General features: G+C 43.7%; 1 protein-coding gene across 2 annotated transcripts; it reads right to left on the bottom strand.

Annotated features, from left to right (window-relative positions):
- Positions 1 to 24,247: 24,247 nt before the first annotated feature.
- WDFY1 (WD repeat and FYVE domain containing 1) lies at positions 24,248 to 67,481 on the bottom strand. Of its 2 annotated transcripts, XM_059167899.1 has the most exons (12): positions 67,107 to 67,341; positions 52,256 to 52,323; positions 46,979 to 47,052; positions 43,728 to 43,782; positions 41,801 to 41,951; positions 39,990 to 40,102; positions 38,072 to 38,198; positions 36,695 to 36,800; positions 30,998 to 31,099; positions 29,304 to 29,434; positions 28,350 to 28,458; positions 24,248 to 27,605 (listed from the first exon to the last, which is right to left on the bottom strand). In XM_059167899.1, the coding sequence occupies exons 1-12, from the start codon at positions 67,241 to 67,243 to the stop codon at positions 27,546 to 27,548; spliced, it is 1,233 nt and encodes a 410-aa protein (XP_059023882.1). In that variant the 5' UTR covers positions 67,244 to 67,341; the 3' UTR covers positions 24,248 to 27,545. The 2 variants fall into 2 exon arrangements, with proteins under 2 accessions (XP_059023882.1, XP_059023883.1); XM_059167900.1 differs by lacking the exon at positions 43,728 to 43,782 and having other exon boundaries at positions 67,107 to 67,481.
- Between the last annotated feature and the right edge of the window lie 4,495 nt (positions 67,482 to 71,976).

Below are 71,976 nucleotides of genomic sequence, written 5' to 3'. Positions count from 1 at the left end.
CAGGCACAGACAGCTCAGGGGCAGAGCATGTCTGGTGTCATGGCACCAAGGCTCAGGCTGATTCCCCTCGAAGCCTCATGTGAGACAGACCCACTCAGTTCACCACAGTGGGTGGTGGGCAGTGTTTATGAAGAATGCCTGCGTGTCCCAGAGGAGTGACTTGCATTTTTGAGTCTTCACTCCCCTCTCCCATCTTTATTCCCTTCTGAACTCCACAGCAAGTCTACCAAGGATAAAGCTGACCCCTGGGGGGAACCCAGAGGCCCTGAAGCTCAAGATGTTCCACTGTAAAAAGGGACTCCCTGGTCCCATCCCGAGGTGGACTTTAGATTCAGAATCTGCTGTCCTAGGCAGAGACCAGTGTACATAGTATGCTACGTGTTTCAGATGAGGTCGCGAGCTGGAGTAGCGATTCTGTGTGTGTGCATTTACTCCCCACACGATGCCTGTAATAGAACAACTCAAGGTAGGAGCTTCGCTTCTCAAGATGGTTCCAGAACCGCCAGGTAACAGAAGAGAGGGTGAAAGCCACCACCAACCATGGAGGTTGGGGAGGTGGAAAAATTAGGGACCTGATGATAAAGTAAAACTATGATGTCAATAAACCAAAATACTACCTTTCTAGAAATTAGGAGAGGTCAAGCCACAAGTTTTAAAAATAAAAGAAGTAGGGGCACTTGGGTGGCTCAGTGGGTTTAGCCTCTGCTTTCGGCTCAGGTCATGATCTCAGGGCCCTGGGATCAAGCCCTGCATTGGGCTCTCTGCTCAGCAGGGAGCCTGCTTCTCCCTCTCTCTCTGCCTGCCTCTCTGCCTACTTGTGACCTCTGTCTGTCAAATAAATAATAAATAAATAATCTTTATTTTAAAAAATAGTAATAATAAAAATAGAAGAAGTAAAAGAGAGGCCCACTTCCAAGCCATCTTATGTAATGGCTCCACAGCAACACACACATCCTTGATTGAAACCTGGCCCTCCCATTCCCCAGCCCCCTCCTCTTAACATCCTAAGTAATCAGCTTCTCCTGTCATCCCCTCTGCAGCGCACAGGAACTCATCTTGTCATGGGGAAAACTTTTGACTTAAGGTTGTACACGCTTTAGAAAATCTCTTTTCTTGTCCAAACAGGGCATTTTTTATTCCAAGTAGAAGAACCTTAACTACTCTATTTCTTAAGGGTATTTTCAGGAAACTTTTTAGTTAAAAATACTACAGGTTAGGAGCATCTGGGTGGCTCAGTGGGATAAGGTCTCTTGCCTTCGGCTCAGGTCATGATCTCAGGGTGTTGGGATCGAGCCCCGCATTGGGCTCTCGGCTCAGCAGGGAGCCTGCTTCCTCCTCTCTCTCTGCCTGCCTCTCTGACTATGTGTGACCCCTCTCTCTCTCTCTCTTTCTCTGTCAAATAAAAAATAAAAAATATCTTTTAAAAAAATACTACAGGTTAATTGTAGATTAGGAAAATCAAGAAAAGTGTTGTTTCAAAATCCCATTCTTAATTCTACCATCAAGAAATAACCACCGTTACATTTGGTGTAGTTCTTTTCAGATTTGCAATCTATAGAGACATAGGAGGGGAGAGATATAGGGTTGTTTTTTTGTTTTTTTTTTTTTTCAATATTTTTATTTATTTAAGAGAGAGAGAAAGAACTTGAGCAGGGACCCGGGGAGAGGGAGAAGCAGACTCCCTGCTGAGCAGGGAGCCAGACCCTAGGCTCCATCCCCAGACTGTGGGATCATGATACAAGCTAAAGGCTGACACTTGACTGACAAAGCCACGCAGGCACATCAAATTACATAGCTTTTTGTTTTGTTTTGTTTTGTTTTAAAGATTTTATTTATTTATTTGACAGACAGAGATCACAAGCAGGCAGAGAGGCAGGCAGAGAGAGAGGAAGGGAAGCAGGCTCCCCGCTGAGCAGAGAGCCCAATGTGGGGCTCAGTCCCAGGACCCTGGGATCATGACCTGAGCCGAAGGCAGAGGCTTAACCCACTGAGCCACCCAGGCGCCCCAAGATATATAGTTTTTAAAACAAAAATTGGAATCCTATCATATGTTCTGTTTTATAGTTTGCTGTGGGTCTTTTGGTTTTTGTTTTTAGTAACACAGTTATTGAACAAATGTTAATTGAGCATTTGCTTTGTGCCAAGAGAACTATGCTGGCTACCAAGCATAGAACAGTGAAGAGGAGCCATGGTCCCTGTCAAAGTAAGTGCAGAGTGTCATGGGAAAGACAAATACTAAATAAATAATAGCATAGATAAACATAGTTTATCACAAATGCTGTGAAAGATAAGGGTAAGGATATTGTTTACCTTTTCAGGGCCCATTGCCCCTGCTTCTTGTGTTCCCAGGTTAGCTTTGGGACCACATGTGAACTCTTAGTCTTAGGGGTGGCACCGAACCTAGTCCTAGCCAGTCAGAGCATTGCATTGTCTCAGTGACAATACCTGGCTTTAAAATAGGCAAGTGCCTGGAGTCAAATAACCCAAGCCAATAGGACTGAATCTGGGACACTGTTTGGAATCCTCTTAGAGAGGTCTATTCCCTCTTCCTACTGGATTTGAAGGTGAATGAAGTCGCTGGAGCAGCTGCAGCCATCTTAACACCGTGAAGGTTGAGCTTCTCTATGGAGCCAAGCCCAAGGAAATGGGGTCTAGAGGTGGAGAGGCAATCAGATAAATCTGATGATTTCTTCCTGAATCAAGCCTGAAACTAACCTCAGGTTTTGCGGCTAACTGAACTAGTTTGGATTGTCACAGTTTGGGGTAATTAAGATGATTGGGGATGTAAAGGTTTTCCTGAGGCTAGGAGGTGCAAGGTGAGATCTGAGGATGGAATCGGAGTTAAGCAGGCTTGGACCAGGAGGGAGGTGAGGAGCACAACTGAAGCAGGAGTAGCATGCACCTGGCCAAGGGGCCTAGAGCAGCAGAAGCTGGACAATGTTGGAACAGGAAAGCCTGGGTGTGGGAAGGGACAGATCACGTAGAGTCTTGGAGGTCATTTCAAGGGTTTGAAATATGAGATCAAGAAATGAGAAACCATTGAAAGCTTATAAGCAGAGAATTGTCCAGGTTATATTTTAAATGTGTTTAGAATAAATACCTTTGTGTGCAGCATGGAACACAGCACTGGAGGCAGGTGGGAGAGAACATAGGGAGATTTGCTTATGAACCTTCGCAATATTTCAAGTGAGAGATGATATTGTGACTTCGACCAGGATGGTTATAATGGATTTTTTAATGATTGATTGATTGATTGATTGATCTGATACACATTGAGAGAGAGGTAGTGAGAGAGAAAGAGAGAGAAAGCACAAGCAGGGGTTGCTGCAGGCAGAGGGAGAGAGAGAAGCAGGCTCTCCACTGAGCAAGGAGCCTGACATGGGGTTTGATTCCAAGACCGTGGAATCATGACCGGAGCCAAAGGCAGATGCTTAACAAACTGAGCCATCGAGGCACCACATAATGGATTTTTTTTTTACTTCATATTATTTTGTGAGAACTTCTCAACATCAATTTCTAATTTTTTTAAAAAAAATGATACTTAGAGGACACAGAAATAGCCCATTCTTGGGCTAGTCATTTTATTTCCTTATAACTGATATATAATGAAATTCTTAGAGTCTTAAAGTCCCTACAACAAAATAGTGAGATTGCTACTGGTTTTTATTGGATTAATATCACAATGGAAATCTTGTACATATAGTTTTGGTCTAAGCTTCTGATAATATCAGGATCAATCCATAAGATTCAAATGGCTGGTTAAAAGAGTAAACTGTTTTCTAGCCTGTCTCTATATAGGCCCGTCCATCTAGAAAGGTTGTACTAATTTACACTGATATACATTCCCAGCAGTAATAAACAACCTGTGTAACTTTTGAATTAAGAATATGCATTTCAGGAGAAAGGGGAACCCTCCTACACTGTTGATGGAAATGCAAGCTGGTGCAACCACTCTGGAAAACAGTATGGAGGTTCCTCAAAATGTTGAAAATAGAACTTCCCTATGACCCAGCAATTGCACTACTGGGTATTTACCCTAAAGATACAAACCTAGTGATCCGAAGGGGCACGTGCACCCGAATGTTTATAGCAGCAATGTCCACAATAGCCAAACTATGGAAAGAACCTAGATGTCCATCAACGGATGAATGGATCAAGAAGATGTGGTATATATACACAATGGAATACTATGCAGCCATCAAAAGAAACGAAATCTTGCCATTTGTGACAACATGGATGGAACTAGAGCGTATCATGCTTAGCAAAATAAGTCAAGCGGAGAAAGACAACTATCATATGATCTCCCTGATATGAGGAAGTGGAGATGCAACATGGGGACTTAAGTGGGTAGGAGAAGAATCAATGAAACAAGATGGGATTGGGAGGGAGACAAACCATAAGTAACTCTTAATCTCACAAAACAAACTGAGGGTTGCTGGGGGGAGGGGGGTTGGGAGAAGGGGGTGGGGTTATGGACATTGGGGAGGGTATGTGCTTTGGTGAGTGCTGTGAAGTGTGTAAACCTGGCGATTCACAGACCTGTACCCCTGGGGATAAAAATATATGTTTATACAAAATAAGAAATTAAAAAAAAAAAAGAATATGCATTTCACTACTGGGTATTTACCCCAAAGATACAGAGTGAAAAGAAGGGCTATATGTACCCCAATGTTTATAGCAGCAATGGCCACGGTCGCCAAACTGTGGAAAGAACCAAGATGCCCTTCAACAGACGAATGGATAAGGAAGATGTGGTCCATATACACTATGGAGTATTATGCCTCCATCAGAAAGGATGAATACCCAACTTTTGTAGCAACAGGGACGGGACTGGAAGAGATTATGCTGAGTGAAATCAGTCAAGCAGAGAGAGTCAATTATCATATGGTTTCACTTATTTGTGGAGCATAACAAACAGCATGGAGGACCAGGGGAGATGGAGAGGAGAAGGGAGTTGAGGGAAATTGGAAGGGGAGGTGAACCATGAGAGACTATGGACTCTGAAAAACAATCTGAGGGTTTTGAAGGGGCGGGGGGGTAGGAGGTCGGGGTAGCAGGTGGTGGGTATTATAGAGGGCACAGATTGCATGGAGCACTGGGTGTGGTACAAAAACAATGAATATTGTTATGCTGAAAAAAATAAATTAATTTAAAAAAAAAAAGAATATGCATTTCAATATAAACAGAGTTCCTGTTGACTTTAGTCGGAGAAAACTCACCACTTGGCTGGCCGGTCTCACTTTACATTTGTGCCCACAGATTTAAATAGGCCTTTCGGCCCACAGGCAGGCTCCCCAGTCACCTTGGGGCTCTCTCCTGGAGGAAGTATTTTCCACCTTCCCTTATCCTTCAACATCTCCTCCCCTTGCCTCCCTCTCAGCTTCTACTGTGCTGAGAAAATGGAAGCAATCAGAACAGAACTTCCTCATCCTTAAAACACCAAATGACTTCCTACTTCCAACACCTCTGCCACATGCTCGTCCCTCCTGTGACCACTGTGCCAGCCAGCCTGTCTAGTCCCCTTGGGCACAAGTTCTCCTGCCCCACAGAGCAAAGGTCTTGTTCTGCACTGACCAGCCTCTTCTGTGTCCCTCCCCTCCTCCCCTTCCACAGGAGCACTCCCCTGCTACATGTACACGTGTAGTAATTCCAGAAAAACCCAAAACTTCCTTCGGCATCCCATTCCCTTCCAGCCTCCACCTGTGACTTGGCTCCCCTTGTTGGTCATGCCTTGAACAGTTTGCTGTTACTCTGTCTTCATATCTACTCGTCCCACGTTCTTCTGAACCTCCTTCCATTTGTTTTTGGTCCTGCCAAGCCAAATTGATCCAGATCACCAATGAGCTCATCGTGCTCAACCCAGTGGAGGAGTTCTGATCAGCATTCCGCTCCATCCATGCGCTGGATCAAACTGCTCTCGACCTCCTCCCAGAAACTGTGTCCACCACTTTCTCGGCTCTTCTAACTCATTGGCCATGTCCTTTTTTGCCTTCACTAAATTGCCCCCACCTGCCAGTCCTCTGAGCATTGGCCTACTTGCCTTCACACTCACTCCCCAGTTTAGCTGAGATGTGGCATGAGTTCAGACAGTGGGGATTTTAAAGCTGCTGATGGACCAAGTTTTGAAGGGCACTAGTGCCACTCAGCTAATTTATGCCTTTTGTTTATCTTTTTTAAAGATTTTATTTATTTATTTGACAGACAGAGATCATAAGTAGGCAGAGAGGCAGGCAGAGAGAGAGAGAGAGAGAGAGAGGGAAGCAGGCTCCCTGCTGAGCAGAGAGCCCGATATGGGGCTCTATCCCAGGACCCTGAGATCATGACCCAAGCCAAAGGCAGAGGCTTTAACCCCCGGAACCACCCAGGTGTCCCAATGCCTTACTTTTAGACAATGAAAAGTTACTGGGTTTTTTTTCCAGGTAGGTGAGAACATTGGGGCTGGGGAGTGTGGTGGGAAGGGTTAGTGTGTGGCTGGAACACAGCTGGGCTTGAAGGAAATTGACTTGAAAAAGTGTTTGGCTGCAGGGCATGGGGCAGGCCGCGCGCAGGAACTGTTCTAATAGCTCCATGCTCAATCAGGTGGGACCTTCAATATGCCTTTGAAGATTTGAGAGAGACAAGTAATTCTGGCCAAGAAATTTAGAGTGTATGTGTAACGTAATTCACACGCATGCATGGGTGCCACATGCACACACACATAAAAAGACATGCCCACACACTCCTGCACACTCACTCAGTTCCTTCGGGTTCTGGATTTTACCGCTTCTTGGAATCAATCTCCAGGGAAGGCAGTCCACAGCTGTCAAATTGTTTCCATTTCTACATGAACGTATTTCCAGCATGGCTTCCATGCAATGCAGATTTATGGAAAGAGGAGTGCAAACTGCAGAGCCAGAGCTGTACTGTGGGATAGAGACAGATCCTTAAAAAGGTGAGGGGTTGGGGAGCCAGCAAGTCAGATGCTGAAGATTTACTGTCACCCCCACATGTTCTTCTGGACAGATACCTTGAGTAGGTCCCTGCCTCTTCAGGTAAGTCCCAGAATGCCAAGCCCTTTTGGTCCATCCTTAAGCTAATTATGTCCATGGTCTCTAGAGACCACAAATTGGTTTTAAAAGCATCACTACATGGGGCGCCTGGGTAGCTCAGTCATTAAGCAGCTGCCTTCCGCCCAGGTCCTGAACCCAGGGTGCTGGGATCGAGCCTTGCATCGGGCTCCCTGCTCTGTGGGAAGCCTGCTTCTCTCTCTCCTACTCCCCTACTTGAGTTCCCTCTCTCTCGCTGTGTGTCTCTCTGTCGAATAAATAAATAAAATCTTTAAAAAAAAAAAAAAAAAAAAGAAAGAAAAGCATCACTACATGCATAGTACCAAGAGTGGTCGGCCTGGCATCTCTTTGGGAGATACCAAAGGATGCGTGCATACATGTCAAACCCTGAAGAAAGTGGAATAATCCCAGAATGAGACAAATATCCCTGCAGTGACCTGCTTGTCTGCCTTAGAGTTTCAACCATCTACCCAGATGACATATACACCAATTAACATGATTCAAATGTTATTTTATCACATGGTAGATGCCAAATTTTCTTTAGAAAAGACAAAGGTGTAAAGTATGCCGTTTTCTGTGTGATTGTGCAAAATGCTTCCTGGTGGCTATTGAATTCTGAACCATAATCTCTGTAAATAAATAAGATTCACTGATACCAAACAAATGGGTCAGGAAATGAACAAGGTCTTTCTTTCCATTCATAATGGTAATCTGGTTAAAGGCTAAACTAAAGATAAAGAGGATGGGGAAGAGCAGCTCCCTGGGTGTCTCTTTTGATGAGTCCTGTCAAATACAAGCTACTTCAACAAAACAGGCTTGATGGTTAGCATTGCTACACCAAGAAAAAAGTGGAATGTGGAGGCATCCTGATGTTGGCTGGCAGTTACAATCACCACTAAAAACACAGAATAGGGAGCACCTGGGTGGATCAGTGGATTAAGCGTCTGACTCAAACTCAGCTCAGGTCTTGATCTCAGGGTCATGAGTTCAAATCCTGTGTTGGGATCCACACTGGGCATGGAGACTACTTTAAATTAATTAATGAATTAATTAACATAAAACAAAATAAAAATAAAAACATAGATTTTGTCGGTGTCAGAGATAAGACTGAGTACCTCTGAAGCAACCAAAACATTTCATATGTAAGAACTAGCCTTTGATTTGATCAGTCCTATCCAGTCCAGTCGCTTTCCCCACTCTGGGTTCTGGTTTAAAAGGGTTGGCATCATTCCTGACAGCTGCATTCCACTTTTGTCTGATTTTTGCTACATTTCCTCACTACACATATCCACCCACCTTTGGAATTCTGCAGATTCAAACAATAGCCACACCCCAGGCTCCTCAGCAGATCCAGGGATGATAGCAATGAATTCCCTAAGACACAGACATGATATTGAAGGCCCAGTTTAATAGGTGGGAAGGAGACATTCTTCCTGTGCAAGGGGCCTTCAGTTTGGCCTGAAACTTGATGCCACCTTGATATCTTACATTGCCAGCCCCTTATGGGATATGGTGAAGTCCCTGGTTGATATTTAAATTGCAACATCAACCAGTAAACTGTTGGCGCTGTTTCTCGGGATGAACAGCTGTCTTTGATTCTGTAGCTTTTAGCGGTGAGCTCCCCATATAATCTTGACTGTGCATCAGCTGAGCATAAGAACAGAATCTCTCAGGGCGCCTGGGTGGCTCAGTGGGTTAAAGCCTCTGCTTTTGGCTCAGGTCATGATTCCGGGGTCCTGGGATCGAGCCCTGCATCAGGCTCTCTGCTCAGCGGGGAACCTGCTTCCCTTCCTCTCTCTTTGCCTGCCTCTCTGCCTACTTGTGATCTCTGTCCGTCAAATAAATAAATAAAATCTTAAAAAAAAAAAAAAAAAAAAGAACAGAGTCCCTATTAAATGTTATTAAATGTAGATGGTGGGCAAGGAACTGGGCTTCTAGGCCAGTGATTCAAAATCTGGGACAGGAAGTGGGGAGGGTGATGAAGAACAGAATCCCCTAGCCCTCAAGTGAGTTGGGACAAGAAAAGGTGGAGACTAGACCTACCTGAGTGGTGGGATTGCCTCCTAAGAGGAGGTGATTCTGCAGTCAGAAGCTCTGAGGGCTTCTCCTATCCATCAGCCATGTGACTTTGGGCAAGATGCTTAACCTCATTGTGCCTCGGTGTCCTCATATGTAAAGTGAAGATGACCATTCTTATGCTCCTAAAGATGCTGCCAGGATTTAAAGTCAGTACTCAATAATTCTAGCCAGTCTTACTACCAGTAGTAAGTTTTCATTTGTGTTAACTTTATTAAAAAGGAGCCTTGTATACTCATGGACCAAAATACTTTTTCCAAAGCATATTAAAATGTGACTTCTTGTGCCTGTTTCAAAGCAATGGAGAGAGTGAGTGGGATGGCAGGGTAGCTTCATAGCCCCAGCAATCCTGTTCCCAGCAGTGCAAGCCACATGCCAGGTGAGGTGCACGAGACTCACGAAATAAGCAGAATAGTGATCTGCACGCACACCCGGGGTGTGGGTGACCGCACGGCCTCGACGTTCTTTACGGTGAGTACCTTGAATGCATATGGCTGTTGGCTAAATCTGCAAAGGCAGAGATTGTCACCTGAGAAAACATCAGCAAGCCGTCTCCTACATTCAGAATTTTGGGTGGGAGAGTACTTTCTCTTCTTCTGTTGAGAGAGACGCAGAACATTGACTTCCATGTCTGTCCTTACAATATGGCACCATCATAAATATCCACTTACTTATTGACTTTTCTCTAGTATGGGTCAGTATTCTAAAAACAGCATTCATAGGTAATCGATACTAGCTGTTAATCTTATCTCTTAAGACAAGCATTCTGCCCTTCTGATCTAGTATTCTGAGTTGAGTGACGCAAACAAGCACCAGGAATCCATTCCGCAGTGGGGGTTTTCCGAGCAAGTTCATCCCCCGCTTTATTTTCTTCAAGCACATTCTTTTCCTCTCTTAACTCTTGTTTCCTCTCTGGTCACACGTTTTGGGAAGAGATACTCCAGATGCATGGTGTAAGTCCTCACCCCTGTTGTATCGATGAGGAAACTGAGGCTCAGAACGGTTAAGCTTACGAAGGTCTCCTCACTTGTAAGGGGCAGAGCTGGGATTCAGATGGGCGACCTTGACTCCAGAGTCCACTGTCTTTCCACTATGGTTATCCTTCAGCCCCCGCATGCTTTAGTTAGACTTTGACCTTTCCTTCATCTCGTCCTCATCCTTCCCAACTCTCTTTCCGCTGCATTTATTCTAGCCAACCCTCTCGGGATTTGTGAGTAAGATTCTAAAGACGGCTCTCTCTCCCGCGCACAGCAGTGCTCACGCTTCTCGACATGGGATGGGGTCCCCGTGATTAGAAAGGAAGACTCACACACCTACAAGAAAAGTCCTGCTGAGACCGTGGAAGCCATCAGAACCTCTAGACCCTCCTCACGAGAGCCGGTGGACCTCAAACTTTGGTGTGCACAGAATCGCTCAGAACATGCTAACGACAGGCACGCCCAGCCCTGCCCAGAGAAATGCTGATTCAGAAGATCTCTTCAAGGGCTTCCAATGAGGGAGTTGCAAGTTCAGATCTACTACACGGCTCTGATTTAATAAGTGACCTCACTATTTCTTAAGTCTGCAACCTTGGACTGATTGTGCCTCAGTTTCCTTGACTGTAAATGGAGATGGTATCAGCATGCAACTCATGGGGCTCTTGTGAGAATTAAACACAATGATAATACCCACAGGTATTTACATGGCCCCTGTAGTAGTAAGTGCTTGATAAGGGTGAGCTGTTTTTGCTGATACCAAAGTTCAAGAACCTCTGCCATAGGCAAAAACAAACATCTCACTCAGACTATGTCTCCCCCAGGACAAGTAGAAGAATAGTAAATGCAGATGATGTTAGTACACAACTCATAGGGTTTTTTTTTTCTTTTTTTAAGATTTTATTTATTTATTTGACAGAGCGAGGGAGGAGGAGAGAGCATGCAAGCAAGAGTAGAGGCTGAGGGAGAGGGAGAAACAGGCTCCCTGCTCATGTGCCACTCTGTCCCAGGACGCTGGGATCATGGCCTGAGCCGAAGGCAGACGCTCAACAAACTGAGCCACCCAGGTGTCCCCACAACTCATAGTTTTGTGATGAGAATTTAAAAAGCATAAACCAGCACACCAACAAAAGCAGTAATAAAGCGTACCTGGAAACTGTAATGGGTTCCACAGTAGGTAGTACCAGGGACCAGGGATGAAGAAGAGTGGGGGATACACTTAGAAGGGGATAAAGGAAGGAACATTAAATCTGAAGGTTGAGGGGGATTGGGAGGATTGGACTAGATTCATCCAAGGAAGAGGATGGGAGAGGACAGGTGAGCAGGTGAGCGGCTGGCGGAGTAGAATGAAGGCCGGTGAGGCAGGAGCGTAGCAGGGACCAGACCCCTCAAGGAGATCTTGGTTCTAGATGGGGCAGACCTTGCCGGCTCTGGTAAGGACATGGTACTTTATTAGAAAAAGAACCTCCTTTTTTTTAGCTTTCTGAGCAAAATGGCACTCATTAGTTCCCACTGTTAAAGAATTCATGAACAGAACACTGGTTCCCCTCTCGGAATCCTATGTTCCGCGGTGTTGTGCTTCCCCGGTCATGTCGGCGTGGCATCCACTTACCCCAGCGCCCCTGTGCCACACAAGAAGTCATTTGTCGTGGAATGGGGTGATGGAGAGCATTCCACATTTTTCACTGTTCCCACTGAGTAGTACTCAACATGTGCCTAGACAGTCCTCTCGCATCAAACCTACACTTCCAGCAAAAGGAAAGTCTGAATATGATCTCAGAGCTGGCTTTCTGGTAAAATGAAGCTCCCAGAGCAGTAAGTAACCCTTTCTATCCCTGCCAGGGTTAGAGACTAGATTCTAACCGTCTTAAGGGAGGTGTGATACGGCTTTCAAGGAAGACCAGAAAACTGAGCTAATTGAAGGCCAAGACATGGCAGTGGGGACCCCCTGTGTTCATTCTGAGTAATAGCTACCTGCGTCAACACTTTTTCTCCCACCCAAAGAAAATTAAAGGTGTTAAGTGGAAAAATGTCCTTTCTGTACCAGGGTCGTTCTTAGGAATTTATTTATTCTCTGCCACCTTTCCAAATACAAGTTCACCAACAAGAAGTCAGGTTACATTCAGTGGAAACAGCAAGAAGTGTCTTTTAATGTCACTGAGCCTGAGCGTTATCATCTGCAAAAATACGAAGTTTGTGGGTGCCTAGGTGGCTCAGTAGATTAGGTGTATGCCTTTGGCTTAGGTCATGATCCCAGGGTCCTGGGATCAAGTCCTGCATTGGGCTCCCTGCTCAGGGGGAGGCCTGCTTCTCCCTCCCCTGCTCCCCCTGCTTGTGCGCTCCCTCTCTCTCTCTCTTTGTCAAATAAATAAGTAAAATCTTTAAATAAATAAAAAATATATATATGTATATATAACAAAAGGTACGATCCAAAGTTTATACATATATGTATATGTATATATATACATGTGTACGTGTATATATATACATATGTATGTACATATATGCATGTATACATATACATATATACATGTATATATGGATATACATATACATATATACATGTATATATACACACACATATATATAGGTACATATATACCTGTATATATACATACACATGTATATGTATACATATACATATATGTATAAACTTTGGACCGTACCTTTTGTGTACAAAAGTTTATACATATATATTATATATATACATGTATATATAATATATACATATACATATATGTATAAACTTTGGACATATATGTCCAAACTTTGGGCATATATGTATACATATGGACATACGTATAAACTTTGGGCCGTACCTTTTGTGTTACAAAATCCTGGCAGCCTGTGATGAGACCTGGCGACCCAGGTTCTAGCCTTGCTTTCACCTTACCTTTGGCGTGGGTGGTCAAATTCCAGGGTCCCAGAAGAGGTGCAGGATAGGATTCAGTGCTCTCTACTCTCTTCAGCTACTCGAAATGTGTAGCTTTCAAAACGTCCACCCAACTTCACAAGCTTGAAAGAGTCACCACTGCAACTTGTCTAAGCCTGTGGCCTCCCCAAAGCTTGGCTCTCAGACTACAGTAGCTCCCCCACAGGCAGTCTCTGCCCCCAGAAGAAAGGACGTGAATGATAAAAACCGGTCAGGAACCAGAGAAGAACCAGAAACCATGGCAGTCAGGCTTTTCTTTTTCTTTTCTTTTTCTTTTTTTTTTTTTTTAAAGATTTTATTTTATTTATTTGACAGACAGAAATCACAAGTAGGCAGAGAGACAGGCAGAGAGAGAGGAGGAAGCAGGCTGCCCGCCGAGCAGAAAGCCCGATGTGGGGCTTGATCCCAAGACCCTGGGATCATGACTTGAGCTGAAGGCAGAGGCTTTAACCTGCTAAGCCACCCAGGCGCACCCCAGGCAGGCTTTTCAACAGCACCTTATCCCAAGCAGGGCTTGGAACTGGGTCTGGAAGCTGCTGAACACCCTCTTTGCCTTACAAGGATACCCAGACTCCACCTGCTGGGATGAGGGGCCTCTAAGTGCCTTGCAGCCCTCTGAGACTTCATTAGTTTTTGAAATTCCGATCTTCTGGCCCCTCTTGACATATGAAAATAGCTAAAATTTACCGGACATTGGATATGTGCCAGACAGAGTTCAAGATGCTTTGTACAGGGCTTCTGGGGGGGCTCAGTAGGTTAAGTGTTCGACTCTCGGTTTCTGCTCAGTTCATGATCTCAGGGTCCTGAGACTGAGCCCCCCTACTGGGCTCCCCACTCTGCAGGGAATCTGCTTCTCCTCTCTCTCCTTCTTCCCCTCCCCCTGCTCATGCACAGTCTCTCTCTCTCTCTCTCTCTCTCAAATAAATAAATAAATAAATAAATAAATGTTTTTTTAAAACCACTGTGTACATATTAACTCATTTAATATTCACTACCACACTGTCTAGAGGTAATTACTCTGCCCACCTTGCTGGTAAGGAAATCTGAATCCGGAGATTAAATACCTGGTCTGGGACCACACAGCTCTTAGGTGGGATTTCAGTCCAGGTGGCCATTACCAAAGCCCATGCTCTTGGTCCTCCTCCAACACCCGTCAAACCCCATAGCAGCCGCTACACGGTAGGTGCTCCATGAATACACACCAAATGAACCAATGTCCAGCGAAGGTCTGAATGCATCAAAATAGAACTCATTTCAAATTCCCAGTGAGAAATGTTCCTAGGCAATAGATTCTCCTAGCACCTCGCCTTCCTTTCTAGACCTTCGGGGATTCTCAGCCAGCAGCTCTAAGTTCTTTTTTTAACTGGTAACAAGCACCCAAGGAGCTGGGCCAGAGAACACTTGCATGGCACTGCCCAGTATCAGCCTTTCTTAAAAGCTGTGAACCAGAAACCCCAGATGGGATCAACCCACACATTTCAATGCCACCCCAAAGTGAGCTTTGCCTCAAGGGGCACATCCCACACAGTATTCTCTTGTCCATCAACTTCCCCAAAGCAGGTTCAATCCCTGCTTCATGTCTAACATTTCTAATTGACGGGAGGGAGAAGAAAGGTAGTACTCTTTATTATCTACTATGGATATTAGTAGTAGATATAGATACTACTATATTATATAATAAATTTTTAAAAAGATTAAATGCCTTAATCTTTTTTTTTGAGATCAAGCCAGCAGGGTGGGGAGGGGCAGAGGGAGAGGAGGAGAGAGAATCTCAAGCAGGCTTCACACCCAGCTCAGAGCCTGAAGCAGGAATCTAACTCATGACCCTGAGATCATGACCTGAGCTGAAATCAAGAGTCAAAAACACTTAACTAAGTGAGCCACCCAGGCGCCCCTAAACGCCTTAATTTTTATACACCCGACATAATTGTGCTCATTTGACAGGTAATGAAAGCAATGAATGCCCAGAATGTTTGCATAACTTGTAAGTGTTAACTTGGCCCATGAGTAGCAGCCCTGGAATTCAAACTTAGATAAGTCTGGAGCCAAAGTCCACGCTCTTTCTACCTGATGCTGTCCTGAAGGTGGTTATTAGCACTTCCTGTTGGCCTCCTCCCAGGTTCTATGATCACTGTCTAGGGAGGGAGTGAGGGGGTGTGTTTTAGAAGCAGAAAATCTGGAAGCTGAGGACCATTTCTATAGAGAATTCTTAAAAAGATTAAATCAAGTAAGCCAGGTGAAGAATTTAGCACGTGGCTAGAACGGGTAAGCAATCGTCCTGATCAACCCGGGCCAGAACCAAGAATGTTCCAGAAGATATTCAAATGAAGACATAAATGAACAAATAAATGACTATTTATTCTTTTTGAAGTGGTTCGTCAATCCCCTACCTTTTACTTTGACTTTGTCGAAATAACCAACTGGCTCTAAGAAACAACCTAATTTTCCTAAATTTCATCAGAGATAGCTAGAAAAATAATGAGACATATATTTTCATTGAATTAACTCTAATAAAGTTCCTGAGGCCAAAAGCTGGGCAAAGGCTGCCAGACTTATTCGAGGCACACACACTTCCTTCTACGTTCCTTTCGATATTTGATCTTCAGACACTAAGTGCAAATGCCGACATCCAGTCTCTAATGGTATATGATGTCCTGAGATGTACATGGCCCTCTGGATCCTGCTGTGAGTTGGTTTGGAGACTTAGGCCAAAATAAAACCAGCACCATGCACGTAATTAGAAGCTTCCAGTGCATTCATTAGGAGGCAGATAAATAGTTTAAATAGGAGATCAAGGAGCCATTAAAATGATTACAGGAGCACAGAAACAACTTTGCAACTAGGGGACTAGGTCCCCTAATGTTCCCTAAATGTGCAACTGCATTTTCAACATAACTAGGTACTTAATTGTGTACTACTCTCAGTTAATACATTTTAACACATAAAACATTGGATTTTTTTTTAAAAAGCTACTTTTACTCACTGTTTTTGGAAATTAGAAAAGAATGTATGACATTTCCTTCTTACCCACTACCCAACAAGTTGCTAAAGTTTTCATTGGTTCAAATTCACAAGTGTAATTTGCTTAAGTTGTAAACAGTTGTTTAAATCCCTGTAAGAAATTTATAAAGAGCCATGTGAAAAAGTATACTTCACAAATTGGACTTGGCTCCATAATTAGGACTTTGAACGTTTTTTTTTTTTTTTTTTAAGATTTTATTTATTTGACAGAGAGAGATCACAAGTAGGCAGAGAGGCAGGCAGAGAGAGAAGGGGAAGCAGGCTCCCTGCTGAGCAGAGAACCTGATGTGGGGCTCCATCCCAGGACCCTGAGATCCTGACCTGAGCTGAAGGCAGAGTTTTAACCCTCTAAGCCACCCAGGTGCCCCAGGACTTTGAACTTTTTAATCAAAATTAAATATGAAGATTTGAGATAACATGCCGTAAATAGATACACTTCTTCATTTCCCTTTAAGCACTTTCACCAATGGTGGCTGAAGTGTGGCCCAAAAAAGTCTTCAAATAATTCATGATAACCGAGCCACCGACGTCCAGGTTTTATGAATGTAGTTTTTCAGGGAGAGAGAAACACAAAATTGTTAGAGCACTCAGCACTCAAACAATAAAAGAATTCAGTCAAGAAGCAGGATATAATTTCCAAAGGCAAAAAAAAAAAAACAAAAAAAACCCCACAAAACAAAACCCAATATCCTTCATCTGTACAATTTCCAATTAAAGGATATAATAGCAGGCAGACCTCCATTTACCACAGCAACAAAAATTAAAAAAAAAAAAAATTACCTGGGAATAAATTTAACACAAAATGTTAGAAACCTTATTTGAGAAAAACGAACATTTTCCTGAGAACCCAAGAGCAGACTTCAACAAAAGGGCACACATTCTCTATTTTGCATAGGATTACTCAACAGTATAAAAGAATCAGTTCCAATAAAATGAGAAGTCATTGTTTATGGAGCAGGACAAGTAGGAATCAAGTTGTTATGAAAAAATAAATGTGCAAGAACAACAGTCAGGAAACATTTAAAATGAAGAGCTGCAGCGTGGGACCAGGCCTATGGGACACGGCCAGGTACTGTAAGGTCTTTACAACTGTGGCAGCTTAGCAGGCCCAGAGGCGACCAGACCAGCAGAAGGGCGCACAAACTCTAGAAATAGACCCAAGTTCATTGGCACCTTCATGACAAAGCTGGTATCTCAAATATGGACAATGCAAGGAGGGGGGTTTTAAAAAATGATGCTGGGGGGCGCCTGGGTGGCTCAGCGGGTTAAGCCGCTGCCTTCTGCTCAGGTCATGATCTCAGGGTCCTGGGATTGAGTCCCGCATCGGGCTCTCTGCTCAGCAGGGAGCCTGCTTCCTCCTCTCTCTCTCTGCCTGCCTCTCTGCCTACTTGTGATCTCTCTCTGACAAATAAATAAATAAAATCTTAAAAAAAAAAAAAATAAATAAAAATAAAAAAAAAAAATAAAAAATGATGCTGGGATATTGATTTACTATTTGGAAAAAGATAAAATTAGATCTCTACCTCATACCACATAGATAGATGGTGTGAAACTCCACATGAATCAGGGATCTAAATCGTGTGGTTTTTGAATGTGGGTGAAGTCCAGAGCCAACGGCCAAGAAAGACGTTTTTGATGCAAACAGTTGGTTTTATGAAAGCACAGGGACAGGACCTGTGGGCAAAAAGAGCTGTTGACCAGGGTTGTGAGGAGCTACTAATTACATATTTGGGAATGAGGGCGGGGTAAGGAAAAAGGGAGACGTCTAAAAGGGCTTTGATATGCTGAAGACTCCCAGGATCCTGGAGGCCTATTGTCAAGCTAAGGTTGTTTAACATTCAGACATTTGGGAGTTTCCTGGAGGAAAGTTATACTTTGCCTGGCTCAAGTATTTGTTAATGGGCTGCTTGCTATAAGGAAATTTAATTTTATCTACATTTCCTTCTACATTTGTTTCCCACATCACTATGGATGGGTGGGTGATGTTCAGACTCCGGGCAATTGTGGCTATGGGTTTCTGGAAGTTAGGCTACGGATAAGAAAGCTTTTAACTTGTGAATCACTAAGATGTTTGTAAACTCCTGTCCCACAGGACCATGACCTCTATTATTTAACCATTTGTTTTCTTTCCTTAACTTTTAGGGCAGCTGGGAGTGCCTGAGGAAGGTCACACATATCCCACCTGGGTGTGTGTGTGTGTGTGTGTGTGTGTGTGTGTGTGTATTGAGGAGACTGTTGCTCCATGTCAGCTTGTGCTTTGCCCTTAGCTTGCCTTCTACTCCCTCATCACAAATGTTAAAAAAAAAAAAAAAAAGGAAGTGAAGAAAATCATGTAAGTACTAGAAGAAAACATAAGTTCCTCTTCACCTGTGTCTAGGGAAGGGATTTCTAAAAACAGCTAGACTCAATCAGAGATTGATAAATTTGACTCCATAATGTTTTTTTAATGTTATTACAGGAAAACAAACACCCTATGTCAAAGTCAGAAGGCAAATGAAAAAAGGGACAAAATATTTGCAACATTGGCCATAGATAAAGGGCTAGTTCTCTAACATACAAAGAACACCTTGGAATTAAGGAGGAAGAGGTCAAAATACCTGCTAGAAATATGAGCAAAAGGCACAGAGACACAGGTACAGGTGCACGCACAGGCGTGTACACCTGCACGCGAACGTTTTAAATGACCCTTAAACATACGAAAAGACGTTCAACTTCACTCATAATGTGAGAAGTGCAAATTAAAATTACAGAGATACCATTTCTCACCTTTTCTGGTTAACAAGAATTAAGCAGTACGACAACAAAAATTAAACGGTGTAACCAAAATTAAACAGTATGAAAATAGCATTTCTGATTTTTAAAAGAACTTAAAATTCAGACAACTGCGTGAGCCCCTGCAAGTGTCGTCATGTTCCGTAGGCGCCGTGCTTTCTAAAACTACTGGATTAGCAAGCCCTGTTCATGGTAAGAGTTTACATTTTCATGGAGCTTTTTATATATAGTGTGATGGGAGAGGGGACTATTTCACGTTATTCACCTCGGTAAATAAATGAAGAAGATAGTTTCCGATTATGAAAATACCAAGACAGTCTGGGTAATGTGACTCGGGATGGGGTTAGGGTGCAGCCTATGAGTCTCTGAGGGCAGAAAATTTAAGGAGTCAGGCCACGCAAGTATCAATTTAATTAAATCATGATCAATTTTAATTTAAATTATAATTGGAAACAGGGAGCCAAGATTAAAAAGCCTTGAGGCAGAGTCGGAAGCAGCGGAGGTTTTGCATGCATCCCACAAACCAAAGAGCTTACACTACCAGCTGATGATGATAATGAGAAAGGAACCATGGATCGAAAATGGTGTTTGGAATGGCTCTTTCACAATGGGACAATAAAACACCTGCAGCCCCCTCTTCTCAGATGAAGGACCTAGGCATCTAACAAAATAGCCCGGAGAAGTCCCCACCCCCCACATCTTGCCTAGTGCTGGACATTCCAAGAGGCACAGGCATTTACACAACAGTTAACAATGATGCTCACTTTTTCCCATTTCACCAATTTCCTCCTTCTAAGGATTATCTGCATGTGACAGAAGTCTAGCGAGATGTCAAAATATAGTCATATCAAGCATTCCTAATTAACAGATCATTTGGCATCAGGTGAATCCACAGTATTTCAGAAATAAAATGATTCCCAAGTCAGCATAACAAAGATACAGAGAAACCATAGGTACCTCACATACCTATGTTTGGAAGCCATAAATACTTATCAATAATTAAAAATTGTGTATCAATAATTAGAAGACTATAGGTGGGACCAAAAGCAATCTGCCTTCAACAGACTTTGGCATCAATATGTTCAAGCCGTTTCAGATCATAAAAAAACAGAGGGCGAATCAGATCGAATAAACAGGGTAAAGGAAGTCTAATGGATTTGTAGGTAAAATACACTGAAGTACCTACAGACGCAGGAGAGGGGAGGTTTAGAAGGCAGTGATGCCCTTTGATCAAGAATTAATTTTGTCTTATACAACTGGGCAGTTAAGGAACAACATATTGTGAAAACAAACAAGCAAATAGTAACGAGTAACAAGAGAGAGGAACAAGTCTTGGGGATGAGATGGGGTTGCGTCCCATACCCTGCTTCTTCACTAGGCTGGGCAAGTTCAAACTTTTCTAAACCTCATCGACCTTTCGTCTCCACTGTGAAACCCAGTCCTGCCTCATTTGTGGAAGTGGTGTGAAATAAAGAAAAAAAATCATGTGGAGTAGCGGAGTATTGGCTTGGCCCTTGGTCGGTTCTGAATACGCTGTTATTTTTCTAGCGCAAATTTAGACCAGAGTTCCACAGCATCGACAGGAGTAATTCTGAGCTAGATATACAACACTTCCTCCCTTCCAGGTGCTTGGGGCCAACCTTGGAGTCCCTGTTCCCTTGACGATTTCCCTCATACCTCCTCCCCTCCAAGGCAGGAGGAAGTCATGCTGGCTCCCATATGTCCAGAACATGACCACTTCTTACCCACTTCATCACTGCCCCTGGGGGAGCTGCTGTCATTTGTCCTGGGTTACCCCACAGCCTCTCCAGCAGCCTCCATGCTTCTATTCTCGCCTCCACAGGGTACGCACAGCAGAGCAGCCAGAGTGAGCTTCCCAGGGTGCAAGTCAGATAATACAGCCTTCTGATGGCTGCCACCTCACTCTTAGTTAAAGCCAATGTCTTTGCAAAGGCCCGCCAAACCTCCATGACCCTGCCCCCACTGAGCTCTCTCACACCTGTGCTAAAACTCTCACTTTCCCTCACTCTGCATAGTTGCTCTGGGCTCATTGCTTTTCCTCGGACACACCCTAGCTCACTCCAGTCTTGCAGCATTTTGTGTAGCTGTTTTCTCTAACTGGGACCTCTTTCCTTGATTTTCACTCTATCTTCTTCAACTTTTTCAAATTCTTTGAGCTTGTATCACCCCACTCTAGCTGGCAAACTGGCCCCTACCCACGTGCCTTCTCCATCTGCAGAAACCTGCTTTTTCTTGTCTCCATGGCACTCTTCATACTGTAGTAGAATTTTATTTATTTATTTATAAGATTTTATTTATTGGGCTGCCTGGGTGGCTCAGTGGGTTAAAGCCTCTGCTTTCGGCTCAGGTCGTTCCAGGATCCTGGGATGGAGCCCTGCATCAGACTCTCTGCTCACCGGGGAACCTGCTTCCTTTCCTCTCCTTCTGCCTGTCTCTCTGCCTACTTGTGATCTTGATCTCTCTCTCTCTCTCTCTCGCTGTCAAATAAATAAATAAATAAATCTTAAAAAAAAAATTATCAAATAAATATTATCAAATAAAATCCTTTTTTAAAAAGATTTTATTTGACAGAGAATGACACAGCAAGACAGGGAACACAAGCAGGGGGAGTGGGAGAGGGAGAAGCAGGCTTCCCACTGAGCAGGGAGCCCGATGCAGGGCTCGATCCCAGGATCCCTGGGATCATGACCTGAGCTGAAGACAGATGCTTAACGACTGAGCCACCCAGGCACCCCAATAAGGAAAATCTTAAAAACAAAAAAGGCTAATGGAATCATCCAGATAACACTGTACTGGACCATGGTAATAGCAGCTCAGTGGTGCAAAGGGGTCATGCTGTGATACATTTTGAAGGTAGAGCCCATAGGCTCATACCGAGGTTTGTATCCGCAAGCCCGCCCATGTTTTCAGCACACATGTGCAACTTGAGATCCATTTCATACAGTAACAGCTGCTAGGACTCCTGCAGCAAGATATTAGATGTCATGGCTGTCAGAGTTCTACTGGAACTCTTGGGTGTGCGAAAATACACCACACTGCCTTGCTAATGCTGTAATGAAATGTCTATCACTGTGGCTTTCTCCAGAAAATCAAAACTCAGGATCTAAAACTCTTCAAATATTAATGAGCCAGATCGGGTAAAACAAAAAGGAGCATGGGCCTTGACGTCAGAAAGAACAATCTTGAACCTTCAGTCTCCCACGTGGGTTTGACCTGCAAGGTTGTCTCAGTCCCTGCTTCTACACTACAGATGACAGCACTGAAGGTAGACCCAGAATGTGTTTCTCTGCTTTCATGAGAAATTGCATGTACCAATATGTAATGGGCTTTGTGAGAGATAGTTTGCATGTACAGTGCAAAGACTTAGAGAGAGATCTAACGTATAGCCAAGGAGATTCGGAAACTAAGGAGTGAAGAGAAGGAAGGCTGGAACTCTTAATACTTGAACTGCTCATCTGAGCATGTGTTTTACAAATCAGTGGTAAGTTGGGTGAAGTCTACAAAGGGAATTCCAGAAACAACTTGCTCATGTGTTTCCACTGTTCAGAAACCTTGGCAATGAGCACATCAGACTGTCACGATGGCATCAGTCATCCAGCCAACTTCTCTGTGATCTTGGCTGCTAAGCAACCTTCCAATGGTGATTTGGGTTCTATGTGGACTGTCCTAAAGGTATGTGGCCTGGGGGCACCTGGTGGTGCAGCAGGTTAAGCGTCCAACTCTTGGTTTCTGCTCAGGTCAGAAACCTTTGGGTCATAATCTTGGGCCCCACATCAGGCTCTTCCCTCAGTGCAGAGCCTACTTGATATTCTATTTCCCTCTGCCCTCTTGCTTGTGCCCTCTAAGAACTAAAAAAATCTTAAAAAAAAAAAAAAACAGAAGAAAAAATGATCTGCTTGGCAGATAGAATTCTTACAGTAAATTAATAAACTGGAATTCCACATGTTAAGACATTAAGAGGTGCCTTTTTATTCCCTAGTCAAAGGAAGAAAATTCAAGTGTTGGCAATAGGGTGAAGATTCTAGCAGTAAGAATAAAAAACTTAAAATATGCATATTCTTTGACCTAGTAATTCCCACGTTGAAGTATTTATCCTATGAAAATAATCGGAAAAGTGGGCAAAGATGAACATACAAGCATGCTGAATTTAGCATTTCTGAAAGTATTTTAATTAAAATTACATATATTCTAAAAATATATGGTCTAGTTTTAACATGTTATTTGTAAAATAACTGACAGTTGAGCCATGTAATAGAACAATGAGATACCGCGGTCCAACTAGGTGATGCGCGCGCGCACACACACACACACACACACAGAGGAACACGTACACACACACACCAACCTCAGTGGATCAGAGCAACAAAGATTTATTGATCTCCCACGCAAAGTCCACTGCAGGTCCAGGGCAGTCAGGCTTCAGATCTTCTCTATCAACATGCACTTCTGTGTTCCCTGTGGGAAACCCATGGAGGTTAAGCCTGTCCCCAGCCATTAAACGCTTCTGCCCGCACTTCACTGACTAAAGCAAGTCACGTAGCCTCGCTGACCCTCAAAGCCCGCAGCACAGGTCCTGCTGTACACCGCTCGCATCCACAACTGTGAATGCTCCTGTGGAGCTCTATTTGTTGATGTGGGCAAAGCATCCATAGTACCTTGGCAGGGGTAAAAGTATGGCACCTTAACACTCTATCCAGAGGGGTCTTGTTACATATGCCTGCATGCATTTAACGAAAACACTGAAAGACAAACAGCCCAGGTTTAACAGTGTTTTCTCTGGGGGGTTCAGACAGAGGGCTTAAAGCACATCTTTTTAACACTTTTTGGTATTATCTTTTAATTTTCACTTTTTAAACTACATATTGTTTTATTACATATTATTTACTAAATAAAGCTATATGTCTTTGAAGACACATAGTGAACTGCCATGCTGGTTTCTAAGAAATCAACTTCCTATCACTGAAGCAGAGGAATCAGCTCTCCTGGGTCAGAAGCACCCCGTGTTTATTCACAAGATGGAGCTGCTTGCTGATGTGGAGAACTAAGGCACGGATGCCGGTGTGTCCCCATGCACCTCGGGGAGCCTAGACATCCAGAGCAATTGGACTCTGGGCCTTCACAAACTTGGAGAGAGATGATAATACCTAACCCCGAGCCCTTACAGGAAACACCCATGACAAGCTAGCACGTGTATTATGGAGAAGGCAAGTGCTTTCAAGTCAGACTGACAGGATCTTCTTAGCTTCTCCTCTGTAAAACAGGGACAGGAACACCCCTGAAGTGTCTCCAGGATGGAACAGCAAAATGCTGGCAGAGCAGCAACATATTGTGCTAAATACAGGCTGGCTAGTATTACTACCCTGGGTCCGTATCAAACATAACAAAAGCTAAATCAAGCAAGAGAGTAACAAGCAAGGAACATTTTATTATGTATATTCTCAAAAAAAAAAAAACAAAAACCAAACCCACAAAAACAGAACCCACAAACAGGAGCAAAGAACAAAGTTTTCTAACTCTCTGGGATTCACTGGGGCACCATATCTTATAGAAACACAGCTAGTACAAGACAAAATGTACTAATTGACACTGCCCTCTGCTTCCCCAGTCAAAAAGGCTATAGAGTAAAACACTTTAAATTGTATTCTAATATAAACTCATTGCACAAGGAGTTACTGTATAGTAAACTGCAGAAAATAGAGTAGGCATTCAATAATCTGCTCACAATTAACAATTAAGCAATAGACACTTGAATAAATAGAGCATGTATTACTTATTTGTTAAACCTCAGGTTTATAATGAGCAGATGGTTTATCATTAATAACTGGTTAACTGGTTCCTTACACTTTAGAAGACACCAGATCCAGTAACGGAAGTAGGAAGTAACTGAATGAAACCCAATTCAGAAAGTTATTTCCTTGGATCTGGGCCACCATGGAATTTATAACATATTTAGGCCAGTTTCAACAGTTTAAAAATGTAGGTACTAGTAAATTGAATTCTTTAGGGGAGAACCAAGTGACATGTTCTAGAGAGCTATTTTTTGTTCATATCCTCCAGGCAGCAGGACAGAAAGTAGGACATTGTAAACAGAGATTTACAGTATAATGAATAATCTGTTTCCAGCTAATGCCATGGGGGTGTTTCTGTCATTTGCAGTTAAAAAAAAAAAAAAAAAAAAGGAGGGCAATTTGAGAATACGTCTCAAATGAAGAACTGACATTTCCTTATCACAGACATACTAGATCTAAAACACAAGGATCTTCTCTAACATTCTGTGCTTCTTAATCCCTAGTTATAGGAATTAGCGTGAGTATTCAGGAATGGAAAAACCATGAACTGTTACTTGAAGAGCTATTTTAAATGACCCGTTTAAGAGTAACGCAGTCAAAATAAGGCAATAACTAGAAACCTAGTTGGATCTTCCTTCTGTGTCTGGTCAGCAGAACTGTGAAAATAATTTTTGCTAACCTCTATAAAAAATATTACCCATTTGCTCCCTAGTGTGCAGTAGAGACAAGACAAGCCTGCTATGTGTGTCCCTAAAATGAAAAGTGCTAATAGGCTCTGGTGGAGAGAAAAGTTAACTGAAACGTTCTTTCCTTTTGCCGATACCCCTCTCTAATTGTCCCTTACATAATGCCTTTCCTCTTTGATTTACATTAGCTTAATCCCTTAGGAGGTGCTCTCACAACCTTATATATTCTCCATAGAACACTGTGTTTTTTATTCAGTTTTTAAAATAAAAGAAGGTTGAAAGCTACAGCATGATATTGTGCTCAGTCTACCACAGACATTATAAAATCACATTTTACAGAAGTTAAAGGCAAACAAAAACCACAGTTCGGTACTTGTCAAAATGGCAAGAAACAGATCATATCCTATTTTCCTTTCAGGACTTCATGAAATCCCCAGGATAGCACCTTTGTATGAGCTGGACCATTAACTGAACAAGAGCTAACATTCGAAACTGCCCTGTAAGAGCCCATCCCTCTAGTTTCCTTCTGTCTTAGTATCATACATTTTGCAAAGAGCTCACAAAAAGTTTTAAAAAAGCAAACACCTTTTCAGGTGATAGAACACAAAAATCATATGGAGCAACAAAACCCTTCAGTCTTATTTGTGAAAGCAAGTCAATTTTTAATGCAGACTATTCTAAATAATGAGGTACCTGATCTCCTTTCCCTATTATGTGTGTCACTTGGCCAGTAAGACATCTTAACTACCTGTCTTCAATATTACAGTCCCTCTCAGCTGTTAAAAAAAAAAGATTTAATCCCTTCCTCATATCACAGCAAACCACCATGCTGTCTTGATAGGATCCCAACACAGTGACGCAGTATTGAGTTTTTAATCAATATCCACTAGAAGACTAACAAAAATACTGTTGCTGTCTATTTAAAATTTGTCTTTAAGAAAAGTAGGCCTCTCTCCACTCATCTGCATAGCCCTAAAGTAATAGGTACTGTACTATTGTTAAAAACAATCAAAGAAATAAATATTGGAATATTAAAAGACAGGCTCTCCCTTTCCCTCTCTCTTCCCCATCCTGATACTAAGTGGCCAAAAACTTTTAAAATGCCATTTGATACAAGAGAATTCTCTAGTTGCTATGAAAGCAATTTACAAGTTAGGAATTACTGTGCAGGACCTGGTTAACAATTCCTGCTCTGGGTTAGTAATTTCCTTCTATGAGATGCTGATAATATTCCTTACAACGAAAAGTCAACATAGTTTAAAAAGCTTTGGAGTTCTTTTCTGAGGTGTATTATTATTAAACTGCCACAGTATCGCAGGGGCCCATCTTGGGACTAGAAATAGAATGTGTCTTTTTAGGAGGACTGGGCTGTTCCATGGAGCAGATGATCATCTCCCTTCATCGTCATGCTGCTGGCAGGGCTGTTTTTCCATTTTCCGAGAGTCGTTACTGACAGCATATCAGGCGGCTTGTGTGACTCCCACATTAACAGCACCATTAAAAACGTTTTGTCTTCAGGGCACATTTGGGGGAAAGGGAAGGATGTGGGCTGCCTAGGTTAATACAGAAATTGCACAGCTCACTTGGTAACAACGGGGAAGGTTGGCACACCGGCTGGCTGGGAAGAGGAAACGGAGCGCTCCCGACACCGAGTGCAGGTAAGGGTGCTACCTTGCGAGAACAGAGATCTTTAAGAAGAATCACTACGTGCAGAGAATATTCACATACTGCCAGTGAGGAAGGAGAGATCTCTGGGTTCTTGGGGTCCTCCTGCACCCCTCAAGAGGGAGACAGCAAGTCCTCCTCTCCTAATCCCTGCTCTAACAACAGAGCCACAGGAGCCCGTGGAGGGCCGGCAAGTCTTATGGGAAGGGTGTTTGCACTTGGAACTGCTTAAACGCTTTTGTTCAATGGTTTTTCCTCTAAAACTCTCATTTGCCGAATGACTCCTTCAGCACACGTGAGCTCACGGCTCATGAGGAAGTCTCACTGAAGTCATTCCTTTCCTCAGGGAACCACAACAGATGAACTTTTTTCCCATATTTGTCCCTACAGGTAGTTCCGCAAAGGCCCCCAAACACACCTTACATTTTTTTCTCTTTAAAAATGTTGCTTTGTTTTTTAGTGGCTACTATCCATTCACGTGACCGTGACCACGGAGCCACGGGGAAGGGCTGTGTTGGTGAAGGGTGCCGCGGGGAAGGTGCAGACCTTGACCAGCTCCTGGATCAACGTGGAGCAAAGCCAGTTGCCAGACTGCAGCCCACCACAGGTGTCATGTCCCATATCTGCAAGAGAAAGAACATGCTAGAGAAGGCTGCGCTCATCACAGGGCCCAGAAACAGAGCTCACACCAAACAGTTATTAACCTGGAAAAGGGGAAACTCAATCTGTCATTCTTTTACTACAAAACCTTCTCAAGATCTATAGATGAAACCCCTCAGTGCACTAAAATTTGAAAAAAGCTTGTGTTGAGATCCGAAAATGACATAATAATGATGTTTTATTATAAATCTAATTTCACTTTTTAATAAAAAGCCCATTGGGAAAATTCCCTATTTTTTTTTTTTTTAAAAGATTATGAAATAAAGTGTGTCATGGTTTCACAGCTCTGGAGTGGTAATCAGTATGAAACACTGGCTTTTAGTTTCTGTGTTAGTGACCTGAGGGATCTAGTGAAAGAACATCTGGTTATTTCCTACAACTAGGAAACCTGTCTGGGCCAAGGGGAACACCAGCTGGGGAAGGATGACCAAGCAGAGGGGCTGGCTAAGCCCTGACTGACTGGGGAGGCCAGAAATCCCCCCGGAAGGAGGGGCCACTGCACGCGGGACACTCGCAACCATGCAGTTTGTTCCTCAGGGTTGCACGGCTGCTACCGGCTGCACGGCTACAGGCTGCACGGCTGCTCATGAAAAGGGAAGGCAAGCCCACTGACGAGAGAGTGAAACCAGCCCAGCAGCTATCTGTCCACAGCACAGCCACTGAGCACTCCACACACAGACACTCCTTGGGACACTTGAGCAGGCTACCTTTACGACGCGGTCGGTCCCACAGGTTACCATCAGTCCCCGAGCAATGTCCATGGACATGTGGGAAATGTTATGTTTTCCTTCATGAAAGGTTGCTAGAGAAGTCCGACTAACAAAGAGAAGAGAGAAAAGAGACCGCTGAAAGCTCACCTGTTTCCAGAGCTAAGGGAAGAGGTTTTTGTTGCAACGTAACAATGATAGTGTTAAAATTTATTCCTAAAAATGTGGCTACAGTTCGGAAAACTGTTTATAATTAGAGGACAAAAGGCAGGATAAGCTGACGATTATTTTACATAAGGTCTGACAAAACTCTCCAGATAACTGATTTTATTTTTTTAGTGGAAAGGCTAGTATACTCCTAGACATAGAACGAGGGCCTTAACTGTGCAGAGGAACTGCACGACGGGAGATCCTACCCCGTGGACAAGACCGTCATAGGGAGGCGGCAGGCCCCTGAAGACTCTGGGTCCTCCAGGAGCAGCTTGGGGCACCGGCTCTCACTCTGCTCCTGCACCCAAACCCCGGCCTCGTCACGAGCACACAGGGACTGACCCCAGTGATGCTGACTAGCCTTTCCACTTGGGCCTTGGCTAAGGTCTGCCAATGTAGCACTTTCTAAGATGATTCAAAGAGAAGGCAAAGGAAACGAAATTCCCAGACCCATGCAAGCCAGGGTTGGGACACTGGAGGGACAGCAACCTCTGCCACCACACTGGTGTGTGCTGGCCTTGACCCGGAGGGGCCTCAGGGATGTCCTGCCGCTCAGCAGCCCCACTCGTCTGAGCAACACTATGCCTCAGAGTGCTGGGGAGAAACTTGTCTAAGGTCATACAGCGAGGACAGAATGTCCTCCCCAGGAACGTTTAGGGAGCTGGGAAGAGACGAACGGAGGGCATCATTTCTCAGTCCTCCCCCTGCAGGTGCCTAGTAAGACGGAGACCCACAAACACTCACTCCTCGTCCTTGATGGAGTCGTAGCAGGAGTCGCACATCCGGACCTGGAACTCGAAGCCCATGACAGGGTAGCTGGAGCGCTTGCTGCTGCACTTCCCACACACCGCCTGCCCACATTTCCGGCAGTGATGCTTCAGGACCACCGGAGGGAGGAAAAGGAGGAGTTTAACTTTCGCTCCTGTTCTGCTTCAGGGCAGGAGGGTGGGAGTGGGGAAGATTCGCCCTGAATTATAATTGCCCTGTTCAACGTACCGTACCATTAACACAATGGGCAGACAGTGTCAACATTGGTCAAGGATTTCCAAAGATCCTTGTTTTATTGGTCAAATACTGCTTTTTATTCATTCATATTATCTGTCTAGAGGACTACAAACAACACTATTAAAACCAACTTCAAGTTCATTTAGGAGCTTAAATGACTAGAGGTTTCAGGAAAAAAAAAAATCTATACCTATGTCAGAGAAAAGGTTTCAAATAAAGTAATATGACCTCATTAAGAAATAAATATTCATAATCATATGTTTTACCATCTCTTTTAATCCTTCAAACTGTGATTCTGGAAATAAGCTTTACGAACATTCAAAACAGTCCGGTTATTAATTGTGTCATATTTTTTTACCACTAAAAATTTAGTAACCCATACCTTTCCTCTCTCTTCTAGTAGTTAATTCGTAAGATGGAAATTAATGTCTTCACGTTTAGAGGTAGGGATTATCTCGCCCACCAATTACAATGCACTAGTTACCAGCAGACATGCATTGCAGGAAGCAGTCTAACCATGGAACTCAGAACTCGAGTTCCATTTCTGAGCATCAGAATGTTATAGGAATGCTAAGATCACCCCTGCACTGCCTGCCAGTTTCATAGCAGACCTTGTGGGGAGTAGCTTTGTAAGTGACACTAAAGAAAGTTTATTAACACACACAAACTTTAGGCCAATCCCTCACAGAGGCACAAAGAAATAAAATCAGCATTCTTCATTACTTACCTGCATCAATTCATAATGAATTCATATTCAATCTGAGTGGACTACCTTCAAGGTTGCTGTAGAAATATGTTTTTTGTAGAACTTTAGAATTACATGAATACCTAGTGATAAGGGAGTCTTTGAAATCTATAGGCTATTTGGGACATGTTTCTCTTATCCAAAAAAAAAAAAAAAAAAAAAAAAGGAGAGAGAGAGAGTGTACCAGAAACATGCTTAATAAAAATGTTCCAGGTACACCAGGCACCCTTATATGGAACAATCTGTGAATAATTTAAAATTCTTAAGTGTCACAGTACTCCAGTGAGGGCCAAATTGTTACATTTTTAACAAACAGTGAAAGCATAAGGTTTACAACCACATGACCTGCTTCATTCTCATTCTGAGCGTGGTTAGCACGGAACACTGACTTGAACAAGCCACACTCCTAGACTGAAGGATCTTTCATGTATTTGCAAATAGGCTCTCAGTGTTTTCTGTGCATCCATGCTTTTCCAACACTGGACAAGTGACGGAACACTTGGGTAATAATCTTGCTGCACCGGGAGAGCCCTACTCATGGTCTGTTACACAGAGATCGTGATCTCAGAAACGCAGGAGTTCACAGCACTTACAGAATAAAGTATGATTGCAAACAAAATGACAAATTAGTACCACAAAGAACAAGATACATGATTAATCCAGTAAGAGTTCAACACTGGCTACTCACCTGTCTCAACCCCAGTGTCTTTGTATCCCACATCTGCTTTATATTCCAGAAAAAGGGCTGCTCGCATTTCTGGCAAGAATCACTCTCTAACCACTGAGGAGCCTGGGGGAGAAGAAAGTCAAAGCCATCACTGGAACATCTCCTTGTTTATTAGGATTTCTCAGGGTTAATACCACAGTTTCAGACCTTGCTGGGTTGTTAGCATTTTTTTAAAAACTTCCTCATTTTAGCTTTTGCCATATTCAATATTATGTATTTTCCATAATATCTATCATTTTAGCAATGTTGACAAGATTGTTCCATTTTGGGGGCATCTCGGTGGTTCAGTGGGTTAAGGCCTCTGCCTTTGGCTCAGTCATGATCCCAGAGTTGTGGGATTGAGCCCCGCATCAGGCTCTCTGCTCAGCGGGGAGCTTCCCCGTCTCTCTATGCCTGCCTCTCTGCCTACTTGTGATCTCTGTCTGTCGAATAAATTAAAAAAAAAAAAAAAGATTGTTCCATTTTTAATGTATATACACAGGAAGGAGTAATTCAGTTTTCACTGTGAACTCCTAAGGGTTGTCTTCATGTAGAGACATGTGACAGATACTGTGACAGATATTGTTTAATATCTATATCCAGTTGAGTGAAAGCCCCTTTCTTACAGAATCTAGTGAACTACCACTTGGGAAGTCTTGCGAGGTCACAGGGTGGCCAACAGGAGCATTCTTCCGGGTATATCTTGTGTCAGACAGATTTGCCACCCCCACCCCCACCCCGCCTGCCCCCAGCTCCTGGGAGCTCCTGTGTCTCACACCACCCTCAGACCTCTGCCCCAGCACTGGCCTCTCTGTGCTGTCATCCCTTCTGCCCATTTCCTTTCTGCCACTAACCTGTTATTCACCGGGCTCACCCATCTTTGTGTAGGGACAGCCTGTCACAGACTAGGTTCCTGATGAATTTTTATTAAAAGAGGATGACTAAAGTCTCAGCATTACTTTAAAAAGAGCTGAGAAAATATTTCTCTAAACAAACCATTACAAATTGTACCCGATTAGGGGCACCTGGGTGGCTCAGTTAGTTAAGCATCTGCCTTGGGCTCAGGTCATGATCTCAGGGTCCTGGGATCCAGCCCCACGTCATTCAATGGCGAGTCTGCTTCTACCGCTCCCCCACTCCTGCTTTCTCTCTCTCTCTCCCTCAAATAAATAAAATCTTTAAAAAAAAAAAAAAAAAAAACCCAAAACCAAATTGTACCCTATTACAAGATGAAACCATTCAAAGTTACTATTCAACCTCAATCACTTATCATTCTATAGGTGCACAAACAGAAAAACAAGCATTTGTATCAATTAAACCAAAGACTATGACAAAATAATCCTTTTTTGATCTTGAAATCGGGACACAAAAGAAAAATATCCGCGGTAAGGGGAGACAATGCTGGGAGAGCACACACATCGCATCACACCGACCCTTCTAACACAGGCAGGAGAGACAGAGGGCTTTCAACACTCAAACCCGGACTTCTGGGGGCTTCAAGCACCGGTGCCCTTACTTCCTTATTTTGCTTCCTATTGCATCAGAACTTTTGGCTTTCCTACTTCTTATTTTAGCGATGTCACCAGAAAGATTTCTACACATGACAGCCATGACAAAGGGGCTTCTTGGTGGGGGCAGGGGGAACACTCACAAATCGCAGGAAATGTGCTGAGACAGAAGAGAGGTCCCTTTCAACAACGGAGGCGTGCTGGCAGGACGGACAGAGCAACAGGGACGGGCACCTCGGCGAGGAAGAGCACCGTCCGGCTGCAGAACCACCTCTGCTTCTGTGGTCCGTGGAAGGCGGATGGAGGTCTGGGAACAGTGCTTGAGCACCCCGGCCCCCACGGAGGGCCCTGCCGCCAGCGGCACAGGGGAGGGCACGCAGGGGCCATGGCCTGGTCTCATGGCTGGGACCCCCCCCCCCGGCCGGATGCCCACAGCAGCACACGCACGTGCAACAGAGCACGAGACGTGTTCAGGGCGTGAGGAAGGTGTGAGTGAACCCTGGTGAAGTGCTCACAGGGCGCCCGGTAAGTGAAGCGTCACGCACGTGCCGGCCGGGTGCGGAGATCGGCTGTGCCTTATTTCTCCCAATTCTCCACACAACCACAGGGCACACAGGCAACACCGTCCTCACTGTGCCGCAGACGAACCGGGGCTCTGACCCCGGGAGACGCAGTGGCCGCAGCCTGAGCCCCGGTGCCTGTCGGCCACACTCCACACAGCTGCCACACGTGGGCCTCTGCTGGGGGGGCCTGTGAGGTCTCCACCCGCGGCTCTGGGGTGGCACCGCCAACGGAACCGGGTCCCTGCCCTCAGGAGCGTCGCTCTGTCTAGGGGTTTTGGAAAGAATATTAATTCGCTGAGCTGCAGGAGAGAGCAGCTCGAAGGAAGAAGGGGAAGCCTGAAGTAGTCTGAGGTAATAAACCAAAAACATCAGAAAGAAACGGGCTTTCTGGAACAGTTTACTGCAAGAAATACCCGTCACTGCTATGCTCTAGGCTGTCAGGAAGCAGCCGGTTATGTGCTTACTCCCTGCAGAGGAAAAACTCTTCTCCTAAGAAGAGCAAAAGGGAATATTACTCAGGAATTCTGCTCAAAGATGACACAAGAATAGTCCCTTGCACCACCATCACCGGCTGGGCAAGAATGCACACTGTACTAACGTATACCACACACACTAATGCGTGCCATCACACACCCTGGGATCTACTAGTTTAAAAGTTCTCTTTTAAAGAGGATCCATTCTAATGATTACTTGCTCATTTATATTTCATGCCTATCTCCAAAAAGGAGCCCTTCTAATTATGATCTGGCAGGGAAACAACTGCCCCAATCAGCATCTCCAGGTGACTCAGAAAGAAATTCCAAGCAAGCACTGTGGGCCTAGAGAATCTAGGACTAATTCTCTATGCCTTTGCCTAAGGAAGTCCTACAAATTGTACAAACCCTAACTCAGAGCCAGAACCTTATAGATCACAGACTATTTCCCTTTGTGCCATACTAAGCTGCTTTAAAAAAAAATACTAAAAATAATGCATTTTTAAAAGATTTATTGATTTACTTTAGAGAAAGACAGATATAGTGCATGGGGGAGGGGCAGAGGGAGAGGGAGAGAAAATCTCAAGCAGATTCCATACTAAGTATGGACCCTAATGTGGGGCTTGATCTCAGAACGCTGGCATCATGACCTGAGCTGAAACCCAGGTGCCTGAATAATGCATCTTTTTGACATAATTTGGTTCCCCACCAACATTGTCAACTACTGGGAGAGAAGCTAGTCAAGCGCGATGTGCTACCAGCCAGCACGCAACTGATCCTGGGTAATCTTCCATAAACAATTAAAGAGAGAACCACCTACACAGGAAGTGGCCTGAGTGATGGCACTGTATTTTCTTTCCCTAGACATACAGATAAACTCGATAATTGTGTAATCTTGAAGGGGAGGTGGAATCGTGCTTTATTTTGTCATTCTTTCCTAAAAGAATTTACTAAGGATAAGAACAGTGGATTGAAATCCAAGTGGGTAAGCCCTTAGGGGAACCACCAGCCACACTGGCCCCAGGGGGTACCTTCCCACGTGAACCAGGGAACACAGCTTCTGCGTTAGCTGTGTTCTCAACAAAATCAAAACAAAGAGACCAAGAGCTCAGGAAACCGAACAGTGTACTAGTTGTTCTTGACACCTGAATCTAGCAGCTATTGTAAAACACAGCTACAGTAAATCTTTGTAAGCAAAGTGTCCATAATTAATATTAAGCCAATGTTATATGATTTAATGAATTACCTTAAGACTTACCAAAATATCTTGCTGCACACAGGTAATCCAGATTTCCTACACTTATCTCATCTTACAAAGTAACTAGAAAAGCTAGTGATCATTACTTCTCCACATATGGACTTCATTTTATTATTTATGTATAGGTTAGTGTATTTCCTTCATGAGATTACCAGCCTACAAAAAGCAGGCAAGAATCTGCGTAATGAGCATGGTAGCCATAAAACCTGAAAATGAGTAATGTCGCCTTGATTACTATTTCTGTGGTATGCCTAAGATGCAGGTTTATTTGGTGAAAACGAGACTCCCAAGTAATCAGGAGGCCCCACAAAGCAGACGGGTGCAGAGTGGGGTGGAAACAGTGCACCCATGCCCAGAGTCTGCTTCGAGGGGCACACGGGGCCTCTGCAGGACCTTGGTGACGTCACACAGCCCGTGTGTAGTGCCATGCAGTGCCACAATCCTCTATGAGGCAGATGCACCTGCCTCCAGACCTATGAGCCACCCTGTAGGGGCTCAGAAGATGTCTGAAGTTCAACTGTAAGCCCTCATTCCTCACACTCTAAAATCTCTTCTGAGGCCACAAAGAGGCAACTCTTCTGCTATTTACATCCCAGGTTGGAAAAGACAGATAATAACCATGCTGGCAGACATGAGAATGGAAATCCTGCCTGGAAGTCAGCTGACACCATCTATAAAAAGCCTTAAGACATCTCCTTGTCCCAGAGGTCTATTTTCAGAAATCTGTCTGAAATAAATGAACAATCACACAATGACAAGGTCAAGAATGTTCACTGCAGCATTATGTAAAAGAGAAAAAACGACCAAGTTGCCCATGGATAAGAGAACAGACTGGTGGCTGCTAGAGGAGAAGTATGGAGGTGGGGGAAAGGAGTGAAGGGGTCAAAAGGGGACCCAAGAATCTGGGGGTCTAAGGGCCTACCCACTTAGATTTCAATCCACTACTCTTACCCTTGATAAATTTTTTTAGAAAAAAAAAAAAAAAAAGTTGCAAACTAAAAGCAAGATTCCCACCGTCAAGATTACACGGTTATGGAGTGCACGTTCTTCAATACAAGAAATTAAAGTTTTGAAATGATGGGTGGTGCTGGATGCTAACCGGGCTCACCGTGGGATTACGGTCCAATACCTAAGAATGCCGAATTGCTATTTTCATACCTGAAGTTCACATAAAGATATATGTCAATTATTTCTCAATTTAAAAGAAGATGGCGAGGTTGTTTAGACAATCAGTGAATCTGCCTCAAGAATTAGAAGAGGTTTTAGAAATTGTGTCATTGAACGATCCTACTTGAAGGAGAGTGGAACTGACACTCAGAGAGACAATGACATTCCTCTGAACAAGGTTTCACAACTAGTTAGTGGCCCCAGCAAATTAGAACACAGGTCTCCTAAAAAGAACAATATGTCAACATGTGCTCACTGGAAAATAAAGCAGAGGTCAGAGATATTCTTTCCCAGGAAAACATGAGGCTCCTGGCAAGGTCCCAGGCACTAGTCACAGCAAGCATCCCAGAGCATCGGGGAACAGGGATGCCATGGGGCCGCCACAGTGCTTCCTGGGGCTGCACACCGTGCACCTCAGGCAACACGGGGAACGGTCTCGGGCGTGTTCTCAGTGCACGTCTGCAGACTGAAAGCAGCCCACATCCTCAATCTGTGGGCAAGGCCTGTCACTGCAGAAACTCTCACGTGGGGAGAGGACAAGGGACAAACTGACAGGCAGGACCTTGTCAGATAATAATCAGTAAGTACAAGGGAGAGGGGCTGGGGCTGTCTGTGACCTGGTCAGCATTGAGAGCCCGCAGGGTGGGAAGCCCAGAAGCCAGGTCCTCGGGGACCTCTCCACATCAGCCTCGCCCTGCTCCTTCTCTTACCTCCTCTCTGCTAACGTCCATGTTCCACACTGCAATCCCACCATCCGAGGAACAGGAGACCAGCTGCCTTGTGAGCTGAAGGTAACACAGCGACTGCACTCTGTCACTGTAAACAACACACATCGGTCACTTGTCTTAATGTGGAGAAACATTTATGTCAATGATAAAATGACAATTTGGTATAATTTCCTAGCTTCTAGTCTAAACTTGGATCAGCGTTCTGTAACTTATTACACAGCATAGTCGCTTCTATGAAATAAAAACTACTTTCAAGTCAGTCCCTCAGAACTGCATGCCACAGATAGGACGATGGCTCTGTTTTCAGGACCAGTCGCTGTGGTCCATGCCTTTTCAGGTATACGAGACTCACCTACCTGCTCATAACAAAGAACAAAGGAGGGGTGACTCCCTTACTGGGACACAACCCATAAGAATAGGTGATGAGACGCCAGAGACAACTGACACACACACTTGCCCGTGCGCTCACTCGTGCACACACATGCACACACAATGATGGAACGAAATCTGCCTCCTTCCCATGTGCTTGTCAGACTCCTTTCTGGATCCCCTACAAAGCAATCTCCTGCCCTGCAGACTTGTGTGAAGCATCTTTCCTGGGGCACCTGAGGGGCTTGGTCAGTTAAGACTCTGCCTTCGGCTCAGGTCATGATCCCAGGATCCTGGGATCAAGCCTCGCATCAGGCTCCCTGCTCAGCGGGCAATCTGCCTCTCTCTCTCCCCGCCTCTGCCTCTCCTCCTGCTTCTGCACGCTCTCTCAATCTCTCTCTGTCTAATAAATAAAGAAAATCTAAAAAAAAAAAAAAAGAATCTTTCCTTGGCTAATTTTCAATGTGATTCTGCTTACGGTAAGCAGCAACAGGCTAACCAATGGGGAGGAAAGGCCAGTGCCCCTTCCCTCTCAAAACCAGAAGGCAAGAGCCTGGGTATTACACTGTCCTAGCTCAGCTGACTGTGTCAAACCACACCCACCTGTGACATTTCAGAATAAAAGAACAAATAGGGCCTCCAGTTCAAGACAGGCTCAGCACGGCATTCCACGCCATCTTCCACGGTCAAAGTCTCACCGGAACCTCCTCAACAGCCCCCCCAGCAGGTAGCTCAACAGGGTGACTCCTCGGGAGAGGCAGGTGGCAAGTGCTCTTTGGACTAAGAAGGAAGACGACCCTGGGCTCTGTTTTTGTTCTACAACATCAGTCAGTCAGGACTCACAGAAAGCACTTAAAAGGGACTGAGTGAGCCCCAGTAAGTGGCTGTCTTAACAGATGGGGTTTGAGAAAGCAGGAGCAGACTACGAAAGCTGCCCTCCCGCCCCCGCAGACTCTGATTCTGTCCCCACCCCCACAAACAGTCACGCACTGATGGCCTTGCAGCAAGAGCGTGCGGCCTTTCCGTCCCCCGATGTCCCACATGATGATGCTGTTGTCAGAGGCTCCTGAGAAGAGTAACCGCTGAATAGGGTCCCACCAGAGGCAGGCGATGCTTCCTACAGGGCAGAGAGAGGGCGAGGTTAGGTACAGCCTTCCAGCTGCACAGCTGGACTGAACAAGGACCAGCTGAGCCCCGAAGTCAAAACGTCTCTTTGCTGTGTGAAAGGTCATTCAATACTTGATCATGAGTCGCTGAGAAGACAGAACACATCCATCCCCCAGACTTGTAAGATAATGATCTTTGGTTGGACATCAAACTACTTTGGACACAAAGATGTTCAAAGAAATATTTTTCATTCTGTATCAAAAAAAATTATACAATAGCCATATATATATATATATATATATATATATACACACACACACACATATGTATGTATATATATATAAAAACCTAACGCTATTTAATGAGAAAAGACGGTGAAGATTATTGTGGTCAACCTGGGTAATCTAAAAATCTAGATTATTCCAGGTCTCCAACCTTGCAGATGTTTTACCTTACGATGCATGTTTAAGAAAATTAAATTGAGGGTCTCAGAAAAAAAATAGTCTGTAGGTATACCACATAATTATGCCAAAGAATTTATGTAAAAAAGTCCAAACTTCACAATTTACATTCTCTGTTGGGCGAACTTATCAGATTCAATATCCTTGGGAAATCTTTCTTTCTACAGCTCTCTAATCTATTTCTCTCTCAACAGATTTCTCTCTTCATTATTCTACTGATTACTGCCTATCTTGAAAAATTATTAATAAACTTAATAAAACAGAACCCATCACACAAGTTAATAATATTTTTGGTGGTTATAGAGAAAACTGATGAAATCATATTCAAAAGCAAACAGTAACTAGTTTCTCACAGAAACTTAACGTACATGAAAAGAAAAGTGTTCTGCAAAACTGCCTTCAGGGAACAATTATGCATAAATTTAAGCCTGTGCTCATACACTTCAGCGAGAGGCCTTACAGCAGATAAACATGGGGCTTTGCTATAAACACCATGAAGCAGTTACCAGAACCCGGTCTGTCCTTAGCAACACAGAATACTTGTGAGCCTGGGGATCATGAGATCATTAGTCATGAACACAAGTGGTTTCCTCAGGGGCTGTGCTTTCCTGCCCAAATACATTCTAACGTGCTGTTCTCCTCTCTCCCCTTTGCTCAAAAAGATCCCTGATCTGACACACTCGATTTCACCCAAACAGATCAGCTAGGAAGCACAGGGTACATTCAACTTGTTATACTAAAAACACTGTTTTCAAAAACAAGTTCATCATTAACTTTTTGAACAAATCCCCAATTCTTCGATCTAAACCAAACAGTGGCAAAACTTCTAATTTGTTACCCAATACAGCCAAATGAGTTTTAAAACCCTTCCACAGAACCTGGCCAACTGCGCTAGAAAAAGAGTAAAATTCCACCCATTCTTTCCCCTCAGTCCCTAACTGAGCAGAGGCAGAACCAGCCCAGACATTTCTCCTAACTGTATTGCTCTATCAGGTCTTGTTCGGTATCCCAGAAACCGAACCCCACGTCAAAAAAATCTTCTAAAGTTCTCACCACTTACAAGAAATTTTCAAAGACCTTCTGAAAATAACTTAAAAAGGCAAACAAAAAGAAAGTATTACCCCCATGAGCAATCTGGAAAGGATTTTGATGACATGAAACCCAGCTCAACACCCTATCTTCACTTCGCTTTCAGTCTTTCAGATCCAAATCCCACATCTGGCCAATCAAACTGAAACTGACAGGTCAGAAGAATGGATCATTCACCAAGCTGCAGGGCTGAGAACTGAGTCTGGATGCCCAAATTAGGAGAAAAACCTGTGGGTGATCACAAAGCCTACCTTCATGACCTTTGAGGGTCGTAATGACTGAACAGGAGCTCTGTTCCAGCTTCAGAAGTGTGATCTGTCCGGAATAATCACCAACAAAAGCATACTGAGTATCAAAATCATATCTGTAGAGAAGCAGTCAAGGATATGCAACATAATCCATCTAGAAGTCATCAAACAGAAAAACGTGCATTTTAAAGACCTAAGCATAAAACTATGAGACAGGAAGTACCCAAATGAAATTCAGGCATTATGTACATATTTAAGAAAACAAGCTTTCAAGCTGGTAAATTTTCTTGGGAAAATTAACATTCGTTCATTTAACAAGAATTCATGGAGTACCTACAACTATTGTAATCAATGCCCTAGGAATTAGGAGTAAAAAAGGTTAAGGAGTGACAGAGAAGTGAGACATGAAAACAAGTAATTATAATCGAATTATAACAGAGTTTAAAAAAGTAGGATAACAGCGAAAACAGCAAAAAAGAATTGGAACAAAATTGCTTTTTGTGAACGATCTCTGGAGATAATATAAAACTGATAGCAAATATGACATGCGCACCCATCTTTCTTTGGCCTAGATGATGCAGCTTTAAATGAAAAGCATGGTTTATTTTAAATTGCTGTGGAGAGTTTAATCATCCAAAAGACAGCTATTTGGGGCAGTGGTAAATTTAAATTTGAAAAATATACTAACTATTGATAACAACTCATTACTTTCTAAGTCACTTAATGGGCATAGATAGACCTTTATGGCCAGTGGCAGTGTAAACACATCAGGATAACCACTGCTTTGATTCCAAGACACAGGTCAAAAGGAACAACACAGGCTGGGCCATGACTCTGTGATTCTGTGCCATTTTCTATCAGTCCATATGAAAAGCCCAGCACATAACAGAAACACTTAATTAGCAAATTAAATATCTGAGTATTTTTCCCTTATTTGATTCTGATTCTGATTTCCCTTATTTGATTCTGTTTTAATGCTTACTTTAAATATCTCATGCTGTGCATTGATTTGTAGCAAACATTTTTTTATAGAGGTTTGCAATGGAAAAAAAAAAAGAATTTACTATGCCAGACATCCAGCTCTAAAAGAAACTAATGTGGGGCATCCACCTGTTGACAGCCTTGATCTTGCTGTCACTAAGATACATAGCTACCATGAGAAGTCCCTAGCAAGGGCAAATTCTACATGAAACAAATTCCATACAGTGGTAGAAAACTGTGAAAGCAGCAATTTATTAACATTCTGGGGGATCGTGAGGCACTTCTGAGAATATGGAAAGGATTATGAACCCTCTCCACACATTCACACAAACTATGAAACTCCTATAAGCCCATTTATGAACTCTAGGGTCATAAATCCTTACTATATTCTCTTTCAGGACCTGCCAATAAGCAAATAAAAGATCGGTTCCTTTCTATCTTTATTCAACAAAAAAGTCTTTTCTTTTACCTTGAAATGCAAAGGAATAGGGGGTGGGGGTTTGCATTAATGAGATTTAGGTTTCCAAGAATTTGTATTAAGAATGGATAGTTGACAGGGTAGCAAAAAAAAACAAACAAAAACAAAACAAAACAAAAAACAAAAAGAATGGATAGTACCTCCCAATAAGAACAGTAATTCACCTAATTCTTATTTTTAATACACCAATTTTATACCAAAGCAAAGCGGATACAGGAAGTCTTGCATTTCAAGTGAAATACACAGGAGTCACTCGGTCTTTGAATCTCAACGGACAGGTTATGAGCATACTCAAAGCCAACTACTGAGCCGAGGAGGTGCTGGGCAGGAGGAGGTCCAGCCCTTGGAAGGATACTGTAAGCACGACGCCCAGGAGGTGAAGAAATGCCTCCCCAGCATGTTGCCACTGCGGGTGCACATCCAGCTGACACACTTGTCGTGGCCGGTGCTGATGACCCACTCGGCGGCCAGGCTGAAGATGATCGCAGACACCCGGTTCTGATGAGCTGCAGGGACAGAAAGGGAAGTCGGCACCCTTCGTGAAGGAACAGGACCTTCTGGATCAGAACCGAGCCCCACCTTCTCCAGCTGTTCAGCCGGGAGATTCAGTCTGAACAGAGGTACCAGGGAAACACCTGTGCGCTGAGAGCAGCGTTCAGCTAACTGCCCTAACCCACCTCACCAACAGGCTTTTCATGGCCCAGCCACCCTGTCTCCCCACCTGATGGACAATTGTGAGCTGCAGGTTACTAAAGACTGATGCTCAAGGGGGATTCCAATAACGCATCAAAGAGCACACCTTTTTTCCCCTTTTTCTGTACTTGAGAACATTTTTACTTTGCTAGTACTATCAATAAGGTCCATATGGAAGGAGGTAGTATTTTCTTAAAGGAGCAATGTGTTTCTATAGCCTATCACTTCGGTACTTTGACCTTTTAGAAAACACTGGCATTGTAAGGGTGCCTGGGTGGCTCAGTTGGTTAAGCGACTGACTCTTGGTCTTGGCTCAGGTTGTGATCTCAGGGTAGTGAGATGGAGCCCAGGTTGGGGAAGTGAGAGGTCTGCTTCTCTCCCTCGGCACGCCCCACCCCATGGCCCCAAACCCTGCTCAGGCACTGCTCTGAAATAAATAAATCTTAAAAAAAGAAAAGAAAAAGAAAATACCAGAACTGTAAACAAGAGAACTTAAATTTTCTGAAGTTAAAAAAAATATAGTGTAAGCATTTTGTTTCTGGAATAATTTCTGCTTGTGTAACTTTTTATTATTTATAAAAACAAAGTACTTATAGAGTACTGTATTCCAAAATAATAGCTGAGAATGAGGAAAGTATTCTATTACTCCTGAAATGTTACATTTCCAGCTGACTGTAAGCCACACTGGGACAGTGACCTGTCAGTCTACTTCATCTAGTGTAGGACCTGGCATGCAGCAAGTGTTTAATAAATGCCCAGTCTGATGAATGAAGTCAGAGGCTAAACAGAGAAACTTCTGACCTTGCTCTCAGCTGTACAGGTTGTTTTGGAAGAACCGAGTGACACTTTATTATAAATTAATTAGGAAATACTACAACTCTGTGAGTACAGGGGTAAAATCATGAACAGACATTCATCAAACCTAACAAATGATCGCCATTAAGTAAAGCTTAAATAATTTATAAATTAAGAACTATTTTGATCATTAAACAGGCAAAAAACATTTGTAAGAGCAAAGATGCACAGGCTGGATGAGCTAATACTCTCAACCACCACTCATGGGCCTGTAAAAGCTTACGCTAATGCAGGGAGAAGATTGCAAAATAAATCTGGAGCATTAAAACACTTTTTAATGTTCAACCCAGTTACTCCATTTTTAGGAATTTGTCTTAAATAGAAGCAACCAGGGTTACAGGATTAGAGTCAGAGTCAAGGACACGCACACACTATGTATGTATATATGAAATATACACTCACACATATATACACACACACAGACACACACACATTTCATATATATTAGTGTGTGTTATCAAAAAACGGAAGCAGTACATAAGCTCAAAAATAGAAGAATGGTTAAATTAAATCTGATAATGCACCCAATGGACTAGCAAATGCAAATTTAAACACTGATAAGCAGGTAAAGGATGGTAAATAACCCTGAAGAGTTGACAGCATCCTCTATAATTGGGGGAAACACATCTACAAAGTTAATGTGAAAACCTAATTCTGATCACAAGAGACAGAGCTCTCGTTTTGTGTCTATCTATACGCATGTGTATGCAAGTATGTGTTTGTATTATAATTACCTGGGTAGGTCTTGATAAAGTTCATTTTATTAAAATCCTCAGAAACATGAAATTCCTAAAAGTAAACATATGCAGTAAGAACACAGTTATGGTTTTAAAAACAGGAACTTAACTTTCAAAACAAAGTAAAATCCAAGACTAGCTATCACCAGAGTAGGGACTCAAGATTAGCTGTAACAGAGTAACAGGGAATTGCTTCCTTCTTCAGACTCGTCCTCAGGCCACGATCTCTGTTGGGGGCCAGATGGAAGAAAGGTGTTGCCCATCAGCATGGCGTTTTTGTTCAGTTCTTCCTGCACAAGTGCAAGCTTTGTGGACCCTCTCCCTCTACTGCAAAGGAGGCATCTTGCTAATTCTGCTCCCTTGGCTACACTGAGTATTCCCAGGATGACACACATGAAGCAAGACTGCAAAGGTCCATTAAGAGAATTCTCAGCTGCAGTGAAAATAAGGCATTGGGAACCTCAGCAACGTAAGGGGGAAATTATACACATGCCATAGAGAACACACACAAAAAAGGGAAATTCAGAGACTATGAGTAGCTTGCTTCTTTTAATATTCTTGTATTTTTCAAATACAAGTATTTGGAAATAAAGTATGTAATACTTTATAAGTAGGAAAAAATAAAAGTATATGCTTTTTAATGAAAAAATCAGCTTCAAGATAAAACCAAGAAGACAAAACTCTAAAGAAAAAACACTAAGAATTCTATTGATCAATGTTAACTGAAAAGTTCTTAAGACGCTAAGGAACATGGGCATTAAGAACTGTTATACACACACACACACACACACACACACACACACAGGAATACTGATTCCTTGCTCTCCATCTTGATATTGCGAAGTACAAAAATATGTAAGTATATGTAAGTATGTGTATATGTATGCATTAATATATACAGTATATTGTGTGTGTACATTTACACAGATATATACATACATACACACTGGGGACAGTATAAATGTATTATTATATAGATCATTGTACATTCGTACATATACTGATCTGTATTGGGTGGAAAATCGATAGATCAATTGTTAACAAATGACACACTGGGTTCGCACTGCCCCTTTGCACTGAACAGCTGTGAGTTTTTATACGCTGTTCTACAATCACAGAGTCTACCCTTGAACTGGGAGCCACAAAAAACATCCCTAGAGAGACAAAGTGCAACCATTGGAGAAACTATTTGTGCTTTATGGTTTCTGGTTATAACCGTGTCTGCACACCACCATGATATACCTATAAAATTTCCAGAAGGAGGAATATGCGAACACTGACATCTACTCCTACTACGGTATTCAGAACAGTCCCCAGCTGATGGCAAAGACCTGGGAGAGCCCAACCCTGCCGCCCTCGCCATCTGCCTACTGCTGAGTGAACTGCTTGGGCAGAGAGGCCATCCTTTCCACCGGCTTTTTCCTTCCTGGCCCTTTAACACACACTCAAGGTTTCTTAGCCTTTAACTCTAAAACCAAAACAAGTAGACACAACAAAACACTTTTAGCAGTTCTACGACTTTCCTCAGATCCTTCTCTAAAAATCAGCCCACACTGATGACCCACCATGGCACACGGCATACGGCACGGAAAGGGCTTCCCTTGCTCAGCACCAGCTGCTAACTGCTGCTTCCCAAGGTCATTCTCCAGGCCTGACCTCATCCTCTCCCCACTGCACCTGGCCCTGTGACTCACCCCTGCATGAAACTCACTGTCTCTCCGGCCTCCACGGTCACAGTGTCTTGGCTGGCTCTCCTCCCACTTTGCCCCTTCTGCCTCCGTCTCCCTCATGGGCTCCCAGTCTCTGAATCTCCCTTAAATACTGGTATTCCCAGGGAATATGACCTTGGCTCTCTGCTCTTCTCAGTCTACCTGCTCTCCCTAGTTGAGGCCGGTCACAGCTGTAGTTCCCACTAACCCCTATGTCAGAGAACTCCCAACCCTACACTCCCACGAAACCCTGAGGTTTACGTCCACGTACCCAACTATAGTACTCACCTCATCACTTTTCCCTCTACATCACATCTTTCCTGTCTTAGAGCGTAGCTGACTACTCACCCCCATCATCCTGGCTAAAAATCTGGAAGCCGCCTTCACCCCATTCTCTATAAAACACCCACATCCAACGAGACATCAAGTCTGCCACCCAGATAGCTGTCAAAGCCAACACCTCTTCTCCAGCGCTACCCCAGCATTTCAGTGTCACACTGGGGTCCTGAAACAGACTCTTAACTGGGACGCCTCAGTTTCAGCCTTGTCCCCTCAAACTCCACACAGTGGCACAGTAAGCTCAAAAACCCAGAAACCGACCATTCTATCCTCCCCTGCTTAATGCTCCTCAATGTCTCCCCCTCGTGCAGTGACTCCCTACTGCACCTGACCCTAAGGCTCACTTCTGAGAGAGGTCATGACCGCCAGCGGGCATGACCACCAGCCAGGCCCTGGCAGTCAGTTGTCCGAGGCTCCTCATCGCTTCCCCGTCTTTGGTATGTATGTCCCACTGCCTTCCCCATTCCAAAGGCTGTCCCAAGCGCAGAGACTGGATAGCGATGTGGTGTTAGGGCGATCAGGATGATATACAAGACTGAACCCAGCTCAGGCCTCTACATAAACTTTGAAGACCCTGGTGAGTGGGGACAGAGATTTACTCGTCTTGCATCCACTCAAGACAAGCCTTGTACGTAAGCAACCCTGCTCATTAAAACTGCCACCCAGCAATGTGGAGTGACCTGCCTCTTTTTTCGGTCTCATCCGATTAGACCTACAAAAATATCTATCAATCTATAATAAACTGAATTTTTAACTATCTGGTCCTTCGCCAGGGTTAGCTTGAGAAGCACTGCCTTAAAGAGTTATAGGAATTGTCAGCTGGATAACTAGTCACTGACCTTGTTCTCGTCCCGCTCCGTTGTTGCTTATACTTACACACACACACACACACACACACAAACACACCAGCACCCACAGGCTCTCCACTGTGCCTGCCCTGCTTCCCTGTAGTTCAAGGACAGGGCTGCTGCAGACCATATATTCAGTGTATGAAGGCTGAGTACCAAGCATTCTGAACTCCATGACTTGTGTAAAAAGAAGTACAAATGAAAATTAATCCATTTTTCAGCCTTGTATCTATACTGAATTAAACATTTTGTTATGCCAAACAATCAGGCATTCACTGTTCTTTATTAAAACTGTCCACAGGCATGAACACAGGGGGGTCAGTAGAACGAGAGTGCTCTGCAAGCGACCTACCATTACGGCTCCGTTGTCCTGACCCACAAACACCCGTCTGCTGTCGTGGTGGTAAGCCAGAGCAGAACAAGGAGCTGCCGGAAAGACAAAGACCGTGTTACAAGCAAAGCTAGGCATTCTGAGTCATTGTTTAAAATACATTACTATATAATTTACATTTAAAACAAGAGGGTAAGACTGTTTTAGAGAAAATAATGATGTAAATGGAATATGTTATTCAAGTTCTTTCTGTTGTTTTAGCTTAAAATACCAATTCAAAAAATCTTCTACATTATTTTTCTGACTTTGAGGGCAGCAAGCCAGCATGAAGCTTCATCTGGTTGAAACTCCTACCTGGAGGCTGCAAGAGTGTGGGGGCCAGTGCTCAGAGTGAGGAACCTGTTACCCAAACTCAGCAGGCCAACCTGGCCCCATGCCCTCTTCCCCATAACAGAGGGGTTACAGAGGAGGCTGGATCTGTGGAAAAGGGCTTCCCAGCACCAGAATTCCTATCCCACTGTACATGGGAGCAAGCGGGGCAAGCCACTTTGGGATTATGTGCTCTCTTGAAGGGTCAAGAAAGGCTCCCCTTCCCGTGACATACACAACCTCAGTGTGTAGGAAGTGAGGTGTACATGGGAGGTATACATGTGAGTACACACATGTTCTTTGTCCGCAGCAGTGTTAAGTGCCTGGGACAGTACCTGCTTCTTCCCACGTCCATATCCCCCTCCAGGTTCTACCTGTCTTTCTTCCAGAAAGCTTGGGCCAGAGAATGAGTTTCAGAAAGGGGAAACTCTACAACATCTCCTTCTGCTCAAAATCAGACTGAAGTGATTTGGAAAATGGAACATGTGGAAAAAGAAATATCTGGGTTCATTTCAGCCTAAAGAAGTTTAACTGACCCCAGGAGAACCGCGAGGGAATACATACCATGAAACAAACCTGAGTTTACTTTAAGGTAACACTTCTTATAAAAAAGTACAAGAAAAAAAGGCTTATAAGTGACATGACCACTTGAAAACAGGTTCAAGTTTTCTCTCTACAAAGGGCTGACATTTTCTACTGAAGGACGAACGTAAACTACAATGCTCCACTGCACCTGGAGGCAAAAACACGGTGAGCTGCACGATCAGATCACGGGAAGAGACTTTTTTCAGGTGCATTCAGAGAATTACCCCACTGGGAGGGAGGAGCTGCAGCTGTCTGCACACGAAGCAATTACACGTGACTGAAGCATGTACCCCTCACCCACCACACCGAAGCGGGAGCCTATAAAGAATCCGTGTCTGGGTGGCTCAGGAGGTTAAGTGTCCAACTCTTGATTTCAGCTCAGGTCATGATCTCGGGTCATGAGATAAAGCCCCGTGGGGGACTCCACACTGGGTGTGGAGCCTGCTTAAAATTCTTTCTCTCCCTCTCCCTTTCTCTTTCTCTCTAAAAAAGAATGATCAAGTTTAAGAATTATAACCACAAAGGTGTAAGTATCTTTGTCATATAAAGTATTCTTTATTTTTATTTTTTAAAAAGATTTTATTTATTTATTTGACAGAGCTCACAAGTAGGCAGAGAGAAAGGTGGGGGGAAGCAGGCTCCCCACTGAGCAGAGAACCCGATGTGGGACTCCATCCCAGGACCCTGGGATCATGACCTGAGCCAAAGTCAGAGGCTTTAGCACACTAAGCCACCCAGGTGCCCCTAAAGTACTCTTTAATAACTATCATGAAAATATCTTTTGGGGGGGGCCTGGCTGGCTCAGTTGGTGAAGCGTCTGCCTTCGGCTCAAGTCATGATCCCAGGTTCCTGGGATTGAGCCCCGCATCGGGCTCCCTGCTCATGGGGGAGCTGCTTCTCCCTCTGCCTCCACCTCTTTCTCTCTCTGTTTCTCATGAATAAATAAATAAATTCTTTTAGAAAATAATAATAATAAAATTATCTTTGGCAAATAAACATGCATTGGTGATTTCTGATTCATTGTCACCATTTTGCTTACTTTTAGGTTGGTACAAAATCTTAATGCTTTAGTTTTAAGCTTCTCTTCAATTCTTTTTATGTCCAACCCTATAACAAACTATACATAAATATGTAACATCCTCTTGTGTAAAATTTACAATGTGCTGAGTAGTTTTATGAGGCTAGAGAATTCTCACAGTGTGGGGGGAAGAAAAAGCTTCCCTAATTTATTTGCTGTGTATCCAAAGATGTCCTGGCATTTTTCCCTAGAAGGGAAACTTCTAATGAGATAAGTGGTATTCATTAAAAAAAAAATTAGATATTCATAGTTGTATAAACACACAGAACACACATCATCTTTCAAATCAGTGACCTTTTAAAAAAGCATCATTGCAATCCAAAATCATAAGCTTAAAACTCGAGTTTCATAAATAAAGGTTATTTCTGTTTTTTTGGAATACAGCCAGGCTCCTTCGTTTATGTACTGTTTAAGGTTGCTTTCTCGCTATGATGGCAGAGTTGAGTGGTTGCCAAAGAGGCTGTTTGGCCCACAACGTCTAGATATTTACAGGTCGACCCTTTTCTGGCAGGCAGCACAGTTCTGGAGTCTGATGGGCATGGATAAAATTCCCACCACAAGCAACTGACTCAACCTCTGGCATCAGTTTCCTCACTCACCAAATGGTGTAAAAATCATCTACCTTGCAGAGCTGTGTGATTTCATAAAAATGGTATTATAAAAAATAGGCAGGAGTCATACAGTAGATCACAGAAACTAGGGGTTACCATTTTTCTTCAGCTAAAGCATATTCTGAAATTTATTTTTGTTACAAGAAGTAAAGTTATGAAAAAACTCAATCACACAGAGCAGTATACTAAGGACTGGCTTAATGGTCATTCTATTAGATCACAAGAAAAAGTTTAAATTGGTAGACTGTCATTAAAATGTCCTCAACTGGATAATCTGCAGATAGTTTTTAGAACAGGTCACTTCGCATATTTTGAACTCATCTTCAATTAGAAGTCCCTGTAAAACAATCGTTCCTCATCATTCATTCACCCTGCTCTCTGCTGGAGGCGTTCGTACAGTCCCAGCAGTGATGCAGTTCCAGATGGAGGGAAGCATCTGGAAGCCATAAGCTGAATATGTTCAGGTGCAAACATATGGAAGTCGGCCACTCACAGAGACGCTATGCCTGTTCTTTCCAGTTGTTGCTGGTCCTTCCAGACACAGCATTCGGGGAGCTGCCTTGGCTGGCGGGGGCGGGGAAGCATTTAAACCAAGTTAGCAAGGGACGGCAACTGAGATAGCCAAAGCCGTGAGCCCAAGACCTAAAAGCCATGGAAGAGTGCACACTTCTGCTAAATTCGGAGACAGCAAGTACAAAGCTGTACGAACTCTCTGGGATAAATATAAACCGAGGAGGAAGTGAACTGAACATAGGACAAAATCCATCTCTGTCTCTATTCCAGAAAGCCTGAACTCCAAGGTCGAGGACGCAAGGACATGAAGCTATGCCCAAAATGCGAAGTGCGGAGAAATGGAGGAAAAGGAGGAATACGAGCAGCAGTGTTAACAAGACTGTTCACAAAGATGACAGAACATTCCCCAGCACTGGCAGCACTTCCTTTCCAGCTGTGAGACGCTTCCCTAGGCCGCTGAACGGAAGGGCTTATCAGTCTGAGAGGTGCTCTGCCCTGGTCCGAAACAATCAAACTCTGATTTGAAAATCTGTCCAACGGGCTCTATGAGTGCACATACTGAGACGTAGGGTCATCGTCATTGAGAGTTAGCAAGGTCACGCAGCCGCAGTCCACGTGGACGTGGGCAGCAAGTGCTACTGCTTGGCACAGTAAGTTGTGACTGGGTTTTCAGGGGGTCTTCTCAGAGGGGCCATACTATAGAATTCTGGATCTTCCTTTGCAACAGTTATCGTTACAGCAGCAGCCCACAAAGTCTTCACATTCGTGGCGGAATTACCAAGACAGAGGTGCGCAGCCTGCCCAAGTTGTCCCGGGAAGGCAGGAAAAATCAAACTCCTGATCGACTTCTGATTTTTTCTGAGTGCGAACACAGGAGCCGAACAGTGCGCGCCCCGGGACAGATACAGGAAGGAGAGCGTGCCGGCCGAGAAAGGAGGCGCTCCAAAGGACGACCCAGACGGATTCCTCGGAACTTGCTGAGGAACTGGCTGTTCTGTGTTTGTAACACACTCTACTGCCTCTGGAATGAACTCTTGAGAAAGCTGGGAACACTGTCCACAGTGTCTGCAAACAAACAGCAAGAGCTCTCTTCCTCGGAGGATCTGACCACAGCCTTCAGAAGAACAAGCATCAAGCAGGCCCCAAATCCTTTCTCTTCCTCAGGGGTCTTCCGAACACCAAAACCATTAACGGAGGAAAATTCCTCATTAAGGACCAACATCACACGGGGGAGTGAGGAGCGATGATGCCTTCCATGTGGCCATTTGGGATAGCAGGGCCCAACTCCAGAGTGGGCCCAGGGGCATCCAGGACTCTGCCCAGGGCTTTCTTTCCAAGAAAGGAGGAAGAGAAGGAGGGGCAGGGACGGATGGCAAGGCTGCTCATATCCGCAGGAAGGGCTGGAACTTCGGTGTGATTTTATGTCACTGCCTCTCAGGGCTCTTTTAAAATCGCAGTGCAAAAGCTTTATCTTCTGGATTTATTTTGTGAACCTACTGAACTACTGAGAAAATTCTCCATGCAGAATGGATTATACTTCAGACGCAATCTCTCAGTATGGAAGTTTGTGAAAAGGGTGAGCAGAAGGCGGGTTATGAGGGCATGGGAGTACACAGCTCTTTTTTAGTGCTAGGCTCGGCCACTTCCAAGCACACAGTCATTCTGAACACAGGCTGGCAAAACAAAAACAAAGGAAAACCTGGGGGCGGTGAGGCACGCCCCTCCCCGTGCCTCTCCTTGTTTTTTAGTTTTGCTCAAGTCAGCTTTAGGTAAGCCAGCAGACCTAACTTCCTTTGCAAAAGAAAAGGAGTCTTCCTGCAGCTTAGCACAGTCTGTTGGAGTATTAGGCAACTAAGAAACCCATTGTGAAATCTCGTAGCACTTTTTTTAAAAAAGATTTTATTCATTTATTTATTTTTGTTGGGGGGTGCAGGAGAGCAGAAGGGAATCTCAAGCAGACTCCCTGCTGAGCAGATCTCACAACCCTGATATAAAGACCTGAGCCGAAATCAAAAGTCAGATGCTTAACTGACAGCCACCCAGGCACCACTCTAGTAGCACTTTTTAATCAAGCACTTTGAACTCTGAATCACCAAAGGCATTAGACATACTTCCCGCGAGTGGAACAGTTCTGTTACTCACAGGCCATGGTGTGGTAAATGCTGGGCCAGTACTGACCACTGTCTCTTTTCAGCCATACTCGGATGGTTCTGTAGAGAAAAGAATGGAAGAGCAGTCTTTAGCAACTTCATCCCATTTGTGCTCCAGGGAAATATAATTATTTACTTTATTTTCAATCCTGTTTCCCAACTGACCTTATAACATCGATCAGTTGGACAAATTAGGGAAATACAGCAGCACCCGCAAGTACAGCACACAGTACCTTATATACAAACCATGCGTGCACGCACCTCACAGGCACACACACACGGACACACACACACCATATCTAGCTACACATCTATGCCCATATATGGCAAGTTACGTGGCAGCGATGAGTCAGAATTTCAAGTAATTTTAATAATATGGAAAATCTTATTATATAAAAATATATGATGAAAACTGCTGCTTTTCTTAGTAAAAAACAAACTATGCAAACTTGGTCGCCTGCCATCTGAGCCAAATGAGGGGAGCAGAAGACATAAACAGAAAGAGAACGCTTCTGGAGAACCGGGAGAGATGTGCAGAGCCCATACTGCTGCTGGTTCCCGATAATTCCTGGTCTTCCTGCCCCGGGGGAGGAAGTCATCCCACGCCAGGTCTCTGGGCCTTTCCTTTCATCAGAACCCGCATAGGGAGATGAGGAAATCCTGCACACAGGCAGGAAAATGACAAATGACCAAAATAGCCAAAGTTTAATATTCTGGCTTATCATGTCAGAAGAACAATAAGGAACACTAGGGCTCTTCCTACTCCACTCGCAGAAGCTCCTCAAAGCTCCAGGTCCCTTCCTCTTCCCAGTGCTGGGGATGCTCACTGCCTCTCCCCACACAGGCTGACTCTGCTTCTGTGCTGAGTCCCACCCATCCCAAGGCCCCTGACTGTTAGCTCCGTCACAGTCACGCTAGGATTTCTAACAGCAACGCAGATTCTCATACACAGTTGGCACTGATTAAATCTCCGCACCTTAAGTTAAAATACGTAAGTCTAAATGTTGACATGATCTGTCTTCATTTTGTTTGGCATTCAAGACAAGTGTGACTAGTCCATGAGGATAAAAATCAGAATGGTGTTGCTTCCAGGGGAGGAAGACAAAAGGGAATTGCAGCAACTTTCAGGGTAATGATAAGGGCTCTGGGGAGTTGGTTTCATGAGTACATGCATTTGTCAGGACTGACCCAACTACAGTTCAGATCTATACAGATTACTGTATATAATTAGATTGCAATAAAGACTAGATGTTGACCTTCATTCATCCAAATAAATAGGACCACCTAGCAGCAGAGTGGACAAATGACTACTTTGTATATGAACTGGATACAGGCCTCTGTGTAGGAGAAGCCATGTGTACCACACGCCAGCTGCCAGCCACTGCTGATTGGTCACAATGGAACCTTTACCAACTTTCTCCACATCCCACCCCTGATCACAACTGGCTAGACCAGAAATGGGGCGTCTGATCCTAGCTGGTCCAATCAGCTCCTCCCTGGGGAAACTGGGAACAGGGACAGAGAAAAATAGATCAGTATCTCTGATAGTTGAAACGACTGTTTCTCGTCACATACTGTTTTCTAATTTGGATGCAGAATGCTGCACATCAAAAAAAGGGAAAGAATGAAGTCAATCTATTAAAAGAAGCAGAAGCAATCTAAAGAGGGTCCAGGTAAAAGGCCCTCATGCCCTAGACTGAGCTATTTCCCTAGTCTGCTGTTCTTTGAGGCAGATACCGCAGCATCCTTACCAGAAACACTCTCAATAGCTTAAGTCAGCCTGAGTTACTTCTGTTGTTGGCAATCAAGCAGATATTAATACAGGACATCTACCTGATGACACCAAGAATACCAAACCCAGTTTCTTCAGTTGAGCACCATTAAACAAGCTCCTATGTGTTGAGGTTCACAAGGCAGGATAATCAGGCAGACTTTCTTTCAAGGTACCTATATTGTGACAATAAGTTCTAAAAGTCTAAGTTCATATGCAAAATTAAACGAGAGATAAGAAAAAAGCATATAGGAAGGGACCTTTAATTTTCGTAGTTTGTAATTTCATATCCTCACAAACACATAGGCAGCTCAAAGAAGGACTCAGTGGCACATGCTCTCTCCCTCATGGGAAGAAGAGCAAAACTCAGTAGCAGAGAAGCTGACCGTGACTGTGAAACCCTAAAGGTCAGCTCTGCCATCCAGTCACCTAACCCTGAAAAGTCCAATTTTTATTTCATGAAGTTTAGAATGATATATAAAATAGCCCAAGGTCAACATAGAAACTACCCAGACACCAGCATCTTGGGAACACAGTATTACTTCCTTTGGAGGACAAACATTAGTACTACAATTTAGTCTGCGTCCAGCTGACACACCAGAAACTGGCAGGGCTTAAATTATCTCACATGATGTTTCGTTTGAAAATCGATTACACCCGGGCTGAGAGAAGACCATCCTTGCTTGAGAATCAAGTTCCAAAACTGGCACCTGACCTTGATAGTCCGCTCTACCTCTCCATATTCACATCTTTTACCTGGAATTCTGTCCCGTCTCTTTTCAAGCCTCGCTCTTCCCCCTCCTTCCACAACAATGCTAAAATCTCCCATTTCCAAGACTAAATCAAAACAATGTTAAGTTTAACACCTAACACTCCAGTACTCTACCCAGAACCAACGTATTAAACAAAGTTGTATAATTTCTACTAAATAATATAAGAATTTGTTTTGTATTGTGTTTAGAATGTCTCTTGATTGGGTAATAAATGGTTGTAATAGGCTTAAGTTGGGCTGCTTATTAAAAAAAAATCAACAAATTCGAAAGACAAAAAAAAAATTACTATTCAGTAAACTGGAAGTAAAATCTAAGTTGAGAGCAACACAATAATATAGTTTAGTAACATTTACAGGACAAAACTATTAAAAACTCCAGTATGTTATTAATAGACTATATGATCACCAAGTATCAAGATCATATTGTTTTATTTCTATTAAAAACCACTATTTTCTGCCTAGCTGAATGTCTAAACCAGTCTCTCTGAGTTAAATTAAAATATAACAGCTTAACTTTTCCTTTAATATTTTGACAAGTTTACACCCACTCCCCTAAACTCATTTTTTATGCTTTGCTTGCTGCTTATTTTAGCCATTTTTATAATGGATGGGTTTTTTTTTTGAGATTCTAAGACCATGCCAGTCTGAAAAAAAAGTCTTTCCTTAAAACCAAAACCTTAGAAACATGTTCACCTTTGCCAGGCTCTATTTTTAAGTTATTTTAAAACAATAGTCTGATAGTTTTCCAAAGGTACTTAGAAGGGAAATGTGTCATTTCTTTCAGAGCCTACATAAAATTTTTCCAGAGGTCTCCATGCTACTGTTACCTACACGGATCTCCTGTGGCCCTCCTTGTTAGAGATCCTTGGGCTTACATGTAGCTGCAGTATTTCCCAAGGGTAGGTGAGAAAAGCTGTTTCTATGTGAGACGGTCATGTGATACATGTCTGATCACGCCGGATGCCCACCGCGACCATCACTTCATCTGTCTGTCATCCTTCAGCTAGGTGGATGATCTGCTTGTTTTCCAGATAAAGGAGAAGCCAAAGCTGGATGGTAAATTTTTATTTTAAGTATTTCTGACTGAAATGTGTTTAAAATGTATCGCCATGGAGGGCTAAGCAAATGAACAAGTGAAAACAGTAACAGAAATGCCATTTCTAGGGCTCTCATAATTTTCTAACAGCGCTGTAAATCGGAACTCACTCTTTGGCCAGAATTTGTTCCATATACTGAGAAAAACGTTTCCTGCCTAATACGGCTGCTACCACTCCTACTAATAGTAATGGCAACAGAAAGTGATTTAGGAATTCCACACTTGGCAAGTGAGTCTGAAGAAATTATTTAATAGGAAAAAAAGAATCACACATTACTAAAAAGTTCCTATGAGCATCATTCCGAGGAGTAAAAACTGGGGGAAAATGTTAAATAATGAAATGGATTAATGTCATATTAATTCAACAGTTGACATAACCATTACAAATAGTTCTGAAAATCATGAGTTCAGATAAGCTACTGAATTAGTATGCTTACGCAGTCATCAAAAATAGCTGCAAAGGGGCGCCTGGGTGGCTCAGTGGGTTAAAGCCTCTGCCTTCAGCTCAGGTCATGATCTCAGGGTCCTGGGATGGAGCCCCGCATCGGGCTCTCTGCTCAGCGGGAAGCCTGCTTCCTCCTCTCTCTCTGCCTGCCTCTCTGCCTACTTGTGATCTCTGTCTGTCAAATAAATAAATAAAATCTTTAAAAAAAATAGTTGCAAAGACTATGAACCCATGAGAAAATGTTATGAAATGTTCATTTTTTTGTTAAAAAAAAAAAAAGCATAATGTAAAATGATGTATCTAACTGTTGTAATTAGGCTGGGAACACGCCTTTGAAGCAGCCGATCGAGGCCTTCGGCTCCCTTTCGGGGAGAGGGGGAGGTCCTGGAGCCCTGAGACTCGGAGAACTCCAGGGTCCCCAACCTCTACTAGGTAAGCAGAAGAACAAGCGAACCATTAAACAACTCTTCACGAGCCCTCAGGCACTCAAGGATGTTATCTGTTCAACTTCAAGGCAGCTATCTAAATGTGAAGACTGGGGACCCCTGGGGTGGCTCAGCCAGTTAAGCGTCTGCCTTCAGCTCTGGTCTTGATCCCAGGATTCTGGGATCAAGCCCCGAGTCAGGATCCCAGCTCAGCGGAGAGTCTGCTTCTCCCTCTGCCCCTCACCCCACTTGGGCTCTCTCTCTTTTAAGTAAATAAAATTTTAAAAATCAATCAATAAATAAACGCAAAGACTATGCAATCCCTACGAATGCATCCGTTAAATCACTCCCAACAGGAGCTAACAAGGCTGAGGAGTGACACAGGCCTCGGACTGACGCTCCAGGGCGAGCGCAGGCTCTAGAATCCGAGGCATCTCCAAGCAGGCTGCAGCCACTTCTCTTCAGTAAGGCAGAGCCTAAGAGGTTCTGGTCATCCCTCCCTGACAGTTCTTCTCTGAGGCAGATTCTGTCTTCAACAGACACTCCTGCCACCGGTGAGGCCTTGAAGTCTGGAGCTTGTCGCACCCCCATCAAGTCTAGTCAGGGATCTGATGCCTGGAGGAGGTCCTTGCAGAGGGCCACACACGCCCAGAGCTAAGAAGGAGACACGGACCCACGGACTGGGACTCAAGGACTAGAAGTGCTATGTGGACACAACCTTGAGAATGTCACCCCCCCCCGCTGCCAGGAGAAGTGAGCAAGGGGCACAGGTGGGTGAAGGAATCAGACGCAGAAAGGCAGGAAAGAGAAGACCCCAAAAGACTCAGGGCCACAAGGCCTGAAAGACACAAGGCAACACACCGTGCCTCATGATAAATGTGCCCCTGCTTGACTTCTTCTAAGTTCACAGCAAGTGAATTGTAATGGCAGATAAAGCTACTTCGTATATTCTAGAAACACATCGGGATCCAAGAAAGGCTACTGTCAGTTGAGAACATGATGTCATATCCTCATGGCAATGACGACAGCTAAGACCTCCATTTTATACTTAGCAAAAGTAAGGAGAGTCAAAGTCCTAAAATCAAACAAACCAACATCAGTTTGTCTGGTTGTTTTGTCCAATTTTATTGCTCTTTTATCAGAGGATGATGAAAATTTCACATTTCAAAACATTACAAAAGTAAATAATTCAAAGCTGAGCAGCTTTTATATGGTAAATAAAGAACAATTTTTTTTAAAAAAAACCCTTTTTAGAAAATGCTACATTTTATCCTCCAAAGCAGTAATCTCTAAACAATAAGGAAACATGAAGAATTAAGTAACTTTTTCCCTCCAAACAAATCTAGAGTGTGGAAAAGTCTAGGTCTAACTTCGAAGCTCTTATTTGGTACAAAGAAATCCTGACTTCCATGCTAAACAGGAACAGTGACTTAACAAAATTTCCCTTGACTAACACGTATTTTGGGTTTTGTTTCAAATTTTCATTTACATTCTAGCTAATATACAGCGCAATACTGGTTTCAGGAGAATTCATCCCTTACATACAACACCCAGGGCTCATCACAAGTGGGCCCCTTAATCCCCATCACTCATCTAGCCCACCCCTCACCCCCCTCCCTCCAGGCACCCTCAGTTCGTTTTCTATGGTTAAAAGTCTCTTACAGTTTGCTTCCCTCTCTTTTTTTTCGCTTTCCATATCTTCATCTGTTTTTTTCCTTAAATTCTACATATGAGTGAAATCATTCAGTATCTGCCTTTCTCTGACTTATTTTGCTCAGCGTAATACACTCTAGCTCCAACCATGTCATTGCAAATAGCAAGACTTCCTTCTTTGTAACGGCCAGTGTTCCGTTATATACATCATATGTATATAAAAAAATACACACACACACACATACACACACATACACACACCTTCTTTACCCATTCATCAGTCAATGGGCACTTATTTTTAGAATAAAATAAGCTAGAGAAGAGAAAAAGTTATTAAGAAAATCAAACTGAAAACACATTTATAGTACTATACTATAAGAAATCCACACAGAAGTGGGCCCGCACAGTCCAAAGTCATGTTGTTCAAGAGTCAACTGTACTTGCTGTTTTAAGCCACTGAATTTTGAAGTGGTTTGTTTCATAGCAATAACTTAGTGATACGATGCTATCTGTTCCAAAAATAGAATACCCTCCTTCTTTTTTTTTTTTTTTAAAGATTTTATTTATTTATCTGACAGAGAGAGAGAGAGAGAGAGAAAGCAGGCACACACAAGCAGGGGGAGTGGCAGTCAGAAGGAGAAGCAGGCTCCCCACTGAGCCAAGAGCCTGACACAGGGCTGGATCCCAGGACCAGAGATCATGATCTGAGCCAAAGGCAGACACTTACCTGACTGAGCCAACCAGGTGCCCCTAAATACTCTGAAGAATACTTAGGATTCTGACCTTAAAATGAAGGATAAAAATAGCATATGGCCTTTACTGAGTATCAAGGATTTAAAAGTACTGAATAAACACTCATTAAAAGCCAGTTGAAAATGTAGGAAATCACAAGCATTTATAAAACCTCATCTGCTTAAACTGGAAAGAGGAGGAATGAAGATAGATTCCAAGCAGGTTCTTGTGAAAAAGCAATGGCTCTCCAACCCGAAAGCATCTTGTGGGAGTGCAGATTAGTATCACTTTTAAACCTAAAACTCCGTGAGACGGACATCTGGATTCAATACAGTTTATTTTCCAATACGATTACCCTGAAAATCAGGCCCACACTTTGATAAATAGATTGAAAAAGCACACCAGTGCTTTGGTAAAATCACAAGGCCAAATTCTGTCTAGACCGACACATCAGCATTTCTAAAACCAGTTGTTGTTTCGTTTTGAAGTAGGCTCAGTACCCAGCGCTGTGCCCCAGGCTTGATCTCATGACCCTGAGATCAAGACCCAGTCTAAACTCAGGCGTTGGACGCCCACATGACTGAGCCACCCAGGTACCCCTTTTTAAATTTCTCAAAAAACACCCTAATTATCCCAAAACAGCTAAATGGAAGCAATTCAACCATTTTTACATTATAAACTGATAAACGAAGATTACTCAATTAACCAATTAAACACAGAATACAGAGGACAGCATATGTTACAAATTAAGCCCAAGTCCTGATATTTTTAAACTCTTACACTAGTTAAGTTTGAGGAAATCTGATTTCCCAGTCACTTTTAGGACTGCTGATACTATTTCATGTCTTGATAAATCATCAAACATTTCTGTTACTTTCAGCAAAGGATATTCTTCCCTACTCTAACTACCTTCCAGGGCTACAGACACCAAGTGTAACTCTGGAAGCCTCAGTGCCTTCTCTAACATCAGGATGCTAGCCTACAGGAGAAGGAAAAGGATATGGTCATCAGTGCAGTCTGCTTTTACCAAGTAAATGGCAGTTTCCTTTCAGCCAAGTCTCCTGAACTCTGCCCTCTTCATTCCTGCTGTGGAAAGAGGCCTTTCTCCTTTGGTAACAAAAAGGGGAAACACTAGATTTTTATTGAACTGACTATCTTAACAGAAAGGCAAGGAAACCACCATTTTTTCCCCCCAAGGAAAATTAGATTGGCTGAGAAAAATTTAAATTTCCATCTCCTTCTACAGTCTAGGAAAGGTATTCTGAACAGCTTTAACTCCCCGTGATGATGACGCTTGGACTCCTGACTTTGTCACAGGCAGATTTCTAATCCCAAGAGGAAGGCCACTTACATGGCACGTCCAGCAGCTCTTAAATGAGGAATGCCTCTCCAGAAGTCAGACGGATGGTTTTCTACCTGCACATGTTTTCTTTTTTACTTGAGGAACCATTCCTGTTGTTATCTGCTCACTGTTAGCATCAAAATGATTTTTGGTGACCTCTGTGCTACCAAGAAGGCTAAAGAGCCATCAGAACCTCTAGCAGTAGAAGCACTCCAGGCAGGAGGTGTCAACAGAGGGTCCATTAAACACTTCAACTTAGGGGAAAAATAAAGTCCAAACTCTATCCAAACACTATCCATTCTACACATCTCGAAACACAAGGTTAAACTAACCCCCCAAGAGCAGAGTTTGAGGCACTCAGGAAGAACAGCCTCATTTCCAATTCTGTTCCACGCTTCTTTCTTCCTACCAGGTCTGTTTATTGATTCCTTCAAACTAACAGCTGAGAGACCACCGCCTACTTGCTTTCCATCTGGGAGAAGTTTCTAAAAGCAGGGGTACAGAGTCGCTAATGAGCCTCCTGGGAGACAATACTTTACGTGTGTGGTCAGAAGTCAATGCTGGAGGAATGGAGCACTTTCTGCGTGACTCTACACAGGGTTAGGACTCCCAGAAGCTCAAGCCGCTTTCCTCTGGACTCCGCCCCTTACCTTTCCTTCACCTGTTCTATGTCCTTTCGCTGTAATAAACTATGGCCGTAAGGACGACCATATGCTAGCAGTCCTCCTGATGAATCAATGAACTGATGGGTGGTCTTGGGGCCCCCAAACACAGCAGGGCAAAGATTTTATAACAGAAAACTCATGACTGAAATGACTCCTGGCCAAGATGGAAATGATGAGAAGACATGACTCAAAGACAGTTACAAGAACTTGGGCTTGTAAGTGACTCCCCAAATTGTTATTGTGCTACTTCATACAGAATGTTTTTTATTTACACACATACACATGCAAAGCAAACTCTTTAGCTTTTGATGAGATTAAATAATTCCATGGGAAATAATAACAGCCAACACATACACAGTGCCTTCCCTGCGCTGGCCACTGTTCAATGCACTTTGCATCTTAATTAACCCAGTTTCGAGGCAGATTCTTCCCCCATTTTGCAGATGAGAAAACTATGGCACAGAAAGAATAAGGAACCCGCCCCGGGTCACACGGCTGGGATTCAATCTCAGGCATTCTGATCCAGAATCCGCTCTCGACTATGCTATAAAAAGAAAGTGATCCTCACAGTAAAGGGCCACCCTGACAACAGAGGAATAAATGCTTCCTGCCTTCTCGCTTCTTCATTTTATTTTCTAACACAAATCAAAGAGTCTACTTTTAGGCACTGTGTGACAACAAAAACACAGCAGTTAACACTCCGGGTTTCTGTAAAAGCCAACAGCTTCCAGCTATGCCAGGCTTTCTCTGAAGTGTAACACTTAAAAATCAAGTTGTTGATTCAAAATTGCTTCCATGTGAACAGTCAGTAAATATGTAATTTTCCCCTCAAACTACCTTAATATGCTTAGAAGTTTCTAAAAGGAAGCAAGTACGTCAACATAACAGCAGTAAGAAACGTAGATGTACCCATATATGTTAAAAGTTGGATTTCTCTAATTGTTAGGGATTACCAGCCTAAGGGCAACGTCCAAAACAGACGAGATCTGCCTTTGTTTGACTGTGGCCAGGAAACTGAGTTCCTAGCAGAAATCGATCATGGCCCCCAGACCAACTGTCTTCCAAACACGAACACGGCAGGACGGCAGGACGGCAGGACGGCAGGACGGCAGCCTTGCCTTACTTCTAAGGCTTTATCATAAAGTTTTGTCTTTTAAAAATTCTACCCTTCCACTGACTCTTAAGAAATTTTTGGTGCAGTTCGTAGGAAAAGAAAAAGTTCAAAAGGCAAATGTGTCCAGGGAAAGCGTTTCTCACCGTCTAACCACATTGCAGTTCTGTTCAGAAAGCTGAGTCTCGTTTTCTGTTCAGGAAAATGATTGCTGCAGTTCAAGTTCCTAAACTGACCACTCAGGTTAGTACTTTTACTTTCACAGTTTCCTGACTCAAGAGAGAGACAGTCTGTCCTATTTTACTGATTCAAGAATTTTTTTTATTTTTTATTTTTTTAAGCTTTACAAACGTAGCATACTCGGCAAGCAGAAAAACAGCAGTTCCCAAGTTCAGGCAACTGCAAACTAAAGTTAAAAACACCAATTCAGGTCTAGTGTGACAAAGGAGTTTGGGGTAATTATGACTCTAACAAAATCTACATGAATGCACACAAGAGAGGAGTTCCCATTTTCTGTTAACCCTTTGTGGTACAGGAACTCCAACATTTCGGATCAGACCCCTAAGCTCACAGACCAAACCATTTCCAGTGACTCCAGGTACAATGGAATTAGGCTCAGTGTTCCACATGAGTTTAACACTCTTTGAGGGGATTGTGTGTTTTCAGATTTGTCGTACATAGGTTGGTTTTATTTATTTTTTATTTTTTTAAAAGATTTTATTATTTGACAGACAGAGAGATCATAAGTAGTTAGAGAGGCAGGCAGAGAGAGGGGGAAACAGGCCCCTGCTGAGCAGAGAGCCTGATGCGGGGCTGGATCCCAGGACCCTGGGATCATGACCTGAACCGAAAGCAGAGGCCTAACCCACTGAGCCACCCAGGTGCCCCCCCAGTTTGGTTTTAATGGGAAATCGATGGGTTCATATAAATGACTCCAGGTAAATATAGCCCAGAAACTGACAGAAAAGAAGGCAAAGTATACAGTGCTCACCCCCAGTGGGCCTACACAGGCAAGCACCAGGACAAGTAACTCTGATAGAAAGTGGTTCTCAAAGTGGGGTTCCTGGACCAGCAGCATCAGCATCAACATCACAGGGAACTTGGAAGAAAGGCAATCTCTCAAGCCCCACCCCAGCCTCAGTGTCAGAATCTGATACAGGCTCAAGTTTGAGAACCACTGTCGAGAAAGACCAGATAAATAATTACATGAAGCCCAACCCAGGGTATCTCAAACACGGCACTACTGATATCTGGGGCTGGTAATTCTTTTCGTGAGGTACCTGGTTTCCTGCGCTTTACAGGATGTTGTGCCCCATCTCTGGCCTCTACCCACTAGATGCCAGCAATACCCTCCTCCAGTTGCGACAACCAAAATGTCTCCAGACCCTGCCAAACTGCCCTGTGGGCCCAAACCACCCTCTTTGAGAACCACTGGCCTAGTTTAGAAAACTGGACACTAACTTCAGGTGACCCTCATATCTTTCACTTTTCCTCTCAAAATGCTCTCAAGCCAGTTCCCGCTGCTTTCAGCATTTATAAAACGAATTAACTTTAGCTGGAACCTACTTTAAATGTTAAGAGTTAGTGTTCTGAGCATTAAAGCAGAAGTTATACAGGAAAGGTGTAAGCTTTGTCTAAAAAAAAAAAAAACTAAAAGAAGGAAGGATAATTGAATCATAGCAAAAGGTAGCATTTTACACTTGCTGCTGGAACAGTCGATCGGTGACGGATACTGCCTGGATTCACTTTGCCCAAACACACAGCTGGATGATGGCAGAAAGAACCAGAGCCTCCCAATCAGACCTGGGTTCAAATCTTCATCCAATCACTTACTAGCTATAAGGCCTTGGGGAGTGACTTCAGGATCCTTTATGCCTCCATTTCCTAAACATTAAAGGCCCACTGCAGTGGGATGCATAAACCCACTGTCTGTTCCAAAAACCCCCAGCAGGGCCTGGGGACAACCCCTGAGGTTACATGCACGGCTGCTTCTGCAGGAGAATGCATGAGCACTCACACAGCATGGGATAAATAAAGAGTACAGTCTAGTCTCTTCAGGCCAAGTTTTTGCACCAGTGAGTTTTCAGGCCCAGTTTACAAACAAACAAACTAACCCACCTGTGACTTTTAGAATACACTGAATTTTGGAGCTACTGAAAAGCTTAAAGGTTAGCCATTGTTATTTCCAAAGTATAAATTCTGATCACATCACCTGCTTTGCAATCTCATGGTTCCTCAAAACCGGCAAACTGAAATCCAATTCCTAAGAGTGGAGCACAAGGAAGGCCCTTCCAAAACTGGACACTAGGCCCTCCAGCTCTCAGGACTCTCCCCTGCCATGGCTACTCATACACCTTTTGCTCTGATCACCTAGAGGTAACGGTGGTCCTTCATCACATCCTGTTCTTTCCATCTGCCTGGTGCAGGGCTGTGCACCCTCTTTCCTTCACACAGCCCACTCCTCTATCCAGTGACATCTCTCCTGAGGCTTTCCTTGAACTCTGGCCCTCAAGGACACTCTTTCCTCTGTGTCTCCCCAACACCCTGAAAGCTGAGAGCACAGGGCCACCTCCTCACCGGTCTGTCCAGCTCTTTGGAAACAGAGATTTTGGTATCACTGCCGCTCTACCCCACAGATCCAGCCCAATGTCTAATAAATGCTTGTTTGATGAATAAGGGTAGTCAGTATTCTGTTTCCCTAATATGCTGGTTCCATTAGGTCAAGGGCCATAAAAATCAATGAATCAGAAGTCAGGAGGGCAGATGCTGTGACTTTTCACCCCTGCTCTACTACCCAAGCCTGGACTCAATAGGTACAGTATTTGCAAATCTATAAATCAATGAATATATGAATGTATGAATGAATGAATGAAGAGGATGGCACACATATATGACAATGTAAAGACGCAGCAGCACATCCAACAACAACAAAAACCCACTGCCAAGTGTTTTCATAAATTTGATAAAGTAAGGCACCTGCTCAAAAATGTCCTACCTTCAAGGAAGCTCCAGGGGCCCTGAAACACAAATGAAAAACACAAGACTCCAAGCATCATCTGGTCCAGTCATCAGCAAGGGCCCTGCTGTGCCCCAGTGAAAAAATGAGCTGATCTAAGGCTCCCCCAGAACATTTCAGTCCCAGAGCAGCTAAGTAATCACTTTCCATAAAACATTTATCAGCACTGCTCCTGGCCAGTAATCTCAAATATTCAGCAATTTATCCAACATGCATGAGTCACGATATTTTACTAAATAAGATAGCTAAGTTTTATAAAATGTTGTCTGCATCTAAGTTCATATCATGCAAATATCATTATTGTGTCCTTTGCCCCCCCCCCCCCCCACCACGTTCCCTTCTTCTCCCTCTGGCTCATGCTCCCACCCCCTTCTTCCTTTCCCTTACAGCTTCTGCACACCAACACCCAGGTCTTTCCACTGCTCCCCACCTCCTCTGAAGTTAGCTACATGCAAATAAACTGGAGAGACTACTGCCTGCTTACAATAAAAGGCCTCAAAAAGCAAAATACAAAGGTCAAGTAGGCACTGGAGGCTTCAGGTTTTCTCTTCCCAATCAGGGCAGGCCTCTCAACAGTACTTCAAAAGCTATGACTGCGGAGGGCTGGACTATGCTGTTAGCTCTAAGGGGACAGCAAGTACCTCCCATCTTCCAGAAGGCCTTTATGACTTTTGAAATATCACCACTTAAGAGCACTCATTGTAGCAAGGAAACACAATTTCACTCTGCAAACATCTGTCATTTCCTCCAAATTCCCACCATAAAGCCACAAACCTTTTAAACATTTAAGGTTTTAAAAACACTAAAGTTTTAATACAAATAATATGTCTTCAATCCAATCACACAGCCCTGGGCCGACCAATGAGCTGGAAAGAAGTGACTTTAGGTGCATAGAGACATGCTTTAGCTATGAGTTTAATTCTTTATGGCAAGTGATACTGGTTTTCCATTAACGGTGGAAAATAAATTTTTCCTTGAAATAAAAGCATCTAACCTTTTCAAAGATAAATCTCTTTTACAAAACAAAACAAAACAAAAACACCCAAAAAACTATGTAGTAAATAAGAGTTCAGATGGTAATAGCAGCTGTAAAAAAAAAAGTAATAATAACTGATCTAGGGAGCTGGTGCTGTGCGAAAAGAGTTGTCAACCCCAGAGCAGAGAAGTAAGAGAGTGAAAGCCCCGGAGTTCTGCTGAGAGCAGGGAATCCCTGGCACTGCCGCCAGTGCTCCTGGCTCCAAGGCTTGGAACTGACCGCCGAGGTCCAAGCACCCCCCACCCCCACCCCATAGAGGTCGCGACGCTTTCGAGGAGCAAGCAAAACCCCACAAAGGAGAGCAGGAACGGGAGTCCCGCACTGGAAGGGGCGCGGTGGGACGGGGTTGCGAGGCTGGAAAGGGTGAGGATCCCGAGACAGACAGGCGAGGTGGGGGGGTCACTGACTGAAGGGGCTCAAGGGGACGAGGGTCCCGGGCTGGAGGGGCGGGTCCGGGGTCCGGGCTACAAAGGGTGGGGGGATCCCGGGCTGGGGGGTTCGGTGGGGGTTCCCGACTGAAGGGGCGCACCGGGACTGGGGTCCTGGGCTGGAAGTACGCCGTAAGACCGCGGGGCGGTCGGGAGGAGCGCGGTGGGACCAGGGTCTGTAGCTAAAGGGTGAAGATCCCGGACTGGAGCGGCGCGGCGCAATCCCGGGGGTCGAGGACGCCCCCACGCGGAGAGGGAGACCGCCGACCCTACTGCCCCCACACCCCGTCGCCGGCGGAGTACGGGCCGCCCCGATCGCGTCTCGGCCGGCGCACCACCCGCCGGCCCTACCTGTCTTCGCTGGCGGTGATGACGCCGTCCTCCTTGGGGATGAGCAGCGCGGCCGTGACGGCGTCCTGGTGCCCCTCGATCTTGCTCAGCAGCACCGGACGGCTGCTCTGCGGCCTGGAGTGGATCTCGGCCGCCATGTTCGCGCGGCGGCGGCGGCGGCCTCCCCGACGGGCGGCCCATCAGCTGACGGCCGGGCGGGCGGGGACGCGCGGGTTCTGCTCCGGCTCCCGGGGCCGCGTGGGCGCTGCGCCGCCGTAAGCTCCCGAGTGCTGCCGCCCCGGCCCGTATTGCCTGGGGAAGCCGCGCAGCCCAAAACTCCCAAGGCCTGCGGAGCGCCCCAGACCGCGCCTCCTGCGGACGCGGGAAGTGATAAAGGTTGAAAAGTGAAGGCATTTACCCAGGAATAGATTGAGCAGTTGGAGGGCATGAGGAATTGTCTCCCAAACCAGAGTCTTCTGGAAATAATACTACTTTGTGTTTATTCTAAGAAGCCATTGTTTGGAAGACGTTCCAAGATGCTGGAATTGTGAAAAAATATAGGGCAGTTTAAATTCCTTGAATGACAATAAGTGACACTCATTGAGTGGTGACTATATACCAGGCACTATTCCAGTTTCTTTACACGGATTGTCTTACTTAATGCTGCTAATAAACTTTAAGAGATTGAGATGTGAGTGTTCTTGTATTCTCATCTTAGAGACAAGAAAACTGGACCATGGAGAAGTTAAATCACTTGCTTAAACTCGCACAGTTATTAGAAAGAGGAAAGTAGCTAGCTCTAGAACTCCAGGAGTTGGCATGGTACTCTGAGCCAGGTGCCTGCATTGCTGGAAGCTGGCCTGGTGCTCACAGCTGGTTCTTGCGGAACATAAACATTAGACAATGCCACTCTATAATCATATATAAACACAGCAAAACATGAAATTGTTCAAGCCATGAAAATGAACAAATATCCCTCTATTCTGGCCGATAAGAGCGACTCCTGTTTCTTTACCAATTACAGATTTAGCTTCTGCCTAGTCTTCCTCCCTTTGACCAAATTAAAACCTTCAATCATAGAATTATCCCCGTTTTTTAACAGCATCCAGCCCAGTCCAGAGGAAAACCCTTCTTCCTTAAACCCTCCCTGAAATCACCTAATACAAACCTAAGTCCCACAATAAGTTCTTTCATTCACCAATGCCTCATAGTTCTCATCATATGCCTTCTGCCAATTAGCAACCAACCCAACATGTTCAACTATAAATGTGTTTCCAGTAGCTTTTGGCTGGAGTACATCAGTAGCTAAGTTAAAGGGTCATGATTGGGACCCAGAAAATCATTGACTCTGGAGACCTCCCCTCTTCAACCCACACTCCTCCCAACACTGTATTATTCTGACTAATGAATTGAAGAATTCCAATACAGTTGTGTGGTACACAGGGCTATCCAGCACTTACAACGTGACTAGTACAAATTGAGTTATGATATGGGGGCAAAATGCACACTGAATTTTAAAGACGCAGTATGAAACAAAACAAAAAGATATTTCATTAATAATTTTCCTATTGCCTACATGTTGAAATGATAGAATTTAGATATACTGAGTTAGATATTTTAAAAATTAATGTTACCTGTTTCTCACTATTTTTTAAGATAGCTAATGAATTTTAAATTACATATGTTTCACAAAATAGTCATTTGTGGATTTATTCATTTATTCAACAAACATTTATTATACACCTACTAAGGACCATACGCTGGCAAGATTAATAAGACATGGTTCTTGCAAGGCTTTTACAGTATGATGATTAGACAGGCTACTAAATGACATTTTAAAACAACACATATCTATTGAGTGCCTGCTATGAGCCAGGCACCATTCTGCATGCAGCTGTGCTCCGAAGACACAAAAATCACTTGTCCATTAGAACGTATACTCCAGTGAAAGAACCAGATAATAAAATAAATTACTAAGTTACATAGTATATTAAAAGGTGTTAAGTGCTGTGAAAAAATAAAACAGTGAAGGTTGATAAGGACGATTAAGGGTATTGCAATTTTAAACAGGGTGGTGTTGAAGATTTCAAGACACACTACACAGATTGCCTTCATAGAAGGGAGGCAGTCAGCAAACACTCTTGGCCTGCAGCTCACTCAGGGTCTGCTTCAGAAGAAGGGAGCCACCATGGCTTGGCCATGCCCTTCATGGCACAGACAAAATTCAGTAACTAAAAGAGAAAGGATTATAAAGGCCTGGCCATGTTGGTATGGTGCAGGACACACTGATAGAGCTCTCTCCCAGGTTGGATGAGGTTTTGTCAGGCCTGTATTTCAGCAGACTTCTGCTGAATCCTGTTACATCTGCCTCTCTTCACAGCTATGAGAGCTTAATAAATATCCTGCACACCAATCTCTGTCTCAGCTTCTGCCTGCAGAGAACGCAGCCTGAGGAAAGGCCCCACAGGGAAGGTGACATCTGAGCGAAGAAGGAGAGCAGGGAGCAAACCATGTAGAAATATGGAAGATCTCCTTTCCTGGAAAGGAACAGCAAGTGCTAAGGCCCTGAGGTGAGTGCAGTTTTCTAGGGCTGGCAAAGCAGCTGGTGTGGCTGGAGCAGAGTGAGCGAGGAATACAGAGAGATGAGAAAGAAGGGTCACCAGATGGATCATGTTAAGCCCTGAGGTCATGGTAAGGACTTTTGCTTTTCCTTTAAGTGAATGCTTTTCCTTTAAGCCAGTGGAGGATTTTGAAGGCAGAAAACTGCCTTAATCTGCTTTTAGTCTTAAAAGGCAAGGATGTCAGTTGGGAGGCTAATAAAATAAGGCAGTTGAGAGTTGATGATGGTTTAGCACAGACTGCAGATGGTGAGAAGACAGCAGAGTCTAGATATTTCTGGAAGGTGAAGCCAGTGAGCTTTGTTGGATGTGGGGTATGAAATAAAGAGGAGCCAGGATTTGTGGGATGACTAACCAGAGGAATGGAACAGTCTGGGGAAGGTATTTGGGCAAGAAAACAGGGAGTTTGGTTTTGGAGATATGAAGCTCGAAGGGCCTGTAGATGTCCAGGTGGAGGAGTTAGCGGATGATCAGGTACAGGAGTTTTGTACACACAACTGAAGAGCAGAGAGGCCTCTTCTGAACGTATAACATTGGAATTTGAAGGGGTGTAAATGAAGTGTACCAGGCCGCCCTAGGCGGGGTATGTTTCCTGGGCCTGGGTCCTAGAAACATGTAGTCTCATTTTGAATAACGGGACTATTATCCATTTATTGAATAAGTAAACAAATGAAAAATAATAAACAAATTGAAAAAATAAATTCATGAATGAATTTTAAAAACTGGCTAATTCCTCAACTCTGTGACTTAGTGGTAAAAAGTCTCTGAGACCCTACATTTTTGGTTCCATAAACAATGTTCTCATTGTATTTACTGAGAAACTCTCCATACAGAGACAACTCATTTTAATATAAATTGTTTGCTTCAACTAGATTATTAGATTATTTCTCCCATTAAGTGGACCATTACAGAAATAACAGTTTCCTGTGCTTATAATCCATTTATCTGATGAATGAATGTTCAGTGAACTTTTTTTTTTAAAGATTTTATTTGACAGAGAGAGATCACAAGTAGGCACACAGAGAGAGAGAGTACAGAGAGAGAGAGAGAGAGGAGGAAGCAGGCTCCCTGCTGAGCAGAGAGCCTGATGCGGGACTAGATCCCAGAACTCTGAGATCATGACCTGAGCCGAAGGCAGAGGCTTAACCCACTGAGCCACCCAGGTGCCCTTCAGTGAACTTTTTTTTTTTTTTTAATTTTTTTATTTTTTATAAACATATATTTTTATCCCCAGGGGTACAGGTCTGTGAATCACCAGGTTTACACACTTCACAGCACTCACCAAAGCACATACCCTCCCCAATGTCCATAATCCCACCCTCTTCTCCCAACCCCCCTCCCCCCAGCAACCCTCAGTTTGTTTTGTGAGATTAAGAGTCACTTATGGTTTGTCTCCCTCCCAATTCCATCTTGTTTCATTGATTCTTCTTCTACCCACTTAAGCCCCCATGTTGCATCACCACTTCCTCATATCAGGGAGATCATATGATAGTTGTCTTTCTCTGCTTGACTTATTTCGCTAAGCATGATACGCTCTAGTTCCATCCATGTTGTCGCAAATGGCAAGATTTCATTTCTTTTGATGGCTGCATAGTATTCCATTGTGTATATATACCACATCTTCTTGATCCATTCATCTGTTGATGGACATCTAGGTTCTTTCCATAGTTTGGCTATTGTGGACATTGCTGCTATAAACATTCAGGTGCACGTGCCCCTTTGGATCACTACGTTTGTATCTTTAGGGTAAATACCCAGTAGTGCAATTGCTGGGTCATAGGGCAGTTCTATTTTCAACATTTTGAGGAACCTCCATGCTGTTTTCCAGAGTGGCTGCACCAGCTTACATTCCCACCAACAGTGTAGGAGGGTTCCCCTTTCTCCACATCCTTGCCAGCATCTGTCATTTCCTGACTTGTTTATTTTAGCCATTCTATCTGGTGTGAGGTGATATCTCATTGTGGTTTTGATTTGTATTTCCCTTATGCCGAGTGATATGGAGCACTTCAGTGAACTTTTTTAACATTCAGTGTACATTTATTGAAACACAAAGACCAGTCATGATCTTTTTTCATCCCTTCTTAGAGAATTTGCTTCACCGAGAAATCCATCAGCTCTGTTTTATGATATGTGCCAACCTGCTATTTCCTCCCTCCTTCCCCAAAGAGAACCTTTTTCTAGGCTAATGAACCATTCAGATGTTCCCTCTTGAAAGGTTAAGCTAAGAGACCGAATCAAGTTGTATGGTCTAGCAAAGAAAAACAAGAGCTAGA

The sequence above is a fragment of the Mustela lutreola genome, chromosome 3, assembly GCF_030435805.1.
Source record: "Mustela lutreola isolate mMusLut2 chromosome 3, mMusLut2.pri, whole genome shotgun sequence".
Taxonomy (NCBI): Eukaryota; Metazoa; Chordata; class Mammalia; order Carnivora; family Mustelidae; genus Mustela; species Mustela lutreola.
The sequence above is the reverse complement of the archived record's forward strand: the minus strand, read 5'-3'. Positions and strand labels throughout refer to the sequence as shown.

Excerpts from the sequence above, each read along its gene's own strand:
- WDFY1 (XM_059167899.1), bottom strand. The coding sequence starts at position 67,243 with ATGGCGGCCGAGATCCACTCCAGGCCGCAGAGCAGCCGTCCGGTGCTG. Across the intron at positions 43,783-46,978 it reads AGGACAACGGAGCCGTAATG|GAATTTCATGTTTCTGAGGA; the intron begins GTAGGTCGCTTG and ends GTTTACTTTTAG. Across the intron at positions 31,100-36,694 it reads TGGACGTTAGCAGAGAGGAG|GCTCCTCAGTGGTTAGAGAG; the intron begins GTAAGAGAAGGA and ends CTTCTCCCCCAG.